A 51,381-nucleotide genomic window follows, 5' to 3' on the forward strand; every position below is an offset into this window, starting at 1 on the left:
ACAGTTTTGGACCAAAAAGTGAGTAAAATACTTGGTTTTTCTTTAAAATATAAGTCTGCTCTTTTTGTTTTGTTAAATTTGTATGAGTTTTTCTTCCCGTGCTAAAAGAGCCAGTTCTGACTAGGTGGCATTTTGTTTTCCAAGGTCTTGTTATAGAAAGTTATTTTAGACTTAAGCAAAATCAGGTTACTTTTCAGTATATAAGAATATACATGAAAGCATAATTGCAAAAATTGTCAAATAGTGTATTTGATTTTGTTTTAAATGGTCAACTTATAAAAGGTGAACAGCTCATTTGTGAGGAGAGATCTCATTAAACTTTTAAAAAACCCAAACCATCAGGGCAGAAAATTGGCACAGGACGTGTTTGTTAAGACAGTGCTGAATAAATTGTTTATGTCAAAACAAAGGCAAGTTGCTGAAGCTGTGCACAGACATGTTCAGTATCTATCCTGTATTTTTGGTAGTCTGTGGTAGCAGCACCATCAGGCTGGTGCAGATACTGGGAGATGTGCTGGTAGTAGCGCTCTCCTGTTTGGACAGAAGATTGGATGGGATTCTCGAGCCAGCATTGTCTGCATAGCTCCATAGGTCCATTATGTTGTCTACTCCCTTCTGGTATTGCAAAGCTAAATCTGAATTTTGGGAAGATGAAAACATGGCACTTCTATAAGGGTACATTCTTACTATATCTCTCTTTGTCCTTGAGCAGTTGAAGAATTGTGGAGTTGCAAGTCTGTCTTTCCACTAATGTCAGTTTGGTCCAGAGGGAAGGCTTCTGTCACAGGGCAGCATCACTGTTCACTGTCTGCCTGTCAGATCAGAGCTGTCCCCATCAAAAGAAAATTGAACCATCCTCTTGAATCAGTAAATCTACCACAGGACAGAGAGGGATTAATATACTGTACATGGAGATTTTATGCTGAATTAATTTTTCAATATACAGTAGTTTCACGAATACAAGCCGCACGGAGTATAAGCCGCACCCCCGGTGCCTCGACAATGTTGCTGTCTTTGTCAATAGATAAGCCGCACCCCGAATATTAGCCGCACTTTCGTTCGTAGCGAGAATCCGTGCGCAGCTTTCACAAATTGGCCAATTAGTAACAGGATCGCAGCATAGCGGGGTTTACTGGCTCGGGGCGGGGCCAGGAAGGCTCGGCCCGTTCATGGTTGCTGACGGGGCCGGCCGGGTGGTGCTGCCGCCGCCGCCGGGCTCGTTGGCCCCCCTCTCCAGGCAGCACCGCCCCGCTGCTGCGTTTACTCGCCCTGCCGGCGGGCCAGCCGCCGCCGCCGCTGCCAGGCACGCCGGCCGCCCTGCGCCATGTTTGCTCGCCCGGCCGGGAGGGCTGCCGCCGCCGCCAGGCTCGCCGGCTGCCCCCTCCCGTCTGCACCGCCGCCGCGTTTGCTCGCCCTGGCCGGCACTGCAGGCCCCCGCACCGCCGGGCTCTCCCACGCTGCTGGCCCCGATTCTGCTGGGCTTCCCCCGCTGCCAGGCAGCCCCACCCGCCGACCTTCCTGCTTCTGCCATGCTCCCCTGCACTGCTAGCCCCAGTTCTCCCAGGCTCCCCCGCCCTGCTGGCCCGGGCTCTGCCGCCCCCCCTGCCCCGCCCTGCTGGCCCAGGCTTTGCCGCCCGCCCCCCACACTGCTGGCCCCGCCTCTGCCAGGCTTTCCCACCTCTGCCGGGGCCGGCCAGGCTCCAGCTTGGCTTGGGGCTGCCGCGGGCTCTCACTTCTGTGTTGGCAGCTTTTAGAATATTGTTCATGTATTAGCCGCCCCGGAATATTGGCCGCACTTCCGGGTTTCCACCAAACTTTTGGTCAAATTGGTGCGGCTTGTATTCGTGAAATTACTGTATTTTCTTGTGTCGAGCATCCATTACTCACTTAATGCAATTAGTGATTCCTCTTGCCTAAGACTAACTTGTATGAATAAAGGCTTTCTAAATGCTCCAGTTCCCAAAGTCACTTGTGGTCGTACTGGGACCTATAGCCAATCTCTTTAAAAGAGAAGAATGGGAGACAACAAGGGAAGGAGCACTTAAAACAGAAATGTCTTTATTAACAGTAAAACACAAGACGTGAATAATCCCTTTTACAATAGAATAATTCTGGCCAAAGAAAGTGGAGTGCATTAAAAAGTGTATTGTTCAGACTAAATGTGTTGTCTTCAGAATGCCTCAAATCAAATGCAGCAGGAGGAATGCTTGTGAAAGTGTCCCCTTGGTTAGCAGTCGTTCCATCCTTCTTGGTGCGACACGGCGTGGAATACAGTACTCTGGGGCTGGTTGGAGGACTCCAAGCTGCCTGGATCTCTCAGCCTCCTGAAGCTATGTCTGCAATTTTTCATTCTCCAGAGGCAGGAGCCCAAGTATTGTTCTTTATACAGCGACCTACGCTGGCTTACAGAATGTCAAAAACCGTGAGTAATACTTGTGGATAGTGCAGATGTTTTGCTTTGCTTCTGATGGAAAACAGAGGGCAGAATTATTCATAGACATAAGTGACTCTTGTTAATCTGCAGATGACTCACAGTGCTTTTCTCACCAGACTGATAGGTCATAGCTAACAGAACCCCACAGTTAACACACCTTGCTCAAATCCACCATTTTAGCCCCTTGCATAGAGCTTTGCAACTTCATGGCTTCATTGATTCACACAAAAAGACCTGTTTCTTCACTTGCTTGTCTCACTTCTCAACCCCATTTATATCACAGAGGTGATATGAAATGAAGGTTTAATTTGCTAACACTGATTTATCTGCAGAAAGCAGGCTGTGGTGCATTTGACTTGTACTTTTAAAGTATTATAAATAATTAAAAACTCCAATTGCTTGAGTAAGTGAAAAAAATTATCTGAATGCGCATTATCTCTGCTCATCATTATGTCTGTTCCTTTGCTCTCATTTGCAAAGTTTCTCATGAACATAACTGTGAATAAGACAACATACACTTCAGCATCAAATAAACCACTTTGAACTATGATGTGCTCGCTCACTACTGTGAAAGTGCAAGGGGTCAGATTTTACCAAGTTTTTTTCTAGCTTTTCTTTGCTGATGAGGTCTGTATTTAAAATTATTAACTGGTTGGTCTATTTCACCCTATGCTATTCATATGCAATATTATTTGAATACTAACACAGAATATAAAATAGCAGCATCCATGGATAATAAAAACACTATGACTGAAGATTTAAAATGTGTTCACAATTAGCTGCAAATGTTCACATTGACTGTAATGGAAGAGTAGCTGACTCTGGAGGACAGTGGTTGTCTACTTTGCGAGAGAGACATGGCCTGCAAATTAGTTTTGTCGTCTGTTCAGGCACCAAGTTTGCAAGCATGGCTAGGTGCAAGTGGAGGTGTCCTGTGTGCCTCACCCTCCCTGGCAGAGAAGTGTGGCATCAGTATGGCAATGTAATGTAAGGCACGCCTGAGCAAGGTGTCTGGAAAGCCCTGGGGTGAACATGTAACAGGATTCTGGTTGTTCCTGGCTGTTCTGGAGCTTCCTATGGTAGATGATGGGTACAAACCAAAGGCTGTGTTCTGTGCTGGTCCCCAACATGCAGAAGTGTCTGTCTGTATTAGAGACACAAAGTGATTCTCTCAGCTGAACAAAGACTTAATGCCCACTCAAGCTTCCTTTATCTTGCTGAAAGATACTCCTGGAGCTGCCATGAGGAACAAGCCCTGTTTCAGTGGCTGCAATGAACCTTCCTGGTTGAGAAGTTTTTTATTCACAAATCTAAAGTCTCATCAAATTTCTCTCCCTGCTGTAAGATGGGACCAACTCTGTCAAATTCTTTATTCATGGTAACTTGGTCTCCTAGTTGCTCTTACGGAAGCACACTTGTCCGTCCTAATGTACTGTTAAAAGTGTATTTCATAGTCTGGAGTCCTCGTGAAGGTTCCTACTGATTGTTTTCCTTTGAGCACGGCAATTTCCCACCTTATCTTGAAATTAGCTGGTTTGTTGTAATTCCCAGGTTAGATGCTCTCTCTGTATATAGTCCATGTCTTTCAGTTGCGCAGTTTCTGTTCAGACTGCATCTTTCTTTGAGGAGCCCATGCTGGATTTGTTTATTGTATCCTTGAACAGTGCCCCAAAGCTGACCTCCTCATTAATCTTGTGGCGAGGCAGTGGGTAATCTTCCAAATGCAACCAGAGCTTACCCTCTGGAGCACGTGGGACACGATTTGCCCCACTGTATCTAATGGCTTAATCAGGAAGCTGGCACACTCTCCCAGGCTGGGTGCATGGGAAAAACCCCAGCAAGGATTGTGGTTCTTCAAGCTGCTCCTAAGACAGGCCTTGATGATTAGTTCAGATTTGAATGTAAACCTCTACACTCTTCACTCTAGTGAACAGAGTGGCTGCCTGAGGATGTACTGCCTTGATACCTCCAGTGATGACCACTGGGCTTATCTGGTTGTATACTCCCTCCTCCTCCTCCTCCTCAGTCTCTTCACCATCTCAGTGCATTTCTGACTACTGGAACACCCATGAGCTGTAAGTTCTCTATAAAAATGGTCTCAGCCTCTTCAGTGGGGTCTCCACTCACTCAGAAGGCCTTGGGTTCAGATGTTCAAGTAACACCCTGTTCTCCAGGTTTTTGCAGAGCAAGCTAGTCTTGCTTCTGGCTTGCTGGGCATCTGGGACATTATCATCATCAAATAGTTTGGGTTGGAAGTGACCTTTAAAGGTCATCAAGTTCCACCCTCCTGTAGACCAGGTTACTCAAAGCCCCATCCAACCTGGCCTTGAACATTTCCAGGGATGGGGCATCTGCAACTTATTTGGGACAGCTTTTCCTGTGCCAGTGTCTCCCCACCCTCACAATAAAGAATTTCTGCTTAATATCTTAACTGAAACTACCCTCTTTCAGTAAAAGCCATTACCCACTTGTCCTATAGCTACATGGCCTTCTCATGATATAAATCTACATTTCGGGCAGCACTTCTCAACTTTGAAAAATGGTATCTAACTACTCTACCTTATGACTCATTGACCTTTTTTTCTTGTGTTTGATTTTGGTTGTACTAAGTTAGGTTATGGGGAGCCAGGAGAAGAGGTGAATAGTATAGAGGATGTAATGTTTCTTTCCTTTGCTGAGCACCGTGTAGTGCTAAAGTATTCCTAAAAGTTATAGTTGCATCAGAGCAGTCTTAATCCAAGAAAATTAGTCTTGTATTTGATACCCCTTTAAAGTTCCTAAATTGATCAGACTTTTTTATTATTATTTTTATTATTTATTTTTGTTTCCATGCAGTCAAGAAGCAAAGTGTCTGCCTGAGCTGCCTCTGTAAATTCAGCTGTTTGTGCAACTCCTTAGTCATTGGTGAGATTGATTTGTAGAGCTGATAGACAAAGGTGGGTGTTGTAAACCAGGAAGAAGAAGGGCAGATTAGATAAGGTTACAGTCACAAATGCCTTGTTTTCTGCATTTTAAGAGGGGTATGGTGAAGATGATGTTTACAGTGAGAGATGTTTGGAGTGCTGATTTTATGCTGAGGGAACACTAATATGAAATAGCTAAGGAGAAACATGTTTCATCCTGAAACTGCTGCTAACAGAGAGCTCCTTCCTGTGGCAACCAGTTATCACTGAACCTCCACAGAGACCCAGAAGATAATGTATATTGGAAGGAATCTCACCATGGCATCAATCTGATACCCTGCTCCAGACAGGGACTGCTTGCAGAAGGCTGCTCAGGGCAGTGAAAATCGTGGCACAGTAACTGCTGGAGACATGGAGGGCATTTCCTCAACTCCAGCTGGTCCTACTTTGGGCCACAGTTCCCTTTTATGTTTCTGATACATTATCCTTCAGACTGAGCTCGGTGGAGCATTCTGATGAGGAGTAAAGACGTTGGTGGAATAGTTGCTGATGGGGAGGGAAAGCACGTGCTGCACCTCGCAATGCTACAGCCACTGCTGTGCCATACCTGGGCAGCTTTTCCAAGGCAAGGGGATGGGACTGAGCCACCCAAGCAGCAGTGCCATGGAATGGCTCCAGGCAGTCAGGAGATTTGCTCCTGTCACCTCTGGATGCAAACAGCGCATTAATACTGGTGCTGCTGAAGAACTGGCAGCAACTAAAGTCATCTTCCCTCAACTATTTAATATGAAAATAAGTGGTCTACATATCATGCTGAATGTGCTTTATTCCTCTGCCTCATCAGACTCCCACCACTGCCTGCTGATGCATGATACTCCTCAACAGAAACTTTTAAGAGGCTATGAACTGTTGATGACTCAAAAAAAAACATTTAAAAAATCTGCCTTCAACTAAGTAGTCTTGCTGTAAGTGGTTTTAAATCTCTCAGGAAGACTGTCTCCAAAGCTTGAGTATTAATGAGTAGTACATTTATAAAGACCTTAAATTGATTACTGGCTTAAAGGTTCCTGAAGACCTTTCAGTGGAAGTTAACTCCTTCCAAAGTGGGGAAGACATTAGAGATCCAAAATTATATTGCTGTAAATTCTAAGAAACCTGAATTTTTAACCAATTTCAATTCACATATATCAGAGAAGCCTGTAAAAGAAAATTTGTTCAAAAAGAAAGGGACATTAGTGTTTTATTAGCCTTACTTTTTATCTGTGCATCTGGGCAGGGGTCATCTTATTTACTTTTTTTGTCTCATCCACTGTTTCCACTCCTCCCATGTACTGTGAGCTTTGAGGAGGAGCTGTCAGCTTCTGCATGTTTGCACAGCACAGTCGGCTAAGCCCCCAGAAACCACCAAAATAGGAAACAACTAACACAGTGGTATCAGCCTTCCCAAAGGCTAAATACTGAGATGGCTGTTGCCAGAATTGGCCAAAAATCGAGTGCTTTGATCCAGTTTTCAGCAAACAGTTAAATTTACTGAAATTCATCTCATCCTAATATAGGCGTTTTAAATGGGTCTGAAGAACCATGCTCCAGAAATGCCTCTTTTCTTACTAGTAAGGGAGCATTAAGTTGACTATGTTAAATGAGATGCATGTATGAACTGCATGGAAGCCAAATCCTATTTGTAAAACAATTACATAAAGGTAGACTTAAAGGAAAGGAAAAACTGCTCCGAATTTACCAGCTTCCATTTAAACCAAACAAACACTTACTGGGCAAGCATCATTACTAGGCTGGGAAAATCACCACATCTTCATTAGGGTTTCCCTCATCTATTTTTGGATACATCCAATGAAGCAGTCTGCATTTTAGCTAGTGACCCTGAGTTCTCCTTATATTCGGTGGGAAGACACAAGCATGCTCAGAGTGCAGTGTATTTCACCTACTTGAAATACCTTGTGATGAAACAAATAATGCCCCAGAAGAAGCTGCTTCTCTTCACTGGCCATCCAATTTTTCTCTGCAGCATCAACAGAAAACTGAGTTCTGGAGCAGCCCAAAGCAGATGCACCTCAGAACATTTTCTTTTGCTCTCTGTGAGGAAGATGGCAATGCTGGGAATGTCTTAAAGGAACACCTAGAATTCTCTCTATATTAAAAGGGAAGGAGATTTAAGCCTAAAAGTCAAGGAAGAATCTAGGATAAGGGGCAGAGCTAGATCCTGGACAGTAGAGGTGATTTCCTCTGTGCTTAGCTGCTAAAAAAAAAAAGGAATGAGCAAAATCAAAAAGTGTGCATCCTGGAGCAAAGGTACAACTGGAGAAGAGGGGCAATAAACATGCTAAAAAACATTACCAGTATCTGATCACTTGTGACAGAGGGAGCTGAGGAAAATTATTTTTTCCAAACTGAAGTCTCTAACTGATAATCTAACTGATCTAACTGATGTCTGCTAGATAGTAAATGGCAGACCTGGAATTTCTAATTATTATTATTATTATTATTATTATTATTGTTATTGGATTTCAATGCTGCAAGAAACTGTAAAGTTTTTCCTATCTCACAGTGACACTGCTGACATCAAATGGTGACAGAATAGGGTTCTTCACACTTACAAATTTCCTGTACAACTTGCTATTACTGCTCAAACTTAAGAACAATTTATCCTTCTATGCTGTGCTAATGCTGCAGGCAGTTGAATATGCAGTCAAATAAGTAACACTGTTAGTTTACTCACTGTCTTTCCAGTGCATGTTATTTCCTTTTGCATGTGTGATACAGCTGAAGATTTCAGGTGTCCTCTTTTAAGTATGCAGCAAAATGTGTGGCACCAGATGTTGTGTGAGAAGAAAATAAATATTCTGAAAAACATTATTTTTCCATTAATACATCCACTGTGTTCTATGGAGGAATGATACTGGAGATGTTATCACTCTTTCTGACCCTTAAATAAAAGCAATTTTCAGTGGACTGCTATGCCTGGAAAGAAATAATACTCAACTCTTTCAGCAAAAGTAAAGACCATCAAAATGTAGTAAGAGTTTCACCTATCTTCTCAGGAAAGGTTTTCCAAGTGAACAGCATTTTGTAAGGATGGGATTAGGGTACGGGCAATAAGTTTCCCTGCTTAGAGACGGAACACAGACAAGGTTCTACACATAGATTCACTCTTCACTTGTTCGTGGCTTACACTGCCCCACCATCCTCTGCAGGCAAAGCAAAAACTATATGTAAGAAGAGAGACCATCCATGGGGATGTATGGAGGGACTGGTTGGGAAGCCCTCTGAAGTCAGACAGGAGCAATGCAGTCAGATCCTGAGGACTGGCCCAGTACAGGGGATGGATATGGCTGACTCCCATCTCTTTCTCATTGCATCCTTTGAGTGTGGGGCTTTCTGTTTCCAGGTTGAATGATAAAGTAATTATTTGCTTCTTCAATGCACACTTAATTTCCCTTTTCTGAATCACAGTTCAAGTCCCTTTTAGGTGTACCTTTGATATGAGCACAGCAGTCTGAATACAGACAGTCCTACCTTTAAAACAAATTACATCAATACTGTAGAATGGATAGGATTCAGTTTACATGCTGGACACTTAATGCAAGTATGTATGTACTTTGCAAAAAAAGCACTGGAAGTTAATTAGTTTTTTTAACCCATGGGCATGTATTTTCAATTATTATTATTTTCTTAGGAGCTTGTTGCTTTTCAGTGCAGCAGTACCGTACCCAAATGTGTTAACTGTACCAGACTACTTGGATTGTCCAGAATGCTCTGAGATAAGGTTCCTGTGCTGAACATGTCCCAAGGGCTCCCTCCTCCTGCCAAATCCCAGGAGAGACGGTGTGCCTCAGCTCTTCAGAGGATTTGTTGTCCCATTGTGCTCTGCAGTAGGGAGACAGACTGGAATTGCAGTTTAGTCCTTCAGTTTCGCTAGATAAAAGTCACCTCTATGCATAAGTCCTGTGCACCACCTAAAGGTCCTCTTCTGGACTTGAAATCAGAATGTAAGATGAATATAAATGGCACATAGATCTGACTTTAGTTGCCTGCAGAGGGGTGAATTTCACCTACTAGGAACAGCTACAGCCAGGTTTCTGAACCCATGTGAAAGGGCTGGGAATTTGCACCATTTACTGGCTTGGCTGGGGAATGGAGATGCTCACAGGAAATGTTTGACACTTTTGCAGGAATTTGGCTTATTTTGTACTAAAGAACAGATATGCTATACCTGAATTTCTAAACTTATCGTACTGGCATCAGAGTAACTAGAAACCACAAAATGGAAAAAAAAAAAAGAAAAAAAAAAAGAAATAGACTATGTATAGATATATTTACATCTACATACATCTACATATAGAAGCTTCTGTTCATGGGAATTCTATAAGCCACTGCCTGCAATAGCATCCATTCTAAGGGAATTCTAGAGATGATTCTTAAGAGACTGAGGAGATGGGGTTGTGAGGTGAGCCCATCTGTGTCAGCACCTTATCCAGCCATTGCAATGGTCCATGCAGGTGGATCTCAATCCAGCAGGGCGTGCTTGTAACGTCTTGGCGATGATACTCTGCTCCCCAGCCCTACAAAAGGACCAAAAAATGAGGTGTTTTTTAAATTAAAAAAACACCCAAAATATTAAATCCCAACTCTAGTGCTGATATTCTGCCACTCAAGTTCCCAAGATTTAATGCTTTATCCTAGGGATAATTTTCTTTAGAAACGTTGCTCCTTTTTAAGGTCATTGTTTTAATAATTACCAGGGACTTGATGCTAGTAAATTAAAAATCTCAGTCACACTTTCAGGTGCTGAAAACAACAGACATGGAAAGGCCTGTTTCCAAGCTTGGCTGTCTGCAAACAGCCCATGGGGAATGGTCCCTGTTGTTTGCACCCCAGGGACATGCCCAGGAAAGTCTGGCAGACTGCTGTCTGGCACCAACAAAAAGCAGGCCAGCCTCTTTCATTAGCAGGAACTAGGAATCGACCTGGGCACTGCTTCGTGTATTGGTAGAGATTCATCCTGTCTGAGACTTTAGAATTTTTGAGTACTTATCTAAACCTCTGGAAACTTTCAGCAGTTCCTATGTACCATACTTAGCCTATGTAAAAATATTTTCCTCAGGTTTTTTATCCTTGAACATGTCCTCTTTCCCAACAAGCGTCTGCTGTGGGAAATCCTTCAGTAATTTCTCCAGCTCTCTTGGGGAAGATAAGGGATATGAAGCATCAGAGAGAAAATGGGGATGAGGTATTAGCAGGGAGAGAAGAAAACCTGAAGTACCCATGCTTCAAGGAGCAGGTTTAAGTTAGGAAAAGGCTTTTCTCCCAGAGGGTGGTTGGGCACTGGAACAGGCATCCCAGGGAAGTGGTCACAGCATAACGCTTGGCAGAGTTCAAGAAGCATTCAGAAAATGCTCATGGGTGTGACTCTTGGGGATGGTGCTGTGCAAAGCCGGGAGCTGGACTTGATGATCCTAATGAATCCCTTCCAACTCAGCATATTCTATGATTCAAAAGCAGGCACAGTGTCTAAGCAGTGCTAAGCAGGCAGCCTGACATCACAGCAACAAAAGGCATGTGAGTCACAGCCCAAAGCCTTGCAGCTCACCAGATGTCTCACTGGCAGAACTGAACTCAGATTTCCACAGGGCAATGTGCAAAACATGGTCTCACTACAGAATGAGGATCTTCATTTGTGGAATGCTGATCAGACACTGAGTCATACCTGTCATTATGATAGGCAGGCAGGTTGGTATTCTTGTCATGAAAAAAGGATATGGAGTATATTAAGATTGATGGCCACCAAAGTCACCAAAATTTTAGAGTGCTGAGCAGCTCAGACAACTGAGGCTCCAGAGCATCCACTTCTTCAGATGATAGCTGGAAAACTGAGATCAACACTAAAACAAGATGTCACCATAAGTGGTCTGGATAAAATCCATGCTAATTAAAGAAGAAAAGGAGAAAGAAAGTAGAAGAATAAGATATGGACCCACCAAAGCCCAAAGAGTGCTTCCACACAGGCAGCATTTTTCTGAACTACAGAGCATTTATCAGACTAGAAAGAGCCTGCATTCACAGAACCTCAGACTGATGTTCTATAAATGTTTGCATAAAATGCCAGCACAGTCAGACTTCTGAGATGGTGAAGTCACAAGTACTCAACTGCAGTGAAGATACACAGCCAGGAGAGCAAGTGTCAGAGGAGCTGGCACACCTTGCTTAAAGGCAGGACAGAAAATCCAGAGGAGCAGCAATTACAGGATTCAAGCACAGTGTGCCAGATTTGGGGGAGCCTGGCAGGTGGCTGGCCATCTCCCTCTGCTGGCAACTCCCAAACACTCCCAGTGATGCTGTCTCTGGCTGGAGCACCGCCAGGGCAAATGCCAGGAGGGCATCCTGGTGCTCCCTGTATATCACTCTTGGGTTGCAGGTAGCCTCCTTCACCCCAGGACTGAGAGGGGCCCAGAGCTGGAGTTCTCTTAATGAGGGAATAAAGTGAGTACAATTTTAAAAGCTGCAGTGGTGTTTTCCACAGATGGTGGGAAGAGGATACTGGTACCCACTTGGGTCCTGCTGCTCCTGCCAAGAGCTCCCACCTCCTGTGGGCAGCAGCACTCTCCAGCCTAGGCTCTATGTCCCAGAGTGCTGAACTTTTAAGTCTGCTGGGTGTTCCCCTTAGCCCCAAGACCCAGGGAAATGTGGGAGGGATTGTGCTGGGTTCAGACCTTGGCTTGGAGAAGCCCTCCATCTCTTCCCTTTGTGCTTCAGTTGCCTCAGCTGTGGAGAGGTGGCAAGAGCCATCCTGCTTTGGTTGTCAGCAGCGCCCACTGGATGGAAGCTGCTCTCACTGATGATACATCCACATTTGAGCTCCTCTCAGCTGCTCTGTGGGCACACAAAGGGCATGAGAGAAGACCTTCACCTCCTTCTGTCCTATGCCCTGCATCCAGAAGATGGCACGGTCCTGGCAAGTTTCTCATGTCTTGGCCCCTATCCATCCCTGCCTCCCAGCTGGTAGCTCAAGCATTGGTGGGGTCAGAGGCAGGGTCTCCAGCCCTTTGGGCTGTAGGTGACCAGCAGTACCTGGACACGAGTCAGCAGAGAAGCCACAGCACTGCCCAACTCAAAGGGCTCTCTTGGACTGTGGCTCTGACAGATAACAGGCCCCTCTGGGCACTGCAAACCCAACGCCCAGGGTCACTCCTGACCCCAGACTGAACACAGGAGGACTCATTCCTTGGGAGGGAAATATTTTGGGAGGACTGAATACAGGAAAGCGTATTTGCAGGTCAGGAAGAAAGAGCCTAGATGAGATTTGCATAGCAATTTTCCAGACGTCATGGGAAAGAGTTCAAAATAACTCCTTGCACTGGTCTTCTGGTGCCCGAGGCACAATAATAGCTGCTATTATTTCAACAAAGCAAGGTGATAATATGGCAGCAGCATTATATAGTGCATCAACACCACCATTTCTGCTGCTATGCTAGGCATGGAGGCAGATAACACATCAAAGAGCCTGCCCCTGAATCGCTGAGATAATGAAAATATTGCGTAACTGGCTACACTGCCTTTACAAACAACATGCCCATTCATGTCTTCCATTAAAGAAAATGCTGTTTGTTGGGTTTCTTGCTTGCTTTTTTTTTTTACCCTAATGCTTATATGTGAACAAGATATCAGTTCCCTCCCAAGAACAAAGCAACAGCATAGTCATGGGCATGGAGATTTTGGCTTGGACTCTTGGGAGAGGTTACAGGCCACTCTTAATGTTCTTGAAGACTTAAGAAGATGGGTCCCCAAGGATGGCTAGAAAAAGTTAGAACAGAAAGATTTGCAGGACTCAACTTGGATCTGTAGAAGTTAAGGAAACTGTACTTGAGCCACAAGCACTTTTTGGTCTCTTAGATGTGAATTCAATCATCTCAAATCAGTCATTTGTAAAGAAACAAATCTGCAAGACAAAGGAACATACTCAAGCCAATTTTATGGTACCTGGAAGGACCACAGGCTCCAGTTTGCAGGCTGAACATTGCTGCCAGCTCTCCCCAGCAGCACTACAGCAAGTTGGTCTAGCATCACATCATCTGGAAACTATCTCAAAACACTTGCCATTCTTTAGGTGTTAGATGCTACAACAGGCATGTAAATATATCCTAAGTGCTAAAAGGAGTTGAGAGATCTCGTTCTGAAGACCAGTCAGAAGATTTGAGAAAGTCCCACAGAGACTGATAGATTTCCCACAGAGCAGACTGTGAAATTCACATATGAAGGACATCAGAACAGTAATGGCTTTGGTGGCCTCCTGTCTCTTCCAAATAACAGGGGAAAGGTCAAATGTTCTTTTGAGTTTTCTGTTCTGCTTGCAAGAAACCCTTCTGGTTGTGTGGCTGACCAGAGTGAATGTCACCAGAAAGTAAGATAATATTTGTCAAGGATCAGGTAAATGGCAAATAACAATTCTCTGCAAGCTCAGAGAGGGATGAAAAAGGACTCAGTGTTTCTTGATTGAGACAATATGTACCAGTCTATGGTACTGGTGAGACTGTAAATTAGCCTAAATATATGAGGACATTCTTTTCAGATCAATGGCTCGATCAAGCTCTGTTGCAAATCACTAAGAGTAGGAGAGATCACAACTGCCTAAGATATGTGCAGCAACATTTCTATGTTGCTAAGCCCTTCTGAGTTGACCTTTCTGAACAGCCAGTAGGGGAGCACCACCACGCATTCTCTGCCTATTTTCCACAGAGAGCCTATGGAATATCTAAATTTTAGTAATCTAAGAGATTTTCAGGTTGACCACAAAAGCTATTGATTTTGAGCACCTGTAATTTAAGGCAACACTGGAAAACAAGCAGTATGAATTGCTATTCAGAAGTTGGGTACCTACATCCTCCCTTGGATTTGATGGGATCTAGTTTTGCACCAAAGCTAGCAAGGATGCAAGAGAAAGCAAAGAATCCTTACTTTAACAAAGCTCATTCGAATAGTACACATCTTGGTCAGCTCATACACCACTTCAAATCCGTGATTGACTGACTGGGCAAGCAGCTGGGCAAAGAGCTGGTTGTTGAAGATCTTGAGGCTGCAGCCACTGGGGATCTTGCAGACTGTGGCTGGGTGGAAACCATGCTGGTAGTTGCAGTTGCGGCTTTGCACAAAAATACTGCTGTCACTGACACATTCGGCATAAACTTCCCCACCCACGTAGTAAAGATGAACACCTTGAAAAACAAAATAGAACATGTATTATTTCTCCATTGTTCACAACACATTTTCTGCCAGTAATTAATTATTTTAATGGTTTGGGCATACAAACCTAGGATCCTTCCAGGATCTTTTGTTTCTCAGTGCAGGTTGCTTTACTTTTACCCAATAGCACAGTACTTTATGAAAAAATGCACATACATAAACATCAAACACATGTCAAACATGTCCTAAACATCAATCAAAACCATCCAAGAACAGAAAAATCACTATTACATTACACAGCTAAATGTATTTTTGCTGTTAAGTAAATGCACATTGGCCAAGACCCACTTCACTGCACACTGTTGTTTTATTGCAGGATCCTACTATCATACATTTAAAACACAGCATGGCTTGTACTTAAAATAGATTTTCTGTATTTTGCTTTATCTGCCACATCAGAACTACGTATTTGCATTTATATTTTGTGACTTACTCATCAGATCCCTTTCCAAGTGACCTTTAGCAAGAAAATGACTGATTTTCTTCTGAACTTTTCAGTGCCCAAGTGAATTACCAGCACTAACTCAAATTTTGACTGTGACTTGAGGAAATTAAGGTGGAAACACTTATATCCCTTCAAAGACTCTGATCCACCAAGGATATCTGCTTGCAGAAAAACATACCTGAATTGGTGGGAGAATTTATCTTAGCCTGATTCAGCAGCCTTGAAGTTAGGGATCATCTGTAAGATGATAACTGTGTAGATGCCTTCTATAGCTGATAGATGGAGAGAGGCACTGTGACCAAGTTATTCACTCCATCTGCTACTGAGTGGAGGCTCAGAGCCAGTTTAAAGCCGTGGAAGTCTGTGCAGGTGCTGAAAAGGCTCTCCCATTCCCTGCCCCTGCTGACACACCTGCTTTCATGCTGGCAGCAACAGCTGAGGATTGGGCTGCTGTCCAGGCCGAGAAAATGAACCAGCTAATAAACTTAAAAACAAACAAACCAACATTTATTTTCAGTGAAATCTTGTGAGATCTTCATCAGTGCAAGTGTGGCAATGAGGACCCTGACTGCTTGAACATGAGCATGAACCCACAACCTGAAGGGGGCCAAGTCATCCTGTGAAAATGCCCAGACAGTCACCCTTCCCATGGCTAGATTAGGGGAAATGAACCCTTCCCATAGCCAAGAGAGGTGGAAGAACTCAGTTCTTTGTTCTTGTAAAAACTACCACTAAATAAAATAAAATCCTCCTCTCTAATGGTAGGTATGCCCTTCAAACACACACAAATTTTCACAGAGCCTCAGTAGACTGACTGCAAAGCTAACTGGTAACTGTGCTTTAATAATGCAGCTGTAATTAGTTTTATTCCTGGTGTCTTTCATACAAAGACTGGTTACATATTCCCAGTCTATTCATCATCCTGCAGTCATAACAACAAGGGGCAGCAGCACATCCTTAGGACAAAACCAGCCTCTAAACAGAAGTGGGAATAGCACAGGGGAAAGCAGGTTGAGTGGGAAAAGAATCTGGGAAAAAATACACTCTCCCATAGTCTTCCAGGGTGACTCAGATGGGAACCTTTAAGTCTGTCTTCAAGCCATCACTTCTGAGCACCCACAAGATCTGAAATGGGCTGCGAGTGGCAGGGGTGTGGCTCGGAGCACACTGGTGCTGCACTGGGAACAGCAGCGACAGGAGAGCATCAGCTCCACCTGCACCAGGCACTGTGGGGTGCTGCACACCGTGACTCTTACCACTTGATCTTCCTTCCCATGGAAATGGATAAAAGGGAAGGACAGAAAGGACCTCGATGGAGTCCATATAGCTTTCTGAAATAATCACATGAAGTGAGAACAGAGGGTAGGGGAAGAAGGACATAAATGTGCAACACATTTCAAATCTTCAGGTGTAGCTACTGATTTAGGGTCACCACAGCAGATGCTGAGAAAAATTTTAAATACTGGGTTTGCAAAGTATATTAAGTAACCCATTTTCTGAAAAAAAAAAAAAAAAAAAAAAAAAAAAAAAAAGAATGCTTTCAAAGGCATTGCCCAAACATCGTGCTACAATAACAAAAACATATCAATGTCACTTCTGAAAACAGAGGTTACAAATTGTTATTTTCTTATAAACTTTTTAAAAGCAATAAATACAACATTAATCAGTGTGCATTCCTATTATTCTAGTATTCACTCACCAGAGGAAAACATCCTCAAGGAAACCAAGGGAAAAAAAAGGAAACCAACCAGCTAAATATGTATTTGTAGAAGACCAAATCAAAGATCCATATGTTTTAGTGGTATTTCATTGCTCCCTGCAGAAACTGAAAATTCAGCAGTCTCCAAGCATCCACATCTTTTTGACATTCATCAAAAGTTCCCTTTTTGTCCTTGAAGTCTGACTGCTGAAACAGGTCCAATTGCTCGTAGATGTTGCATTGTGTTCTGGATTGTTTTTAGCTTTGATGTGGTATTTCCAGGAAATGGTTTCATGCTGATACACTAGATGACAATTCAATCACATATCCTTATCCTACTGAGCTAATCTTGTTTACTCACTCTTTTCTCTCCCGTGTTAACATGTGACAATTGTATCCCTTTCAGCAGCTTTCATCTGTCCACCATGCCTTTGAACTATACACTTCTGGAGCTGCTCTGTGCTCTTCTGCAGGCCAGCACTGGTGCCACTTGTGTTCCACTTGAATATGTTTCTTTAGGATTTGCATAACAGGGAAGAGCAGTAAAATTAAGGATCTCTGATATATTAAACGCCTCTTTGGGCAACCTGCTCCCTTCCCTTGGGCACATTCCTGGTGTAGGACTTTAAAGGACTTTTAATCAATTAAGACAGATCTTCACATTTAAAGGGATGAAGACCATTAGCATTTACCTAACTTTATTTCTGTTCTGGCTCTTCGTCTTTTGGGACAGAAAGTCACGGCTGTAACATCACCAAATGACAGCTGGAATCTTTTGTCATTCTTCTTTTAGGGCCAGGCTCAGCTTTGATCTACATCCCTCTGACAGCTTAACAGTGATAAGATGTAAAGCTTTGCTTTATTTTCTAAGTAAGTTAGGACTAGATGCGCAATACATTTGCACTCCACACAATGAACCACTATGGCACACATGTGTAGCATCTGCAACATAAGCATCTTCCATTCCGGGGAAAAGTGCAAGAGCTTAGCAAAACATTGCCTGCTCCAGCCCTCAGGTTCACTGCCTTCTGCAAAACCTGTATCACATTTGTCTCAGAGCTTCCTTGTATTCAGTCATTCAACACTAGACTATCAAGAGCCAATTAAAATATTGCTCTAGGCCTGGGAAATGAGGTGAGGTTGACAAGATAATAGGAGTGGAACAATTAGAGTTAATTAGCCCAGTGGGAAATGCATTCCCAGGCAGCTACTGGTGAGAGGCTGGGTTGGCAAGATAATGAGTCTAGACTGGATATACCAGAAGAGGCAAAGCTTCATCTGCATGGAGAAGTGGCTGGCACAGGGCTTCTGACTCACCACCACAAAGAACACTAAGTTCTGGGAGAATATCAAACCCTACACAGCCCTGGGGAGCTGGGACGGAGTGTGTGGCCATGTGTGTCCAGGTGTGGTCTCCAGCAGCTTGTCACACTGCGTGCTGAGGGTATTTGTGTACCAGAGGTGGAGCATACAGAGCTGCACCAGCAACCACTGGAGGGAGAATACAAACCTTAGTTTTACTACTGCAAAGCTGACAAAGCAGGGAATTGGACTGGCGGGGGGCAGGAGGGAGCTACAAGCACAATTCTACCAGAGTTCTTCAGCTAAGTAACTCAGCTACTAAGTGTTTCATCCATCTCCCTTTGTTATTTGGTGGGAGGAGAAGCAGCCCTGAGGCACCAGCAATTATCCTTTTAGTGGCATTTCAATGGCAATATTCCCAGTTGCCAGAAGCTCTAATAAATAAAATGAAAATACATACTGCTAAATTAGAACACACAACTATAAACAACATTTTTCTTTTTGCTGGCCAAGTAAATAGCCTTTGTAAGGAGTTACTCTGCTGATTGTTACCCAGTCAGAGAAGAATCCTCTGCTTTTCTTCTATTTCAGAAGTAATGTCAGAGGTTTGATTTTAAGGCAAGCACATCTGATGAATCAGCTAGGTTTGTTAACACAATGCATGGATCTTCTGAGCTCTGAATATTATTCCTGAGGGGAGGGGATTTCCTCTTACCTTTTCCTATGTGTCTCCTGGTGTTTTCTATAGTAGAATTGCGGTTTACATTTGAGAGCAGACCCAGGCAGAACCTGTTTTTGTTATTTGAAGGATCTGTAAATCCATCTATAAGGATACTTCGAGAGGAGGCCTGGAAAGTCTCCCCTACCCGGTTGTTGAGTTCATAGTAGGCAACTGAGCACCAGTGTTGGGGTTCCTCATAACAAACAGGCCGAAAGTCTGTAGGAAATAAAGATAAGCAGATGCTCAGGTTTCAGCAATATTTTTAAAACAATCTCTCTCTATTTTCTTTCATTCCCTCCCACTCTCAGCCCCCCATCTCTTCATCTAAACAGTCACTTATGTCCTACTTTATCCTGACAGCAGCTCCTATTGCTTCTTCATTTTATTACTGAAGTCCCAAACATGCAAAAGGTTGGTGCACCAGCTTAACTCTAAGTCTCTGAGGAGCCCCACTTCTTCTTAAAAGTGGAAACTCCACTGCATTAAATCAACCATGCAGACATTTCTCGCTGAACTGGGGCCCAAGCTATACACTGAAAATAGTAAGGGATACATCTGCTCTGCACACCACCAGGAGATAGGGATGACAGATGGGCTCAAAGCAAGTCAAAACTGAGCCAAGTTTTTGGTATTAGGCCTTCAGCCTAATACCAAGCTCTGTAAGTTCAGAAGTAATAAATCACTCAAATTTTGCATGCTTTCAGGCTTTGCGCTTCCATGTGAGACTGTAAGGAGAAATGTCAGCAAGGTCATTTCTTTTGGATCCATCCCTGCCCAGGTTTTCTAAATCAGAGACATAGAAAGACTCAAAAATGTAACAGAATCTCTGAGGCTCATTTGTCCTACAGGAGTTAGTAGGAAATTTTATCCTGCCTGCTTACCACAGGCATGTGAGCCCGCCTGCCCCCGGAGCACCTCTGATCATAACCTCTAATAAACTTCCAACTAATTTTCACTAGGATACTGATCAGGGATGGTAGGCTGTGATAAAGAGATTAAAGTAGCTTGACAATTTATTTAAAAGTATTGGTGTCTGATAACTTGTAATTATCTGGCCATTCTGTGTTCCCGTCCATAATTAGAACTATGCCCTCACATTCCTTCTGCTCCACACACACACTATATACACACTCCTCACTATTTAAGAAGGCTGGCAATATTTTTTAATGTGCATTTGTGTTCAGTGTTCAGTCCTCATTCTAGAAATGACATTTCTTTAGGAACACAATTTGATGGACTAAAAGAACAATGGTGATTTTTACTTTGCAATATCAGGAAGCCAAAGCAAAAGGTAGCAGAGGAACTCCATTTCCCCTTCCTACTCTGCAGCAATGGGTTCTGAATGGTGGGGACATTAATACCAGCCAGTACTAGCCCAAAGGTAGCAGAGGCCATGCTAAAGAGGTCATCAAGATGCTTTGAGGGATGCAAGAAGGACTCCAGACCCTTCTTTGACCATTAATGTCTCTCCCACTAAAGAATTCTTATAAGACAACAAAGACTTTGGTCTTCTGTCAGAATATCTTTGTATTCCTCTAGAACGTGCCCTTTTCTTTTCTAGCCAGCTAGTAACGTAACATTAATGCAAAGATGGCAGTAAAAAAGTCCCTACCATAAAGCTTTAAAGTACTTGAAAGCTAGAGCTGAAGGTGATAAAGAAATGAGTTTTGATATTGATAATGCTTTTGTGTGTTATATTGCCCCACCATCCTTGGTTTGATATGTTTATCTTTACAATGTAGATAACAGTGTTTGCTTTCATTAACAGCTTTTTAACTGTAATAGTCCAGGGATGCAAATAAGGTCTAAACTCTGTAATTTTGCACATAATTCATGGAAATATTACATCAACCAATCCTGCTAGCTAATGGATAGTTCTAGCACACAGCCTTACTGCAAAACTGCCTGAAACTTATTATTACATATCACTAAATCTTCTTGTGCAAATAAAAAAAAAATTAACTTTTTTTTTTCTCAACAGTTTTTATTAAAGAATAGAACAAATGGTTATTTACTTTCAGCTTCTCCATCGGCAGATTTACCTCCATTGGGCAAAGACAGCACTAGCTGACTTTCAGCTATTGCATCCATTGACCGTCCATTGTGGATTCCTGGAGGCTCTCTTGCATGGTAAGGTGGAGGTGGAGTTTCCACTACAGAAAGAAAAAAGAAAGGAGAAAGAAAGGAAGAAAGACACCTAAGTCAGTATGTTGGTAAATTCCTCCTGTTTTTTTTCCTGGTGAATAGTTTACTACTTCAGCATTGTTTGCTTGAAAAGACTGGAAAAAGTACAAATCTGAATCTGACCTCCTTCAGTCTCTAGATTAAGACCATTACATGTTCAGCAAAGATGGGAAGGAAAAGCTGTCATGTTGGACATGCAGCACTTGAAAGAGAAAGGTGTGAAAGAGAGCAGTGTGTCAGGTCTAGACCTGTGTAAAATCAAGTTCTCTGTTAATGCCAGTTGTTACCCTAAGAAAGTAATGCATTATTTCCAGAATTATATCTTTAATTTAAAACCTGAGAAGGAAGATTTAAGAGCAGAAGCTAACTTTGTTGGATCCTCTGGGAGAAAGCTCTCTTTCTTCATAATCTGTAAAAAAGCCTATGGAAAGTTACAGAAATCAGACTTGGCAAAACTCCCTCCAGACTTGTTCTTTTTTCCTTCCTACAAGGGAAGTCTGTCCCTCTCCTGGTTTGTTCAGTCTCCCATCAACGAAAAATAGATGTCATGAAAATTTTGGGAGGAAAAGTATTAAGTCACAACTGCTCAGCTCCTGATTTGTTTCATTTACAGCAACAAGAGCTAGAAAATAGAAGGTGACTCTATAGTGGGGATTATCTGCAAAGGCTGGAGGCTTTAGAAAGCCAAATTAAAAAGGACTTCATTTTCATATTATAAAATGTCAACATTCAGTGCATAAACAATAAAGTGTGTAGTTTTTTCTCATTTGAACAGAAAATCAATGGGCTTATAAGGAAATTATAGCCACATACAAACTCACAGGACCAAAGGCCTCTTTAAGAAGGGTTTAACTTGGTTCCAGACTGAAATTCCCTCTTGTGTTTGGGGTCTGTTGGCTGGCCCTCAAAATGGAGCAACTTGACCCAGAGTGGGTAACTGCGAACTGTCTCATGAGACAACCACTGAACATTCCAAGCAAGCCATAGTATTCTGTTCTATTTAAGCACTGTTCAGGACCTAGGAATTTCATACACTATATGATATTTCTAACACTTAGATGACATAACCCTCCAACAAAAAATAGTAAAACAAAATCAAGAAATAGTGGAAGAGAAAATAAGTTAAAGAAAGGAATATAATCACAGAATTGTGGTTGTATGGATATTTTTGATATCTACTCCTAAACTAGTCACATTTAGGCCTCCTTATATCCACCAAATCAAAACAGGAACCTGCAGACACATGGTAGTGGACATATACAAGCAGTGAATCGTATTCTAGGAGTGCCTGTTTTCCTCCACTGATAACAGGGAGAGTATGGACAATTCCTTGAGATGCAGAAACCTGCATTGTTGACATCTATATTTGGTCACAGTAATCCCTCTCAAGGTTCTTGATGTAACTCCAGTTTGTTTTAGATAGCTTTCCATCCCTGATTGTTACACAGGCAAATTATGCTTATCAGTATGCTGTGTGCTGCAATACACAGAAGCTCAGGTTGAGCCACTTCCATTACTAGGTAGCTTTGCAAGGTCTCGAGTTCAGTTAAATACACGAGTCAGAGTCATTACACAGCTGGAATGGGCCTGATTTACCTGTCAGGACCAGCTCCACTGAATCCAGCTTAGTTACACAGAGGTAAAAGAAAAAACTTGGAGAAGACAAACAAGTCTTACTACTTGATGAAATGTTTCAGTGTTGCTAAATATGATTTAATCAGAAATACAGATCTAGAGAAGAAATGAATGAAGGCACTCTCAATGAATGAAGAGGGAAGGAAAAACATCACACTGTGTTGAAAGTATTCAGCTTAAAAGGAAGTTCAAATGATACAAACACCTTGCAAAATAGACATCTTTCTTGCACTTAAAATGAAATAGGCATATTGTTAAGAACCTGAATTTAAATGCTTCATAGTTGAGACACTAAAATCTTAAATTACAAGATTATGACCTGAATTCATGTTTGTGAAAAAGCTGACATAACTGAAACTATTTGGAAGTTAAAGTGCTGAAGTGAATCTGAAACATGTTATAATATTAAAACTAGCTCTTAACTGTGTTGCATTAACAGCAAAAGCACAGCTAAATTTCCGGGTAATTAGAGCTGTACTAAGTCAGAAGTTCACATCACAATCTGAGTGACATAAGCCTGCTAATCTCAGAACTGTGGAACATGTTCCAAAGTCAAAAGAGCTTGCCTGGTGACTTCTGCAAGTGTTGGGCCTGATTGTTAAACATCTTAATTTTCTGAAATTTATACAGTCAGTGGCATAGTCATAAATTAAAAAAAAAAAAAATCTGCACATCAATTTCCCCATTTTATCCCGTCTACTCATGGAGTTTTTAAAGGTTCCTACCCTGACCCTCCTAGGTCCCTAACTTAGGTCTTGCAAGCGCTCTTTTCCATGAGTTGCACTAGAAGCTTGGATGGGCAGCTTTGGAACACAAAGTGGCCTGGCACACCTGCTTCTCTCTTCAGCTTTTTCCCCACAGTAATCATGATATCTCACCCAGGCACTTCTAGGAGCGGGATGACTACAGTTCTCAATCTCTTGAGCATCTGTCAGAAGGACTGAGAGACAATATACAGGAGACAGTCACAAGAAATCACATTCCAAGTCCATTCTGTCCAACATTCACTCTGCAGCTACAGTCTGGGTGGAGCACAGAATTGTCAGCTGACCCCAGGCCCTGGGAAGACCCTCAAATGCCTCAGTCAGGGTGTCCCGAAACTCATTCTTACCCGTGAGCTGATAGGGACTTCCTGGTCCAGAAGAGCTCTCTGGTGAGTTGGGGTAGCTGATGCTGTTGGGTGACTGGGAGAACATGTGGCTGGGGGATGATGGAAAAGGGGTGCATGGAGGATGCTGGAAAGAATCCGGGTAAGTGGCATTGTGCGGCATCAGTGGCTCGCTGTGCAGAGAAGTGTTTCGGAACTTGGCAAGGAGGCTGAGGTGAGGGTTAAACTCACTGTGTCTTGGAACGAGTACAGGAGGTAGGACTGAAAACAAAAAGAACAGAAAAAAAATTGTTAAAGCTGTATTCTTGAAAGTATATCTTGTTTAAGTTAAAAAGAGGCATATTCCATGCGGCTCCAAATATTGCTGTCTGCATACAAGTCATTGGAGAGTAACAAACCTACCCAAAACCAAGAATCAAAAGCTGAATTCTTGGACATTTTTCTCCAGATCTGCAGCCAGTTACAGAAGTTCCACATCCAAAATAAGGAATCTTGAGTTGAACAAGATATCATAAAATTCACAGGTACAGCATGCAGAAATTCAGGCAGTAACTCTCTCCCTTTCAAAATTACCTATTCCTTCCTTCTTCAAAAACTGAACGTCGGGAATTTTCTAAATATTATCACCAGGATGTGCCAAATTCACAGCCAAGTTTAATAACAATTAATAGTGCTCTGCAATACACTGCATATTTTACTACCAGCATGTTACAGATGGGCAAAAGGAAGTACAGACCTGAAGCCAGGCACCAGATCTAAAATGTTTTACTTTCAGGTATTTGAAAATGCTGCCAGACAGACAGTGGGATCTTTAAAAGGAAATGTAAATGGCAATTCAAACATTGCAGCAATATCAATTTAGCTCTTGCAATATTGTTAGAAAAGATTTAGCAAAAGAAGGCATATGTCAGTGGTTGGTATTTAAGACATGAAAAATGCATGTCAGAAAACTGAAATCCAAATTAACCCATTTAAAAAATAGTCTAGTAGAAGATACTGCCTATCCCCAAACTCTCTTCACTTTCATCTCACGCTGTCAGTGCTGTTAACAGCATTGCCCCTTTGAAAAACCCAAAGTTTATCCAAATTACTTTGGATTCTGACATATGAGAAGCAAAAGTAGAATTAAGACTCAAAACACTTTGAAAATCCTGACTAGTGAGATACCTATGAAGATGCAGTCCCTAGGCTGGAACACAAGAAGGCTTGCCAAATAATTTTGAATAAGAAAGTTCAACCTGATGTTTTAACTGTGTCTTCCATAGACTTGGTGGGGAGAGCAGCACCTACAATGGGTGATTTCTGTACCCCAAGATTTTTTTATTAGTTACTAGCTCACATAGTGCACAATTATCTTAGTTAAGGCTTTCAACACAGGTAGGGGGAATGAATTCCCAGTTGATATCGTGCAGATTTAAAGCCACCAAAGAAGATAAGGAGGCAATTTGAGTTAGTGTGAGAAGGATGAATTGTCCCAGCATCAGGGACAATTCAGCAGGCTTGTATTGACTGACCTAGTATTCAGAGTTCCTCTGGTCTAAAACTTGGCAGCACATCATCTTCCAGTCTATTCTTACTAGTTTATGGAAACAAACAGCAGTGTGCACTCCTGGTTTCAGATGTTGATGGGAATATACAGCTTGAATGTGTTTTAACATATTGCTTGGGCCAAAAAATTCTGTCTAGGTAAGGCAAATTCTTTTTAGGTATGTTAGCTAACAACTTTTAATTACAGCAAACTCTCATTTATCCAGCTTAATGAAAGAGTCAAATAATTGCTATTGAATAAAGCAAATAATGTATAGATAATGCAAAACATGGTCATGAGAAGAGACTGCTTGGAATGCACATCAGTCACTCCGAGTGCTGAGGCACTTACGGTGCCTGGTACCAGCAATGGGTTTACAGCTTCTTGCTCAGTCTAGCACCATGCTGCAGTAGAGGCAGGGTTAAACAACGTGTCTGACCACCCACTTGAATGTACCACTGGGAATTTGCTAGTCACCCACGACCTGAAGAACTGAGCCCTAAAACTGTGCAAAAGATTGGATTGATGGCAGGGAGTTCACTGCAGAAGTTATCTTCTTGTCTGCCTGGAAACATGGGCATGGGATACCTGTTAAGACACTACATACACATGCTTCTTTGGCCCAGTGCATTGCTAATTAGCCTCTGGCCAGAACATGGAGTGGTGCTCTGGAGATTACAGTAATTTCACAATTACAAGCCGCACCTAATTATAAGCCGCATGTCCAGGTGTTGGCAACATTTCGTTCTTTGTCCATACATAAGTTGCACCGGATTATTAGCCACACTTTTGTTCACAGCGAGGATCTGTGTGCAACTTTCACAAAGTTGCCAATTAGTAACAGAATTGCAGGATCGTGGGGTTTACTGGCTCGGGGCCAGGTAGCCCGGCTCGCAGCCGCCCCTCCGGGGCTGGGCTATGCCTGCTGCCGCCTGGCGCTGCCCCTCCGGGGCCGGGGCATGCCTGCCACTGCTCAGCGCTGCCCCTCTGGGGTGGCAGGCTCATATTTCCAGGTTGGCAAATTTCTGAACGTTGTTCATATATTGGCCGCATCTGATTATAAGCCGCACTTTCGGATTGGGACCAAAATTTTAGTCAAAATGGTGCATCTTATATTCGTGAAATTACTGTACTTTCTTTCCTTCTGCCCCTCATATCCCCCTATTTGTGGCATGAAGAGTCCGCTGCCACTTTCTTAAGTCATTTGGTAGAGAAAGGTATATATGCTTCTTGACTGTTATTTTAGCTTTAAACATCCAGGTAGGAGTCATACAGGCAACAGAAGTATTCACATCTGACATGCACTGCCTGTCCCCTGTGGATCTCTTCACAGCCAGTGGGGAGAAATAAACTCTTTAACTACTATTTATTGGGACAAGACCAGTACCACCACTGCAGATGTGGTTTTGGTGATCTGTACTCTTCCCATCCCATGCTCCTGTGAACAGCTGCAGGCTGTGAGCTGTTGCTGCTTCTTGAGTTTTCCTCAGCAGCTCCACGAAACTGGTATGATGCTGGTCAGGTCTGCTGCTGATCAGCCAGTGCTGACTGGCAGCCTTCAAAGATGAGGAGCTGGTGATCCCTTTGCACCCAGCAGACGTGCTGAGCAAGGGACAGCTGTGTGCAGCAACGTCATGCAGTGTTGAGAGGCTGAGACCTCACTGTGGGTACCACAGCTAAGGGAGCTGCTTCCTTCAGCCCTGTGAGAACTCAGCTCCTTCTCTAAATGAAAGCTGAGAATCTGGATGTGTGAACAGCGCTTGCCAGGGAAAGCCTTTGATTTGCCTTGAGTGAGTCAGCAGGAAGAATTTTCAAGCCTTGAACTCCTTCCCGACTCTGACCATGGCACTCTTAATTTCTGCTCTGCTGAGCAGATTTTGTCACCTCGCTCACTCTTTCCACTGACTGTTCTGTGATTGCCTAGAGGGCTAAAGCCTCTGTGGTGGGGAGGCATTCAGAGATTTTGTTGTTTGTGGCTAAGAGTACCCCTCAGGGCTTTGTTCTCTTTGTTTTTTTGGTAACATGTCACTCTCCAGGGCTCAACCACTCTGAAGGAAGTGTGACCAGGGGCATAAAACTGAGTAACTGAGTATGCTGGGACCTGTCTGTCCTCATAAATTACCCACATTTTCTCTGCTCATTGGGGTCCTTTTCTTCTACCTGCTCTTGTCCACCAAGAGCCAGAGGTGGGCCCTTCCTTCCATGCATGCTGAAGTGTTGATGATCTTTGTTCAAGACAAATTTGAAGACAAATAGCGTAATGTCCTAAGTCCTGACACTGCCTTTCATGCCTTTCTCCTGTTCCCTTTAGCTTCAACAGTTCTTACTGGGAACCTGGCTGTGCCCAGAGCCTGTGACTTCAGATGCTAGCAAGCAAACTTATTTGCCTCATGTTAATTTCAGGTGCAACATCCACACTGTGATTTCTCACACATTAATCCATCTCTGCACAGCTTACAAATTTTGGAGACCACTCTCCAGTGAGATCCATCTACTCCCCATGCCCATGACTACTCCCAAACACATGGCCAACAGTGAGGCCATCAGGTGGTCTTCCACTTGGGAGGCTATCACATCTTAGTCCCACTCAGGCTTCATGAAAGCTGTCAGTTAGTCTAAGTAAAACATTCTACTGTCTACAGCAATGGTGCACCCTCACATTTGCAATACTTACATATGAATGATCTCCTGTAAAAACACAGGGTACATGTTTAGGCAGCTTCTGCTGACAGCAAACCAGACTTCTGAGGAGTTCTTTGAAGGCAACAATGAAGGGGGAAACAGAGCATAAGCAGCATACCTACCTCGTTCAGATAAGGTGGCCTAACTCCTCTCTGCAGTGGGATGTTGCACAGACAGAGGAAATATTTTCTGCTTTTTGTCTAAGTGGCACCTGCTATTCGGCAGACCTGGGAAGAAATTTGCCAGCAATACCTGTAGCAGCAATAAAAGCCATGCGTAATCTGTGCCATGACAGTAGCACAGCCTAAAATGGGACTGGGCAGCCTGAGGACACAGCAGAGGCAATGAAATCCCTGAATCTCTAACCAGTTTTCAAAGATGTACTCTAGTAACAGAGGTCTAGGGATTTGCCAGGCTGTCAAAGAAAGGGTGAGGCCCTCCCTTCTTTGACACATCTCATTTGTTCTGCATTGAAGATAATAGATCTGGTCACAGAGTGGTTGATTCAGTGAGAAAGACTTTAGTGATGGAAACTGATCCCTGAAAGGATGGACATTTGCATGAAAATAACACTGGTATTATTTTCTGGTGGATTATAAAAATTAGTGTTGACTTATTCAATGGGTAGATGCTTCAGCTCCAGAGGATGAGACTCAGAAAATCTCATATAAGCCGAAGATCACCAACAACCAAGATGTAGATTTCCTGCAGTTAAAAGAGGACTGTTGTTTAAACAGACTGGCATCTAAATCAACCACTCCCAGCCTTTTCTGTGGTGACCTCACTGCTACCACCTTCTCACGAAGCTTCTTTGATCTCTTGCCTTGCCAACACCTCCTTGCAGCACTGCTTTCTATCTGGAGCTGCACTGCACCACTTTCAGTGGTGTGAGTTCTCTCTCCTGATGCTGGCCCAGAACACCTGAGTGGATTGCACTCTTTGGTATACTGTACAAATATATACTATAGCTGTGAGCTTCAGCTTCTGAGTTGTCCCTGTAAGCAGAATTATATGAGTGAATACAACAGCTTGAGAACAATTCCCGGGTCCTGTGGAGACCTGGCACAGCACAGCTTGTATCCTCACAGCTGCACTCACTTTCACCGCCGAAACAAGGTGGCCAAGTCCAAAGTGATCTCCTATGGGCTAACCCCTGTACTCTGAGAGCTGCTAGTCCACACAAGTCCACATGGGTCAAAGCTGTTCCTGCGATCATGTTACCAATTCAGCAGTAGCCAGACCAGCACCTTGTCCCCTTCTACTTTACTAGCAGAGATACTGCCAGTCTGCTGCACAGACAATAGAGACAGGCCCACAGATGAAAGCTGCTGAGTTTCAGGATCAGAACAACAAACTTTGGCAGCCATTTAGCAGCTGCTGGACTATTCCATTAGCAGTGTTTGTTAGCTGGCACTGAACAGATGAGAAAACCAGCATTGAAATCAGCACTGCTCAGTCCTGTCAACTACTGCCCTAAGGAAACTCCATTAACTGCACCAAAGTTACACCAGAAGAAATGAAAAGACTCTAAAGACTGCAGCCTGCAAATAAAGACATGCAAAAACAAAAAATGGGATATTTTATGGGCATCTTTTCTTAAATTATTGAGGAGTTTACTTAGCAAGGCATGAGATCAGCTCTTTCCACTGAAAACTGTTGACAACAAGCACCACTCAGTGTAGCTGTGAAATGTAAAAGTTTTGACAATGTTTACAGCAGATCAGATGCAACTTCACTGTGACAGCTCTGCTGCACTGGAAGGATTATCAGAAGAGGAAGTAGCCCCTGGTGTTTAACAAATGTCAACAAATGTCTTTCCCTTATTTCATCTGTGTGAAAAGAAACATCCCACAGTTCACTTATCTGATCCTAATGTCACCTCAGAGTAAAGTTCATGCCAGACAAGGAGTAATCTCAGAACAAAAAGTATACATTTACCAACTGTATCCATTAGTAAATTAAATTACCATGATTTTTGGCAGCAAGGGAGAGATAGGTTAGACATTAGAAATAATTTTGAACCATAAGGGTAGCAAAGCAATAGATACACTTGCCAGGGGAGGTTGTAGAGCCTTTATCACATGGGATTTTTAGAGCTCATTAGGAAAAGATCTGTCAGGAATGTACCTGGTAATTTGGTTTGGTTGGGAGTCTGGGCAGAGGAAAACAGGATGACTGCTCAAGACCTTTGCCAGCCCTGCTTTCTAAGATCCCTATAGAAGTCAACACTGAACACTACAATTTTAAAACAGCTGTTTCATTAACATAAAGCCCAATTAAACGACATTTTAGTGAGGTCACAAGTTTTTAGTACAGTCCAAAGAGGATTATCAGTGAAGAATTTCAAAGTTCTATGGGAACCTGGTAGATTTCTTTCACATAAACTCTCAATTTAGGTAAGTAAATCCCACTTAAGGCAGGCCACCAGGTAATTTAGGAAGAATCAACTGACCTGGTTTCATATTCCCTGCAAAATATGCCATCTTACTGCAACTCTTATCTTTAAAGAGAGAGCTAGTGTTTCCTGGGGGTTAATGAGTCAACTGCTGGTTTTCAGTGAGACATAAATCTCACCACAGTGGTGAGGCTAGGCTGGTGGCCAGACTTCATGCAAATCGCCACCATTTCAGACAGGGAGGATTCAGCATCCACAACCATGGAGAGGAGTTGTTTTCAGCACCTTGGACAAGATCCGAGTGCCCTCAGGGGTCCTATGGGATGCAGACCCCAAAGGGAGAGGGATTCCTTACTCTCTCCCTAGTCCTGGTTGCCAGAGCTCTGATAGCACCAGGCAGGGTAAGACTCAAGATGCTTCCATCAGATGGAACCTGCTTTTTCACATTTCAGAGCACAGCTGTAGGATGCACCAAGACTAGACCTGCCAGAGCAAGAGCTAACACAGAGATGCGAATCGTTTGTAGATGACATAATTACCTGGGGTTTCCACCCGCCGGTAATGGTAGGGGTTGATGCACACTTCTTTCTGTTTTGAGCCAAAAGGGAACTCACAACATTCCAGTGGTTTCAGCTCATGGTGAGACTGTAAATCAGGCCAGCGCCACACTCTGCAGTATATGACGTGGGGAAGCCCCTTGCGATGAGACACCTGCAGCCGCCCATCCAAGGAACGTGGGATCGTGACGCATTTACTGGGCTGACCCGGGCAGCTCAGAGCCCTCTCCAACTCCTCCATGGCTCCTTTTTTCTTCTTCAACTTCTTCACTAAGGAATCAACAGCTTTTTCTGCCCACTTTTCTTCTTCATCTCCTTGTTTCCAGCCCAGCAGCCTTTTCACTGCGGGGCTGGTGAAGGAGAACAAGGAACTGATGGGGGTGCTGGAGTGCATAAGAAGCAGAGATTATGCACAAGTGTCAACGAAGCACAAACTGCTCTCCTGACTTGCAAGGCCTGCACGGAGTTTCCACAGTACTGTGATGGACACTTGGTTCAAGGAAAGGTTCTCTCACACGTATGTTTTTTGTAGTCTTAGGCACTGATTACAAGTAGTCCAACAGGGTGGGTCTCAGAACTTTCCAAACATCAAGAAACTGCTGATGAAGCCTGGAACAGCAACACAATACATGGTTAGGCTTCACACACTATTTCCATTGTTCCTTCAATAAAATATTTTGAAAGAGAAATTATTCTAAATGTGTAGTTAATTCTCAGCGGTTTTCTGTTTGGTTTTTGATGTTTATTTTGGGCCCAAGCCTCTCCTCCCCACGATCCACCCACTCATTTTACAGTTGGACCATGGAAATTGTTAAGCATCCAGTCACTTCAAATTGTGTTCAGAGTTAATGCACCAGGCAAATGGTTGCAGGAGTAAGATTATTTTTGGTACAGAATAAAATTTACCCTCTTTTTTATATGCTGGTGGCTGTAGGTTCAGCTTAATCATCTTCTATGAAAATAAATCTGTAATATCAAATTTTATGGAAGCAAGGAGTAGACTACTGTTCGGATTTCAACCCCGTCTCTGCCACTCCCATCTCACTGTACTGTGAGTTGTAAATAAGAGTTGTAAAATATTAACTCCAAAACTAATTTAAACCGCTTCTACAATTCGTTTAAGGCTTTTGAAAGATTTACTAGTATTCTCTAAACTTATTTATATTTACTTACATGGAAGAGAAAAACCTTTCTTGCCTACACAGTCTGTTTCTCTCTCTTCAGCAGTTCACAGCTTTCTGGATCCAAAACACAGACCTTTGGACACAGTTTGTGCTGGATGCATCCTGAGTTATTTTTGCTAGGAATTGCTATATCTGACAAAGTCCAACAGAAAGAGTTTAGTTTTTGAGGGCTTTTCCTTTTTTTTTTTTATATAGCTGGAACCAGTCTAATCTTAGGTGAAAATTACATATTTCCACTGACTGGAACTCTGAGAAAAAATGTCCTTGTACGTCTACCTATTTACTCCTTTAAATATATTTCTGCATATATGCAATATATTTCATGCATAGCAAATCCGAAGGTCTGAACTACACCAAGGGCACTTAAAACAGGAGATGGGGACAGCTTCCAAATGGATGCAGCTCCATGACTGCCCTAGTCCAGCCATGGGGACCTTTTTGCTCCCACCAATAAAGGTCTGGTCACAGTCCTCAGCACCACTTAGATGCAGCCACTGAGGAGACAGATGTTGTCCAGTACAGTGAGTGGCAGAGCTTCACAAACTGCGTTTTTGTGCCATTTCCTTAAAAGCACAGATCTTGTAAGAGTTCAAAGGGCACCTGGGGACACCGTGTGCAGGCACAGGTAAAACACAGTGAGACAGGAGGTCAATCCCAAGGACTGGTGGTTCCTTGGCATACGCGGATACCCTCGGCGCCCTGCGGTTCTGGAGCATGCTGCAGTGTGAGCACTCATGGCCCAGGGCAGCACAGCCTCTTGGACAGGCTGTGGTGTTTACTGAGGACCAAGGACTGCCTAGAGCTGTTTTTCTCCCAGCTCTTCTGTTTTGTTCTCATGCCCATCCCTAATGCCCCACTGCATTACCCTTTGAGATGTCTATCACCCTGAGAAATGCAGATACATGGAAACATAACAAGCCTTTTCCCTTCCTCCACAACAGCAGCAGTGGTGGGGAAAGGGGCTCAAAGTCCCAAAAGCCTTCCACTGCACTAGGAGGATGGAGGCACTTGGCCCCACAGAGGAGAAATCATGGAAGCAACTCCTTGGCAGCAGCAGCTGCTCCTCTCCAAGACTTTCATATGGCAAGCACCACGAAAATATGCACAGAGGAACTGCAAAATTGGAAGGCAGAACAGGCACACCTTGCTAACAGGCACCCACCAGAGCACTGAGATCTGGCTTATGCAATTTCTACATTATCAACCTATGTGTGTGTCCATTTGACCTGGACTGTCAAGAGAGGCTCTTGACAGAGCATGGCAGAAGCCCCCTCGCTCGCACCCTTCATCAGTCAAAGATCGATTCCACGGAACTGTGGAAACCTGTCCCACCATACAAAAAGAAACCTCAGATTCCAAATTTTTCCTCTGCTCTGTGTTAGTAAAAGTCCAATGACCTGGAGCATCTCACTGCATAGTTACTAATGCCTCTAAACAAAACCAAACTCTATTGCAAACACAGGTACATGTGAGAACGAAGTAAAGTCAGAGTGATTTATCACATGAAAAAAACCACCTCACTTTGTTCGTAAAAACATATTGTGGATAAAATTTAGGCAGGCAAGCTCCAGCCTTTGCAGGAGCAGGCTCAGCCTACAGAGCCCAGCCTTATCCTGACACGCTGTGCAGTGAAGGTGTCTGTCCCTCGCTGCCCTGGTGAGAGACTGTGGAGGATCCACCATCACACTGCTATCATTACCTGGCAGCACCAAGCCCCATCCTCACATGAGAAAATAAAACAATGCTGGGATCACTGTGGATCAACCCTCAAAGCAGCAACAGGAAGCAAGGAAAGCTGGGATGAAGGCCCACTGGACCAGTAGCAGTGTAGAAGTCTCTGTTCTATGCCGAGAGGGAAAACGGCTCACACTTCTTATCTGAGGGGGTCTCCTGAGCATTGGCATGTGTAAACAACTGCTCCTGATAAGTTAATGCAACATTACAATCATCAGATGTGAAAACATACATGTTCACATAAAAGTATTGTCCCCAGATTTTCTTTTCCATTTTGACCAAGGTTTTAAATAAACACATTAATCTCGTTCAGTCAAATTAAATAACTCAACAGTGACATCAGTATGAGTCTGAGCACTATTGTTGCTAGTGGGAGAGTCGCCAAGACTATGTGTATAAAAGCAAAAGCTGTGCTTTGCAGACCATGTGATGTAGTCTCAGATAAGTACATTGCACAATTTCCTACCGCACTCCCCCCAGTTTCTTCTAAAATCTTTTTCCCCCAAATTCAACTGACATATAAAATATAAATGTCATTAAATAAACTAAACAGTTTTCAAATTATATTATCAGAGCATCCTATTTAATGTTATTAAATTACATAATACTGCACACTATCCAGCAGACTAAACCTTGTGTTGCTATGCTCAGATTCTCCATTGCGAAATAGCGAGGCAGCCACTCTGCTCCAGGGCTGCAACGACAGAGATGTCAATTCACAATTTAATTTCAACAATCTTTCAGGACAGCAGTTGCTTAAGCCATATGCCTTTGGTAACAGGCAACTTGCCTGCCCAACTGGAATGTTTCAAACCCACACCTGATGTATTTCCTGGGTTGATGATCCACTGTGTTTCTTGATGCTCGATGCAGTTTAGAGTGGCAGTGGGGATGGAAGTGTTACAGTTTGATCCACATTCCCAGCACATGTCCATTATAGGATGACGGAAGTTCTGGTCTGGTCAGCTCTATCTCCCTCAGTGACAACATGATGTGCTGTCACAAGGATGAGTCAGGCATCGTTCAGGATACATTCCTAACACGATTCCTTCCTCTGGGACTACAAGGAAGGCTTTGTCTATCTGTCAGCTAAGTGACTGATCAACACTAAACATGGTCAGTCTTCCATGCTGTAAATCTTTATTCCATCATTAAGTTTAGCCTAAGATCTGAAGCTTGATTTAGGGAAGAGGTAGAAGATGGTATGGGACGTGAGCATGGACTCACCCTTTTGTTTCTGTAGCCTGCAGGAGAAAGTGGGAATGGAAACATGTCAGCCCAGTTCACAGGCTCCATTCTCCCTAAACATAGGGTTGTCTACCACTCCCGCGGCACAATAGCGGTGGGAAACGTCCCTGGGCACAGGAACTTTATTACCTGTAGCATGTTATTACCCCAGCATCTGGAATGGCTTCAGTTTGTGCCAGCAGCACTCCCCCAAACCACTCTTGTGTGTAGTTCAAGAGTTAGGAGGGAACAGGGGTCACTTCTAATAATAAGTCAGCATAGACCCACCATGTTTTGGAGGGTGAGACAACCATTTCACAGAAGTAATCCTAAAGGCCAAGAACAGTATAAGGCATGTTTAATTTATTAGTGTAGAAGCAGTCTTTCAGTAGAATTTACTTGGCCACATAAACATAAATTTCTGACACCCATATCTGACCTACTCATCCCCAAGTCCCTAAACATGTATTTGATAAAAATATGTGTGTACATGGCATGGACCATTCCACCTAAAAATAAATATCTAGGGAAAAAAATAGCAAAATCAGGCACTGCACACAGCTAATGCTGCGTCAGATAAGGCACCTCAAGTCTGAATGACTGCAACACTGAGAGCCAGTAAAATGGACATGGAGTGGAAGGGACTAGGATATTTTCTCCTCCTCCTATGCCCATTTTTCACCTTCCAGTGTAAAAATAGCCTGTAGGTCCTCAAGTGAACAGGAGAAATGTGTTGCTCCAGAAGCATCACTTCAGTAACTTCTACTGTGGTACTAAAGAGCCTGAAATTCCAGGAGCAGAGGAAAGCCCACCATAATTGTGGGCATACAATTTCATAACTGGAGCCAGGTCCTGATGAAGTCAATAAGAGGGTTCCAGAGCTCATGGAAATTAAACGTGTCCTCCTCTGTGTCATGTGCCAACATGCTGACACCTCCACTATGGAAATATTTTGTGAAGCTTAGATTTTACCTAATGTAAAAAGGATCCATTGTGTCAGGGAAGACTCACATCACACCTCAGTGAAATGCCTGTGCAGTCCAACATGATGGTGAAGTTTCCTCTAATTCAATTGTCATAGAATCACAGAATCATAGACTATCCTGAGTTGGAAGGGACCCAGTAGGGTCACCAAAGTCAACTCCTGGCCCTGCACAGGTCACCCCAAGAGTCATGCCACATGCCTCAGAGTGTTGTCCAAATATTTCTTGAACTCTGTCAGGCTTGATGCTGTGACCTCTTCCCTGGGGAGCTGTTCCAGTGCCCGACCACCCTCTGGGTGAAGAACCTTTTCCTGATATCCAACCTAAACCTCCACTGACACAGCTTCATACCATTCCCTCAGGCTGAGGGAACTTCACTCCCATAGGCACAGCTGGGAAATTGTACCAGTCCTGGTTAAATTTCACTCTAAGCTTTCTGCCAAAGTCAAACAGGAAAACTCTAATGGATGCTAACGAAAACAGACTTAAGACATCACTGTGTAAAAGCAAACTGTCCAACCTCCCTCAAAAGCATATCTGTGAATGTGCATGTAAGCACAGGTGTGGGCAGATGTGTATGTGCTTCTGGTCTCAGCATAAAGCTTCAAGGTGCTGCCTCCACTCCAGCACTTGCCTGGGCAAACTGCATGGTGAGAGGCATGGCTATCTGTCTCAAGAATGCCTGACATCATCAGTCTCAGTGTCACTGCAACAGCTAAGTAAGGCCACAGAGGGAGATTTCTCACAGGGTTGTCTAGACAAGCTGTGCAGTTCTTGGAGATGCATGTGGCTGGAAAACAGCAGTGAGACAATTATAGCTGGAAGTCTGACACTCGGTGACTAAATCACAACAGAAGTGGAAGGGAGGAAATTGTTTCAGTCGATCAGTGTGAACAGGAATGCAGTGAACATGCTCTTGGTTAGTTATTTTTACCTAGAACTGATTCAGTTACTTCTACCTACTATGAAAGAGAGAAGCACACGAGTTTTCTTAAATTAACTGATTCTTGGTGTGTTTTCAAACATGCCCAGCTGGCAGCAGCCCACACACACCCAGGGCTGCAAAAAACCTCTCAAGTCACATCATCACTGCCCTGCACTATGGGGATTTTCTACACATCAGCAGGGAAAAGTGGTTTAAAACAAACGAAAAACAAACAAAAGTGTGCACAAACATGTGGGTCTCAAATGAGTGGCAAACCTTGCCTTGTGCCTCATGCACCAGCCCTTTTTGGTTTTGTTCTGGGCAGCAGAGGTTTCACATGTACTCTCATTCCAGGAGAGCAGTGTGAAAGCAGATGCCTGAGCAGCACAGTCCAGCAATCAGCTCATGGCTCAGCAACAGTGGCCACATGCTATTTCTGAAGCATGCAAATCACTTGTTCAACTCATGGCACCCTCAAAATCAACTGGGATCCCCAGAGGCTTCTTGTTGTCCTTGGGACCCACCAGACAAGGGTGCAAAGAATATATCTGAAACCACTGTCTTTCACACACAAGAAAACACACTCATTACAATGTTACCAACTTCTTCTACAAACACAGAACCTAACACCTAGAGTTTTAATTTAATAGGATGTAAAGAAGGCTGTTTTGGTTTTTTTTTACTTAAGAAATTAAATTTCTTCCCAGTTTGATCCTGGACTGCTCTAACTAAAAACAGGCGCAATGACAGGAGGGAGAGTGAGGCTCAAATTTATCCAATTTCACACAGCCCTGGCAACATCTTGTTTATTCGTATAAGCTCAAATGAACAATGCAGGCCTCTGAAACGCGTTTTCTTGAGTCTTTTTAAAGTTTGTTCAGAAAACCCTTCTACAGTGAACTTTATGTGCCTGCATCAATATCACAAAGCAAATCTCACAGCACCTCATGCTTCTCCAGCCACTTGCTCACCCTGTGGAACCTTCACCTGAACTCACTGCCTCCCAAATAAAGAAGGAACAAAATCTGATGCTAGTGACTAAAAATTTGTGACATCCACATAATTTTTCTGAGCTCATGTAGCCGCTCAAGTACTATGTCTTCTACACAGCATCCTTTAGCTTCTCTTGACAGAATAACACATTCTTACTTGATATAAAGAAGGAAAGACTCAAGTATATAAGCTGCACACCTTAACACAGCTTCATGCACTTCCACAGGACAAGTGTTTCAAACCACATATATTCTTCAAAAAATATATTTTGTTGCAAAAGAAAATTAGGTACCCAGGTCATGTTTGGTATGCCCATGATGCCGGATTAGGAAGGTGTGTTCCAATTCCTGCTGTGCAACTGCTCTGGATGAGCACATTGGCAGATGCTTCAGCAAAGCTCTGTCAGTGTGATATAAGATGGGGGAAGCAGAGGTGCATGGGCATGGTAACAGTACCCCATGTGCCAAGGCTGTTGCAGACAGGATAAGGGAATCTGTCTTTCACGTCCACTTGAAAAATCAGGGGGAGCATATGTGTAGGATAGATACGTGTTGGGATGGTTGCTGCTGGAATTCTGTGGGTGCATTTTACACAGCTTGCTTCAAAAATAACTGTGCTGGCCTTGGGGAGGAAGAAGGGACTGGAAAACCCCTTGAGATAAGCCCTTATGTCCCTACATCCCCTATTAGAACCAAGCAAAATGATCCCTTTCTTCAGGTGCAGCACTGGGCTAGCACGGCTACACTGGCTTTTACCCCTGGGCCACTCGCACCCAGCTGCTGGGGATGGCAACCCAAATCAGAGCACTGGATCTTCTCACCAATCTTTGCCTTTGAAAATCTCCCACAATGTCTGAAGGCATCCCACAAAATTACCACAACCAAAGTCTGTGTAAAAATATTAAACTGAACCAATTTATCGCTATGATCTCTCTCCGACTGCACTTCCTTCCTTGGCATTAAATTTTAAAGGAAACCAGTGGCTGTGATGTTTATAAGGAGTGAAGCGCACAGTGCTCCCTGTCTGGCCCACACTGAAGTTTCTAAGATGCAATCCCACAGGGACACATCCTCTTCTCTGCCTCACACCCTGCTCCCTGCAGGCAGGAAGAAGACACATTTAGCCAGTCCCTGCCTTACCCCTTCCTGAGGCTGCCTTGCTCAGGCTCAGGCTGTCACTTCCGAGGAAGGGCCCCTCTCTCAGCTGCTTTCCTCCAGCAGAGCTAAGGAGCACTCATGCCATGGAGGAGCTCTGGGGATGTATCTGTGGGAGAAGGCAGGAGGCATTGGGGTGATCAGGAGGTGCATCAACCTGCCCTAGGAAGCCAAAATATCTTCTCATGGCTCTGGCTATCCCCACTTTATAGCCAGTCAGTCCTGCATTCTTCACATACCCACCATTCCCAGAAACTGTAGAAAAGCCCACTGGTGTTTCTAAAAATGGAACAGTTAGAAATACGCAAAAAATAGAATTCCTGCTTTTAAAACAAAAGCTGACTCGTCTCTAATACAGAGCATGCAGCCAAGTGCCTCCAGAACAAACACTTCACAAAGGAAGAAGGGGACTTGAAAAGAATTTCAGCTTCAATGTTGGTTTAAAGTTTACAGCCACACTAATCAGATCCTGTAATCCTTCTTATCAATCACTGGCATTCTTGGAGTAATTCCCAAATACTAATTTTAGGAAAAGGATTTGCTTAGATTTAAATGTTAAGAATGTTGTGAATAAAGATACATCTAAAGAACAATTACTTCACCAAGGATGTGGCACTCTGATGCTCTGATGGGAACCTATTCTGGAAGTTTCTTGTCTCAAGTTAGAAGAGAAAATGCTTTTAGAGACTTGGTTGTGCCTTTACACTGCATATGGGGAAAAAGGATAAAGCAAATATTCTCCTCATATTGTATGGTAGCACATCCCACCCCAGAGAGGTCTGTCTGAAGCATTACTCAGTTCTGGTGTTAACATAGTAGGCATCTTTTGCAGATGATTTAGCATCTCATAGCTTGGAAAGTGACCTACAGATAAATCAATCATATGGATCATGGATAAAATACTCAAAAGGAAGAACTTCCAGAAGTACTTCCCCTCTGGCAGCAGACCTGGGAAGGAATCAACAGTACTGCTGGCCACCTGCTTCTCTCCAGGTGAGACAGCCTGGCCAACTGCATAGGGGGGGATAGATTTCACACACAAAACACTTTCTGTACACATCACACTAGCAGTTGTCCATGGAATCGCATTAGCCTTTCATTGTGTTCAAACCATATCACATTCAAATCTGTTTTTCCTAAAAGGCTTCCATTGTGCATCACTGTGGGAAATGGCTAATGCAATAAGATTGACATATAGGTTCCCCTGCATGAACATCCGCAGTAATCTGTGCTAATTGAGCCCTCAGTGGCTTGTGAAACCCTGCAGGGGGGAGGAAGGGTGGAGCATCCACAGGGCCTACATGTTGGAGAACTGCAGCAATAATAAATAAATAAATAAATGTGTGGAGAAGAGGTAAGCACTAGTACCAGTGTGCTTTATCTATGTAAAGATCCGATTCAGTGGAAGGGATTGCCTTGGTCAAGGGACTGGGATATTTTCTATGAAAAATATCTGGATATGCTTGGACTGTCTGTGGAAGCTATTTCCCAGCAACAGGGCTAGGAACAAAAAAAGCAAGAACTTGCCTATCTGGTTCCCTCCTGTGGGAGAAAGAAGGAGAGGGCTGACTATTCCCATTGACTTCAGCTGAAGATGCGGGTGCTCAGATTCTCTGTAAACCAGAAGACCTGCGTATAAGCTTAAACAGGCTTTATACGCCTACATTTGAGCCCGAGAGTAAAAAACATAGGCTGGATTCTCTTTAGCATGTAAGATGTAAGACCAGCTTCAGAAAACACTGTGCTGAAGGCACAAAACAGGTCCTGAGTCTTTAAAAGAAGTATTTCACTCTTCTCCAAATCCATTCAGTATTCCAAGGAACACCCCACCTCTTCACAGCTGTTTCCTCTCCCCTACTAACACTCACCACTGGCCCATGCAGCCCCTACAGCCCAAGGCTCCCAAGGAGGCCACCACCAAGAAGCTTGAGGTGGTCCTGCAGGACCATGCAGCAGGACAGGCATGGGAGCCACAGCTGCAGTCTCCCATGGGAACGGATTTTGGTTTCTCTACTCTAGATGTCTCTGTGAAGGCCTCTGTGTGAAGTAATTCAAGATCTGTTGATGAGAGAGATGATAAATCAGCTACCTCATACATGCTGCAGGGTGAGAAACTGCACACTGGCAGCTGGGCCAGGGTAATTTGACAGAGACAAGTAGGTTTGGCTGGGCAAGACCAGCAAGTAACCAAAAGAGAGTTTTGAAAAGCCACATGAACTGCTTGTGCCTCCGGTCAGTTTTGTGCCTACTGGGCAGTGTGGGATTGCTTCCTGCCATGGGCTTCAGGGCAAACAGCTTTCCCTCAGGTGTCTCCATTTCTGCATCTGTCCCACAGGTACCCTGACAGGGATGGCTTTGCAAAGCATCATCAACTCTTCTGATGAGGAATGTCACAAAGGAATGCTTATAAGACCCAAAAAAAAAAAAAAAAAAGGTTGGGAATTTTGGTTTTGGGGTTTTGTTTTTTGGTTGTTTTTTGTTTGGTTTGTTTTTATGTTTTGGGGGGGTTTTGTTAAGGGAAGGCACAGCAAGAAAGCACATGTAAAAAAAATATTAAGTATTGTTGAAATGTGTTGAACTCAGCTGCAGGGTTATTCACATTATAAAGGATTCTTCATTAGATGGAGCTTTGCTGCTTGCAGACAAGGCCCTCTGGAAAGGGCACCTCCATGGCCAGCTCCTGCCTGCTGCTCTGCACAGCGCCGTGCATGACCCAGCACACCACCACGCCGAGCAAACACACAGCCACCCTTATCAAGAAGTGGCCAATCTGGCTCCCATTGTAGCCAGGTAATGAGGGTGAAAGGAAGCCTGAAGCAGAACAAACTCTAATGACCCACGGGTCTGCTAATTCTCTTTCCTCCTCATTTCTCTCTTTTAATGGACAGTGAGTTTGAGGCCAACAGTTGTGGGGAACTCGGGATGTGGGGAATATTTTCAAAACCTATACAAAGGCCAGGCATATAGAGAAACTCCAGAATGGGAGATGTTTCAGAAATAAAAGCAAAAGATGCAGGATTTTGGCAGGGCTCATGGTGACTGGGAGGAGAAAGTAGGCGGGAGAAGAGAGCTTGTTGGGAAATGGGAGGTTGCAGTGTCAAGCTGGAAGTTTGCCACAGTGTGGACTAATGCTTTGGCATCTGCAAACAAAAGGAAAGAGAGATGTAAGAAGTAACACAAAGACAAACTGTCAAGAGATATCTGGAAGTATCACGACCTGTGAGGAAACAGGAGAGGCAAAAGATGAGGCTAAGTTTGGCAGAGGGAGGACGGTGATGCTTCTGACAAGGCAAAAAGAGTGGGAAAGAAACAAGTTCTGGGTAGAAAGATGTGGGAAAGATAAAGCTCTGCTTCTCTCAATCAGAAACACACCTTTACATTTATGCTGTCTCAGAAAAAGAGATCAATTATCAAATTTTCTCCTTCTGTTTTTTCTTCCGTTTTTTTTTAAGTAGGGATGGCTGCATAAATTGGGAAGTCTCTTTCACTCCATGTCCATCTGCACCATGTCCTTGCTGTGCCCTTGTCCAAAAGAACTGAACCTCAAAGAGAACTGTTCAACCCTACATTTATCTAAGATGCAGAAACCTGCAAAAAGTCCTGTAGAACAATCTGCCTGATGTTTCACCTGCATTAATTAAAATGCAAACATGAATTAGTCTGGATCTCTGTCTAGGCTCTGATCCTGCAATCTATTAAATCCACTCATCTGCAAAAGCACAGCCAGATTTTTAGCTGCTATAATAAATACACAGGGCTCAAGTCTCTTTAAGTCACCTTCCCACTTGTAAAATTCCCACAGCATTAACCATTCAAACACTGCAGACAAAATATAAGATGAGAAATAATCCAGGATATTCTTTAAAAATTAATTTTGTTGCATTGTGTTCAAAGTCTAGTGCTTCCTTACAACTGTTCTCAAGACAGTAACAGGACTGCAATGATTATGTCAAATTGTTGTTGTTATTACTACCCCTTGCTGTTCATGTACAGTAACACTAATGATTCTTTATACCAGCCTGTATCAGGAAACCAGGCAGAAAAACCTTTACTATGAATATTTTTGCTGTGCTGTTTTCAGTTAAAATATTTATGATGCGTTGTTTGGGGTATTTTTCTTCCCAACCCTGTAGTTATTATTTGTAAAGGGTATATTGTACAGAAAATGAAATCTCTCTATGTTATCACTGTATTTTTTGCAGCAGACAAATTATAGAGCATATAGATATATATAGGATATACATATATGATGTGCCTTTATTCTTTTAAGTTTCTTTGAAACAGGGTGCCCAGTATTGCTGATGCTGGAATTACTGTTAGTATCAGCACTGGTGATAAACTCTAGCTAGTGTTTTGGTTAGAGGTCACTTGTAATTAGTAGTCATTGTCCTTTGAATTTAACAATGGAAAAATAAAACTTTATAGCGACAGATTAGCCTGGCCATCAAAATTACAGCACTTTAGCACTCAGCAGAGAGGATTGCATGACACACTATCTCCCTGTCTGATAACAGCAGATAGCTAAGAATTCAAATGTGAGATGCAGAAAGCCTGTAAAAGAATAAAAGGAGAGAAAGGAGGATTAACTGCCCAGATGTTATGTGATACATTATAGTGACACTTCTACACTGCTCTTTTAGTGAGCAGGGTCTGGTCTTGTACCCACTGAAGCGAAGATGGGGCACTACTGCCAGTTTCTGTGAGAGCAGCTTTCAAACCCGAGGTGCTACCGAGTTCCTCTACACCACATCCCCACCTTCTGCAGATACTTGGCAAGTGTGTGCATAACTCTTAGTGAAATACTAATTCTCAACTTCTTCACAAAGTTGTGCAGTTGACAGCTTTGTGCATATTCGTTTCAGTTGCTGCAGGTAAATAAAAGCTATCTCCACCTCGCATCAGTTTACAAATACTGACACGGATTCAATGCGTCCATCGGGAAATATCCCGGTTTGCATATATCATATGGACATGATAAGGATTTGTGATAAAATGCACTTGACCCTTATCCCAGGCATTTTTGCAGAATTACTGTTTATCAGCTTATGTGCGAGTTAACAAAGTGAAGAAGAAAATGTTTCTAATTCCATCACAAAGACCAGACGGGAATGGGAACTACTGCCAAACCCAGCAAATACAACATATCCTTCTTGATACAACTGACTTTAAATGTATTTTTGGGCATGTTTATTTTAGCTACTAAGTCAAATTAACTCAATATTTAAAAAACCAAAAAACAAACCACAAACATCCCCAGCCTCTGCTTTAAAATCTAACAGGAAGCAAAGATGAACCAGCCAGACACTGGTACTTATCAAATCTGAAAGAAGGGAGTTGTCTGGCTGGATTAAAACGGATGAGGTTTGTTTGAGTGATGACATTTGTTCTACCGTTGCTGAGGAGAAGAATTTTGCAGCACTTTCTTCATCTTATGCTCCTGAAGATGGGAAGATTAGCCCTACCACACAAATACTTGCACATATAGAGAGACACATTATCTGCAGTGTCCTTCCCAAACCACTGCAAACTTGAATACATTCCCAAGCCATGCACATAATTTCTCACTTCTGCCAAGGGAGAGCTCCTTCACTAAATAGTTGACCATTCTGGGCTGAAATATTTCTTTCACTAATTTATAAGATGCAAGCAATTAACAGCAGGCATGCGTGTCTCTATATGCGCACGTGTCCATGTGTGTGTCATTTATTTTTATTCCCACTAATGCCTCTTTTAAAGCAGACCTGGCTAGCATCAAATAAATTTACCCATAAAATCGAAGTAGGAAAACACAATACCAAACAATATCCGAATTGTTACCAATAAGCCCAACTCCGAATTCCCCCCACTTAGAGTTGCCTGGGCACGGAGATAAAATTACAGCAATTTATAATTTGCCATATCGAGGGCTATTGTTTTTGGAAATGTTGGTTACTTGCTAACATGTAACATTCTAACCTCGGAGCCAAAAGACAAGAAGCCAATCAGAGTCACCGTTCGTAGCTGGAATAAAACCCCGAATCGCAGCAATACTGCTCCGTTGTGCCCGGGAGCGTGTCCAGGAGCGGGATTTCTTGAACAGAAAATAACCTCTGAAAGGAAAAGTATTTCCAAACGTGTCATGTGGGGCTCTGTTGTTTCTTTTCTTTTTTCTTTTTTTTTTTTTCCCCCCTCTCTCCACTTAAACGAGAAAGAAAGAAACCCTGACAGCGGGAAGACTTGTCAGCGTTTAGCCATCCATAAAAATGTTTTTCCCCGCGCTCCTCCTCTCGCTCGCCGTCCTGGCGTCGGTCTGTCTCATCTCGCTGCTCTGCGGCCCCAGCCCCCGCCCGCACACCGCCCCAGCCCAGCGGGGCCGGGGCCACCAGCCGGGGGAGCACCGGCCCGGGCGCCGCCGCGCCTGCCCCGCCGGGAGCGCCGGGGGATGCCCCGCACCGGCACCGCTCGGGGAAGGATGCGGGACAGCCCCGGCGCGAACTTTGGGGCGACGGCGGCAGCGCTGTCCCCCGTCCCTTCTGCTTCCCCCTCCGCCCTTCCCGGGACGCGGCCGGGAGCCCCGGCTCTTACCTGCCACGGGCCGGGGTCTCGGCGCGCCGCGGGCGGCAGCGCGGCTGCAGCTGCGCGGCGGCGGGGCCAGGGCGCAGCGGCAGCGGCAGCGGCAGCGGCAGCAGCAGCCCCGGCCGGCGTCAGTCAGGCGGGAGCCGCCAGGCTGTATTAGTGCGCCGGGCTGGACCGCGGCCAGCAAGCGCCGCGGCCGCTGGCCCGCCCCTCGCCCCCCCGCCCCCGCGCCCCCCCGGCCGCGCCGCCCCCGCCGCGCTCACACACGCTCACACACACACACGGCATCGCTCACACACGCTCACACACATACACGGCATCGCTCACACACACAGAGCATCGCGCACACACACAGAGCATCGCGCACACACACACACACGCACACACACACAGGATCTCTCTCTCTCACACACACACACACACACACACACACGCACTCGCACACGCACACTCACACACACACACACGGCATCGCTCACACACACACACACACACACGGCATCGCTTACACACGGTCACACACATACACGGCATCGCTCACACACACAGAGCATCGCTCACACACACAGAGCATCGCGCACACACACACACACGCACACACACACAGGATCTCTCTGTCACACACACACACACACAGTATCTCTCTCTCACACGCTCACACACACGATCGCACACAAGCGCACATCCAAACACTCGCACGCACGCTCGCACACTTGCATCGCTCACACACACGCCCATGCACGCGGATACAGATGCAGGCACACACACTCACACACACACATACGCTGAAGCACACGCTGTCGCGCTCACGAACACACGCCCACGGTGTTTCACTCACCCACTCGCACCATGCACCTTCCCGCATCCACCTCACGCCGCCCCTCGCCGGGCTCACCCCTCCGCACACGCCGAGTTCTGATCCTCCAGCACACGGGCTCCGGGTGACAGAGCTCACCCCCAGGCACAGCACACACGAACCAGCCCCGCGGAACCCGCCCTTCACACAGCCCCCGCCGCCGCTCGCCCCCAGCCCCGCGGGAGCGCAGCCCCTCGGGAGCCGCCGCTCCGCCGACCCGGGCTGCCCGCGGAGGGGGTGCCCCGATCCCTGCCTTGCCCTGCCCTGCCCTGCCCGGGGCCGTGCGGGGCCGGCGAGCCGCTTGTGTGTGACCGCGGGGCCGCCCCGGGACAGGTCCTTCGCCCAGTGCCCCCGCAGCCGGCCCTTCCCCAGGGTCCTTCTCGCCAGCCTCCGAGTCCCCGAGGATGGACACAGTGGCCAAACGGGGCGGGGGCCAACTTCAACCCCGTCCTGCGCTGCTACGAGCGCCTCTCGTAGCTTTTGGGCACAGGCGACAAACGCCGGCTGCGCGCAAAGACTTGGAATCACCGTCGTCCCTGTGGGACGGCTGGACAGCACAGCTGCGAGGGGTTTGGGGATCAGACTGCGCCTTCCCACGCCGGGCTGTGCGGGGGTCCCATCACTTGTCGGACTGGTCAGAGAACAGCAAACTGCAGCTGGCACTGATGAGCACATGCATTTCCTGCTCCAGAGATTACCTATTAAACCCTCAGATTCCATAGAAGTAAGCATCTCTAGCTACGTAGCACATTGCATTAGCCGTAATAAGGAAGGACTGAAAGAAGGGAAGTCAAGTGGCTTCAAGGACAGTAGACATAAAAGCTACTCATGAAACTGGGGCTCCAGGCAGTGCTAGGAACAAACACGGTCTGAACCTGACCCTGGCTGCATTGAGGGGTTCCAGTTAAATTGCACTGTGCCTCTTGAGGTCAATCATAAATATGATTAAAGATACTATCCTGCTGACATTTTCACCAAAATTTTTTACATTGTAAAACATGACAGCAAAGCTAATGTTGTTTGAGTAGACATCAAAAAGCCACAATGCAATTACAGCTCCGCAGTACAGTTTTATCGAAGCATGCGTGCGTGAGGGCTGTGGTGCAATAGGGAGATACAATGTAATGCCCCAAAATATCTCTGTTTCCCTCTTTGGAATAAATCGTCTGCAAATACCAGTGGTTTCCTCGCTGCTTGTTGGGCTTTTCCTATAGCAGACTTCTCGACAGATGGGTGGTAGAACAAATGCTGTTAATTTAAAATTATTGTAAATATTAATAAAGTGCCAATCGCATGTTCTAACTCGGCGTGCTTTCAGATTTTATGCCCACAATGTTGTTTGTTTTTGACTAGAGACATCACACTGCAAATGTATGCCCAGGCAATTGTGGGGGTAGGGGGGATGGGTCAGCAGAGGTGTGGTGTGTAATTTACTGAGGCACAACTAAATTCTGGGTCTCGCTGCATCTTTTCCAGGTGTTGAAACCTCTGGTTTCTCATGCCTCTGCTCACAGTTTCTGCTACCAAAAACGGGTGGCAGGACAAAGCAGGTCTTTAGGCGAGTTTTTGCTCCTGCCACTCTGGTGCACAGCCTGCTGTGCTATCTCCTGTCTGTCTTCATTGGTGGGGTACATTAAAATACCAGTGCTGCTACCGGAGTGATCCCAATCAGCGGAGAGGGTGAGGGGATAGCAGCAGAGTTGGTGCCGAGATTGAGCTGTCAGTTCTAAAACTTTGATTGAAGCTCCCATTTAAATAGGCATAAATTATTTGTGAAATAACTTAATTGCATTTCTATTTGTCTGGTGGCAGTTTTAACTGTGCCATATTGGAAAAAAGTCTAGCTAACAGAGGTCGCATGGGTATAGATAGATAGATAGATAGACAGATAGATACATAGATACGTATTACTGGAGTTTGATATATTATAGATTGTATAGCAGGCAACAATTTTTTTACATGCAGTAGTACTTCAGATCGTGTGGCATGCACACATACATACTTTATTACTAGAGCTGCATATATCCTGGTGTTGCCTGTGATCTGTTAAACCTTTGGAACCACAGATCTCCTCAGGACTAGCGCTCATATATCCTGCCTGTCCTTTCCACTCTCTCCACACTCACTTCAGAGCCCAAATCCCTGAGCACGAATCTTCCTCTGCACAGCTTTCAAAGCCGGTGTCCTCTTTGCGAGGCTCTGCTGCTCTTGCCAAGGCGACTCATCACCTGTCATTCCTCTGCACCACCCAGGCCCTGCTAATTCCATTTCTCATTTGCTATTATCTCTTTCCAGTGTCTCATTTCCCATCCTGCCCTTTGTAAAAGCCCTCCCTTAGCCTGTACATGATGTAACTTTCCTTCTCAAATCCCCTCCTGTAAAACATGGATCAACTTCCTTTACTCATAAAGCAATACCTGATCTCAGTAGTCTTATTATTTTGTTCTGTATTTTGTCTTTTTTTACTGGGTACTGCTGTAAAGAAAATCATCAGTATAAAGTTATATAGAAAATAGTAAAGACTGGATGTAGCTGTAAAAGGGATGGAAGGGTACTAATGTCTTTTAGCACTGATACTGTGTAAAAGATAGAATAACATGAATTTTCGACTTAGAGGGAACTGCGAGTTCCTGAGAACTGTAAATACACTGACTCTGTACTGCTCCAGGGCTCCAGTGAAGTACTGGCACTGTCCACCACTGAACAAGGAGCAGCTGTTATAACAGCAGTGTTGTGTGCCTTACGATGGAGATCCCTCCAGCAACTCCAAGAGCGCTGCTGCGGGCACTAGAAGATTCCCAGACGCAGTATCTTGCATTTACTGTGTGAGTTACATTTTCCTCAAGGACTTCCTCCAGGCAAAGACACAGCAGGCACTTGCCTCTGGCAGCAGATTTTTGGGAACAACAGCATAGTTGTGGTTCTGTTGCCCACTTTGCCTGTGCCAGAGCCCTGGAAAGTGAGGGCTGTTCCTGTATTGCAGGGTGGAGTCAGACATGCGGGACAGCATTGCCAAGAAGCAACTGACTATTGGAGCAGCAGCCGTCACCATCTCACTCTCTCACTCTTTCACAAGCCCAGACCCTACCAGGATGCCTAGCTCCACACCTTTTACTCCCCTTCCCAGGATAGGGCTGGACCAACCTCAACTCCTTACCCTCAGGTCTGACTGATTTTTCTTGTGCTGTCTGAAAGCTTGGAGCTTCTTACCCTGCTTCTTATTCACAGGCAGTTTGGATATCTCAGTATCCTAACAACGGTCCCAGCAGTTTGGACACATCTGTATCAGGTTTAAAAATAAACACTTGAACCATCAGGGAGTCTTATTTCACACATCTTTTCCAGCACAAGGAGGATGAAACATTTGCTTTTACAAACATGTTTTGTACTACTCACATCAATTTCTCACATTTTTATGGTTTAAGATGCTAATTCTTAGAAGAAAAACAGGTGGTAAAAGCAGCTGCAATCTTGTGCAACACGTTGGTGAACACAGCAGAGACTGTGCTGGGCAGCTGGGTGGTCTGTTCTGTCACAGAAAAGCATTACAATTGCTCATCTCACTGCTCTTTGCTTCAGACTCCGCAAGTGAAGCTATAAATCCAGAGAAGCTGAAGAAGGAGGTAGGAAGGCAGGTTTGGAGGTGCGTTCTTAAAGGGAGAGAAGGAAAAAAGGGAAACAGCGGTAGAGTGGATGGAGTAACAAGGACCATCTGAGAAGACTGGAAAACAGTAGTTCAGAAATACTGGGAGACACAGAGGTAAGCAGGCTTAGTGGCTTCATGTACTGCCACCAGAATGGTGATTCTTTTCCTTTTGGGTCAGATGGCTAGTAAGATCTGAAATTTGCCATTTTGTTTCATGGCACTTTTCATCCAGGTTTGAAAGAGGTGTTAAGAAGTGAATGAGCATAGTGTGGTACGGACAAATGAACTTACTCTCAGTACCTTTCAATTACCAGATGAAAAAGCTCTGCAAAATATTTGGACTGGCTTGGTTACTAGTTTTCATAAGTGAAAAGGATAATTTCCTATCCAGTACCATAACAAGACTTTTGTTAGTGAGTGTATGTAAGTATTGGCTAAAGTAACTGCACAAGAATGGAATCATATTTGTGATTAAAGATTTTGGGGGCAATTTTTGCTCTGAGCTAAAACCCCACAAATTCTAAGGAATTCTGGGGAAATTTGTGTTCATCTTATAACACCAAAGCTCCACAGGGTCCCTTGATTTCTTCCTTTTCTTTGGTCAACATACAATGACTTGGCTTTTATTCTTCAAAGCTTTTAGTGCACTGAGATCCAGCTACCTGCCTTGTTATTTGTGCTGATTTTGTTCTCTGCTGCAGAGAATAAGACTTGTGATGCTCAGAACAATGACTGTTGAGACGTCTTTTTATTCCAAGAGACGGGGATTGACCCCAGAACAGCTGAGATTAGTTGGATGGATAAGACCTTCCAGCTGACAGTCTGTTTCTTTCTCCTCAAAACTATGACACCATGTGGAGAAAGAGGACAGAGATAAGCTACTTGAACTTCTTGTTCCTTTAGCATAGCAACATTGATGACTTAGTAAATCTTAGAAGGCAAAATCTGGAAGGATTCTCTTTCCACTCTTTTTAGCCATCGCTGTCTGAAACCCATGAGAAATTACCTCCCTGATATTTGCTTGACCTGGATGAAATATTCATGTGCCTCTGGCTCAGCTGGCATTGATTTAACAACCGCTGTAATCCCCTGCCTTCACTTCACCTTCTGAACTTCACACCTAATGTTGAGAAGAATCAGATGAACTCTCAGCCATTTTATCTAAGTCCTTTCTCTGTCTTACTAACCTGAGGACTTGTTGCTGAGGACTCGCTTGGATGAAAAGAAAGAGTATAGAAAAGAAACAATATGCAAAGATTCCTTGGCAGTAAGAATGAAC

The 51,381-nt window shown here is 44.1% G+C and overlaps 1 protein-coding gene across 3 annotated transcripts; it reads right to left on the minus strand.

The window, feature by feature from the left end:
- Positions 1-2,041: 2,041 nt before the first annotated feature.
- Positions 2,042-45,696, minus strand: SMAD9 (SMAD family member 9). Of its 3 annotated transcripts, none has more exons than XM_042779000.1 (8): positions 45,610-45,651; positions 45,037-45,134; positions 30,828-31,454; positions 23,687-23,944; positions 20,799-20,909; positions 18,751-18,972; positions 14,305-14,561; positions 2,042-9,914 (listed from the first exon to the last, which is right to left on the minus strand). In XM_042779000.1, the coding sequence occupies exons 3-8, from the start codon at positions 31,237-31,239 to the stop codon at positions 9,771-9,773; spliced, it is 1,404 nt and encodes a 467-aa protein (XP_042634934.1). In that variant the 5' UTR covers positions 31,240-31,454; positions 45,037-45,134; positions 45,610-45,651; the 3' UTR covers positions 2,042-9,770. The 3 variants fall into 3 exon arrangements, with proteins under 3 accessions (XP_042634934.1, XP_032907678.1, XP_032907677.1); XM_033051787.2 differs by having other exon boundaries at positions 20,772-20,909; positions 45,610-45,648; XM_033051786.2 differs by lacking the exon at positions 45,037-45,134 and having other exon boundaries at positions 20,772-20,909; positions 45,610-45,696.
- Between the last annotated feature and the right edge of the window lie 5,685 nt (positions 45,697-51,381).

The sequence above is a fragment of the Catharus ustulatus genome, chromosome 2 (genome assembly GCF_009819885.2).
Source record: "Catharus ustulatus isolate bCatUst1 chromosome 2, bCatUst1.pri.v2, whole genome shotgun sequence".
Lineage (NCBI taxonomy): Eukaryota > Metazoa > Chordata > Aves > Passeriformes > Turdidae > Catharus > Catharus ustulatus.

Excerpts from the sequence above, each read along its gene's own strand:
- SMAD9 (XM_033051786.2), bottom strand. The coding sequence starts at position 31,239 with ATGCACTCCAGCACCCCCATCAGTTCCTTGTTCTCCTTCACCAGCCCC. Across the intron at positions 23,945-30,827 it reads CCGGCGGGTGGAAACCCCAG|TCCTACCTCCTGTACTCGTT; the intron begins GTAATTATGTCA and ends TTTTGTTTTCAG. Across the intron at positions 9,915-14,304 it reads TTCGAATGAGCTTTGTTAAA|GGCTGGGGAGCAGAGTATCA; the intron begins GTAAGGATTCTT and ends GTCCTTTTGTAG.